The sequence below is a fragment of the Phaseolus vulgaris genome, chromosome 2 (genome assembly GCF_051622355.1).
Source record: "Phaseolus vulgaris cultivar YP4 chromosome 2, ASM5162235v1, whole genome shotgun sequence".
NCBI classification, from domain to species: domain Eukaryota; kingdom Viridiplantae; phylum Streptophyta; class Magnoliopsida; order Fabales; family Fabaceae; genus Phaseolus; species Phaseolus vulgaris.
The window spans coordinates 47,743,186-47,802,131 of NC_143499.1; the positions used below are offsets into that span (position 1 = coordinate 47,743,186).

The 58,946-nt window shown below is 29.7% G+C and overlaps 5 protein-coding genes across 9 annotated transcripts; 2 read left to right on the plus strand and 3 right to left on the minus strand.

Annotated features, from left to right (window-relative positions):
* The first annotated feature begins 6,164 nt into the window (after positions 1-6,164).
* Positions 6,165-15,059, plus strand: KEA4 (K+ efflux antiporter 4). 4 transcript variants are annotated; one of them, XR_016518891.1, is made up of 20 exons: positions 6,165-6,752; positions 7,196-7,239; positions 7,993-8,051; positions 8,168-8,246; positions 8,405-8,466; positions 8,583-8,658; positions 8,749-8,823; positions 9,034-9,105; positions 9,193-9,276; positions 9,373-9,441; positions 10,686-10,763; positions 10,951-11,039; positions 11,918-12,014; positions 12,098-12,151; positions 12,527-12,617; positions 12,950-13,138; positions 13,236-13,313; positions 13,540-13,584; positions 14,269-14,358; positions 14,459-15,059. XR_016518891.1 is itself a non-coding variant. In XM_068614987.2 (20 exons), exons 1-20 carry the CDS (start codon positions 6,509-6,511, stop codon positions 14,537-14,539), a joined length of 1,761 nt encoding a protein of 586 aa, XP_068471088.2. In that variant the 5' UTR covers positions 6,165-6,508; the 3' UTR covers positions 14,540-15,059. The 4 variants fall into 4 exon arrangements, 3 of the variants coding, with proteins under 3 accessions (XP_068471088.2, XP_090155291.1, XP_090155292.1); XM_068614987.2 differs by having other exon boundaries at positions 12,522-12,617; XM_090299166.1 differs by having other exon boundaries at positions 6,355-6,752; positions 8,405-8,477; positions 12,522-12,617.
* A 9,928-nt stretch (positions 15,060-24,987) lies between these two features.
* On the minus strand, positions 24,988-26,567 carry LOC137812790 (transcription factor MYBS3). Its single transcript, XM_068614988.1, has 3 exons — positions 26,109-26,567; positions 25,458-25,654; positions 24,988-25,336 (listed from the first exon to the last, which is right to left on the minus strand). Exons 1-3 carry the CDS (start codon positions 26,380-26,382, stop codon positions 25,145-25,147), a joined length of 663 nt encoding a protein of 220 aa, XP_068471089.1. The 5' UTR covers positions 26,383-26,567; the 3' UTR covers positions 24,988-25,144.
* Positions 26,568-36,341: 9,774 nt separating this feature from the next.
* Positions 36,342-41,294, minus strand: LOC137812791 (inactive protein kinase SELMODRAFT_444075). Of its 2 annotated transcripts, XM_068614990.2 has the most exons (10): positions 40,824-41,249; positions 40,332-40,739; positions 39,868-40,022; positions 39,680-39,774; positions 38,558-39,579; positions 38,105-38,265; positions 37,812-37,888; positions 37,581-37,728; positions 36,656-36,805; positions 36,342-36,564 (listed from the first exon to the last, which is right to left on the minus strand). In XM_068614990.2, exons 2-10 carry the CDS (start codon positions 40,516-40,518, stop codon positions 36,529-36,531), a joined length of 2,031 nt encoding a protein of 676 aa, XP_068471091.1. In that variant the 5' UTR covers positions 40,519-40,739; positions 40,824-41,249; the 3' UTR covers positions 36,342-36,528. The 2 variants fall into 2 exon arrangements, with proteins under 2 accessions (XP_068471091.1, XP_068471090.1); XM_068614989.2 differs by having other exon boundaries at positions 40,332-41,294.
* A 5,063-nt stretch (positions 41,295-46,357) lies between these two features.
* Positions 46,358-48,013, minus strand: LOC137812792 (Pyridoxal phosphate phosphatase-related protein). The gene is made up of 5 exons (XM_068614992.2): positions 47,938-48,013; positions 47,663-47,831; positions 47,444-47,565; positions 47,159-47,360; positions 46,358-46,885 (listed from the first exon to the last, which is right to left on the minus strand). The coding sequence occupies exons 2-5, from the start codon at positions 47,807-47,809 to the stop codon at positions 46,592-46,594; spliced, it is 765 nt and encodes a 254-aa protein (XP_068471093.1). The 5' UTR covers positions 47,810-47,831; positions 47,938-48,013; the 3' UTR covers positions 46,358-46,591.
* Positions 48,014-51,014: 3,001 nt separating this feature from the next.
* Positions 51,015-54,758, plus strand: LOC137812794 (uncharacterized). The gene is made up of 3 exons (XM_068614994.1): positions 51,015-51,166; positions 52,244-52,454; positions 54,352-54,758. The coding sequence occupies exons 2-3, from the start codon at positions 52,273-52,275 to the stop codon at positions 54,536-54,538; spliced, it is 369 nt and encodes a 122-aa protein (XP_068471095.1). The 5' UTR covers positions 51,015-51,166; positions 52,244-52,272; the 3' UTR covers positions 54,539-54,758.
* The last annotated feature ends 4,188 nt before the right edge of the window (positions 54,759-58,946 follow it).

Here is a 58,946-nt window from a genome sequence, read left to right on the forward strand (position 1 = left end):
CAAGACAATTTTGGTTTTTTCTAACTTAAAGACAAAACATGTTCATTTAAAAGAGTTTTAGGTGCAACTCATGGAGGGCGCACATAGAAAATGAAGTTATAATACAGGAATTAAGAACCAGGTTTCAAAAGTTTGATGCTCAATCTCCACAGGAACTGCGAGTATAATTAGTCTGACAACTGACATATATTAAGAATCTTGGCTGCTTGTTTGGGTAAATTTTGCCGCCTTTGGATCCTATTTGTACATTTTTATATATATAAACTATATAAATTGTTTGGGTAAATTTTGCCGCCTTTGGATCCTATTTGTACATTTTTATATATATAAACTATATAAATTATCGAGGATCCAACAAAAATTAGCTAGATAATTATTAATAATATAAAAAAAGTTTTAAAACTTTTGAGAGCAAATAAACAATTTGTTTTTTCACGATATGATATAAATGGGTAGGTAAATAGTAAATTTAATTTTATTAACATATATCACTATAACAAAATCATTAAATACAAATTAATTTTAAAAATTAAAATAATTATTTATTATTTAATTAAATTAGAAATTATTTTATAAAATAAAAAAATATTGGTATTTAAAATAATTTTTATTATTAATAAAAATTTATAAAATAAATTATAAATTAGTATCTAGTTGTCGGTTATAAGGTGTTTTGTAAGTACTTACTAATTTATATTTTATAATTTTTTTATTAATAATAGAAATAATTTTAAATATCAATAATTTTTTAGTTATTAAATTAATATTTAATTTAGTTAATACAATAATTAATTATTTTTTATTTTTAAACTTATTTACTATTTAATAATTTTTTTTAATGTATAAAAAATATATATTATAAAAATTAATTTAAAAATTAAAAATTAAGTTAGAATTTAAAATAGTTAATAGTTAAAAGTTTGATATTTAAGGTTAGATATCAATTTAGAAACTAATTTATAAATTTTTAATAATAATTAAATTATTTTAAATACTATTTAATAATTATTTAGTTTACAAAATAATATTTAACTTAATTAATATGACAATAAATTATTTTATATTTTTATAATTAATTTTTATTTAATAATTTTCTTAAAAATTTCATAATTTTATTTTATAGATAATTATTCTCAAATAATAAATAAAAAACGTTAAAAAATAAATAATAAAACTTTGGAATATATTTTTGCCGAAGCATAAAGATCATAATTACGAATATTTATATTCTTTTTTCAAATATCATTTTTGTAAATACAGAAAATATTTTCTGTATTAAATGTCTTCCTAAATCATACAATTAAAATGTCCTTTCATTTGGATACACATGTATCTGCAACCATGGTATTAGTTTTTTGAATAAAACCTTGAAATACGGCATCATAATTTAAAAGTCAATAGCAAGTTAACGACACTGAGGATAAAAATAATGAATCTATTTTCAGTAGCTTCAAACTGTATACGTTGAACATCCATGTCTATGAACTTGTTCATTGTTTAGTGTATTCGTAAGTAATGTCTTCCTTTATTAATAGTCAAACTATGAATAGAAGAACTTGTCATATAAGAAGAAAAAAAACACTTATCTTACAAAATCAATCTTATTTCTAATTTTTGTTACTTTGTCCGTTATTAAAAATGTATATAGGAAATTAATTCACAATTTCTTAAAAAATTGAAATAATGATTTTTTAACTATTTTTTTCCTACAGGATAAATAGAATATATAGTTAATTGTTTAAGGTTTAAATGAGATTAAATGTGAATATTTTTTGGAATGATTTTGTGATAAATCAATAAGAGATTAACTAAGTATTGTTCTATTGGAAATACATTATTTTTTTTGTGATTTTTCAACTTAAAATACATTCTTAGTGGCCATTCTTCTTGCAAAATGCATAACATACATTTACTTGACATAATTTAAACTTGTAATAAATAAAATTTAAAAATATATAGATTATATTATACTTAAATTTCATAAAAAATATAACTCATATAAAGTTATATTTTATATTTATAATAAATCACATCTATTCTTTTATTATTATAATTTTAAAAATAATGAAGGCTAAATTTCTAATTTATATTTAATTATGTGTAATATAATTTTAACTATTTAATTATTTATAAAATTTACTATATCTTTAAACATTCTTTTTCTTTATACTATTTTGTCTTCTTTTGAAACTATTATTTTTTGTTTTAAACAAATATCTGATGTTAGTAAAGTGGTTTCAAATAAATCAATCATATATAGTCAGATTTTGTTTTAGTTTTCCCCTTCACTTTAATTTATTTTTAGCTTTTCTTTTTTGCTTTCATTTGTGAGGACTACATGGTTTGACATGCTTGGCTATTTGAAAATGTTTTTTGTCATTTAGTTTTATTTTAATCAGTTACTTAATTGGTTGATGAAGTGGTGTAGTTTAGATTTTTGATGATGTTAAGGGTTTTTAAACTATTTTCTCGAATTTTGGATTGTTGTTAATTGAGAAGTAAAAAACTTTTAAGGTAAGAGGAGTTAAACCATATTTAACCCTTCATTATAATAAAATCATGAAATAGAAACCAATTTTAGATAAAAAATAATTAATTGTTATAGTGACTAAATTAGAGATTAAAAAAAAGTTTGTTTATAAATTAATTTCTATTATTGTTAAATAGTTTTAAAATTGGTATCTAATTTTTAGCTACCAAGGTTTTAACTATCAATTATTTAAATTTTAAATTTGGTAGCAAAAAACTTGGTAGCTAATTAGATACCAATTTAGAAATCATTTAACAATAATATAACCTAATTTAAAAATCAATTTTTTTTAGTTTGTAAAATGGTCTCTAATTTAGTCACTATAGCAATTAATTATTTTTTATTTATAAAATTAATTTTTATTTTATGATTTTATTGTAGTAATGATTTAATTTTGAATTAAATTAAACTAGTTGAAAATTATTACTTCATTTGGAACTGAATTATAGTTTTGTATTGTATTAATTTTTGGGTTAAACTGAGACTTGATAGACTATATTTTGAATTAGTAATGAAATTGTTGGTTTGGTTAATTATATAGAAAAGTTACATTGCATGTTAGAATTGATATTAAATATTTGTTTAAATTTTAGGAAAAAGCTAAGTAATTTGGTAGATTTTTATTTTCTGTGTTTTTTTTCAAGGTAATATAATTATATGTTAATTGAGTTGATTTTTCTCATATAATAACAATTTGTTCGAGTGAATTTCAATTGGTAACTAATCATTCTTACACTAAGTCATTTTGTTCAAACATTTTTTTCTTGAGAAAAAAACTATAATAATACAATTAAATTGATTTTTGTTTAAATAAAATAAGGTTGATCGAGTAAAAATATTTTTCCTATATTGAAAATATTTGTCACTTAAGTGTCTCACTTTAGGGATATATTTGTAATTATTATAGGTGACAAATTGATGATGCATATATGCATATATGTAATTAATAAACAAAAAGTAAATATGAATGTCATGCATTTGATGATATGAATAAGGATATGAATAATAACTGGAATGGTATTATTATGATAAAAATGTATGTATGAATCACAAAATAAAATGAATATTATGCTTTGTGAGTAATAATTAAAATGATATTATTATGATGAGTAGTAATTGTGAATATAGTACTGAGTTGTTTATGTGGTGTAATTATGAAGTTAAGGGTTTGAATGTTGTGAGTAATAACCATTACTATGATGATGAATTATAAGTAGTAACTATGATGTAATATTAATTAAGTTGTTGGTATGTGGTATAAGTATTAAGTTAAATGTTTGGATAAATATATCTCATAAATTTGATAAATAAATGGATTATGTGGTAAGAAAAATATTTTTGTTGACATTAAATTAGAGGTAAATAATCCACTATACTAAAAAATAAAAATAATTACTTTATCATATTTATCATATGAGATTATTACATGAAATCTATATTAGAGGACGATAGATTTAAAATAAATAATATATTATAACAAATATTAGTATTTAAGTTCAAAATTATTACTAATCTTCGATAATTAGACCATAATTATGTTCTTATGTATGAATGATGTATATTTTTTTTTATTAAACTTAATAGTTAACCCACTCTTAACATATTTGTAACATTACGACGTTGTAATGATGCGAGTAGCTAATTTTATAGGTTTTAAAATTGGAATAAGTCTATAGATAAGTAAAAATGTTTTATAATTATGTGATATATATATATATATATATTATTCAAGATTAAAATATATATTACATGTTAAATTTATATGGATTTTGCATATTTTAATAACTTTTAAAATTACAATTATGGTAGGTCATATATACAAATTATTTTTAAGTATTGATAATTTACTTTAATAAATTAAAATTTATTTAGTTTATGTATTAAAAATGAAAGTGTTTTCGAACGGGTTTGGGGCCTAGAGAACGATTTTTCCTGTCTCTACCTTCGGTTGGTCACTTGCTCTCCAAGCTTCCTACTTCGCCTTCATCTTCTTGGACTCCACAGACGGGGTGGTACCTGTAGAAGACACTCAAACGCTCAAGTCAGTCGGGGTGTTAGCACTCGGATATAAGAGTACTGTAAATAATGATGTACCTTTCTCATTGGAATGTGTGCTATTTATATTATCTTAATGGGCTTTCATTGGTGGGCCGGATTAGGAGGTTGATTCATGTCTAGAGTTGCACCAAACAACCCTTAATTAAGGATTAACCCTGTTGACTTAGTCAACCCTAGACTCGTTGTCAAGAATCGTTCGATTACGTGTCGTCATGTGTGACATTCTTACCATGGTTAGGTGATTAACTAATTATGTGATATATATATATATATATATATATATATATTCAAGATTAAAATATATATTACATGTTAAATTTATATGGATTTTGCATATTTTAATAATTTTTAAAATTGCAATTATGGTAGGTCATATATACAAATTATTTTTAAGTATTGATAATTTATTTAGTTTATATATTAAAAATAAAAGAGTTTTTTAGCCTATAGACAAAGAAAAACTTAAAAAAAACTGTGGAGGAAGAGTAACTTTTAACAATATTTTTATTGAATATAATAATTATATTTTATATAAAAAATACTTTGAGAATTATTATTTATTGCTATCTTAAGGGTACATTTTCATTTAAATAGTTAAGACTAAGCTTATCAAATATTTGTATTCTTTCGATTTCTTAACGACACTTTCGTACTTTTTAACTTATCAAAAACAATATTTTCAAATAAAAAATGTAAAATTTGACCCATTAAAATTAAAAGCCAGGCCAGAATAATTTTCACATTAAAAAGAAGGATACACATATAGTTTAAAAAGTTATAATATTAACACATGAAATATATGTTAATTTATTGTCTATTTTTAAATTACTAATTAAATATTTATTTAAGATAAGAATGCAAAACGATGAAATATATGATAAATGGGAAAACAAGTTAGCCACTAAGACTAATCTGGAAAGGTGTGTGATCAGAGTTGCAAGTTTCTCCTATAGTTTTTGTGGGGTCGAAGAGGAGATTAACACCATTTGTTATTTGATTTTGGTTATTGTAAAACCATTGTTGTGCATGATTGGACGTTCAGAACATGTGTCATATTAAATTTTTTTTAGTTTAGGATGAACAATGTGCCTGCATTGGTGAATGAGGTTTGTGAAGTTATTTGGATCGCAGTAGTCAACGAGATTTGGAAACATAGAAACAGGATAATTTTTAAAGGAGAGTAATGGATGTAGTGAAAACTTTTGCTTTGGTTCAATTAAAGACTTGGTCATGTGTTACATCCAAGTTACAATTTGTGCATTTTTCCTTTTCTGATTGGTGCCTAGATCTGCTGATTTGTATGAGGATGATTTTATGACATATTCGTTTAAGTTGTATGATTGTTTGTTCCAGATGTTCTCTGAGAGTTCTGTATAAGCAAACTTGGAAATAAGTCTAGTGAAAAAGGTGGTTGAGTTCATGTATAAGGGTTGGATCATCCTTAAAATAATTCATATTTATTTATTTTTTATTACCGATAAAAAAATAATAAATGAATTTTTTTTAATATGAAATAAATAAAGTGAGGTGAGCAAAAGTTCAATCCCATGCTTTTTGGCCGTGTCCGTAGATTGTTGGCAACGTTCCTTGCTGCGATGCATGAGTCAGTCAGAAGTAAAGTAAGCATATCGGCTTTGCAGTGACAGACACGCGCCTCGTTGTGCATTGCAAGTGGCGTTCGATTTCGAAATTCCTTTTTTTCAATTTTCACAACATTGTTCGAGGACCATTCGGTACTTTCCCACTCGCACTCTACCCGTCTCTCTAACCCACTCAACTTCTCTGTCGCATCTTTCTGCGCGTAAGAGAAACAATTCGCGCGCCAAACACGACGGTGCTGCTAAACTGCCAGCGGTGTCGTTTCGTTTCTGCGCTCTTCCATTTCTCTCTCTCGAACTCTCTTCTCTCCGAGTCTGGGAGATGAGGTTAACATCACCTGCGACTCTCAACCTTCTCCTTCTATGTGATCTCCTTCTTTGTCTTCCCACATTCTCGTTCTCTCTCCTCGCCGCTGACGCCAAGTCAGAGACGGAGCCTCTCCTCGACGGAAAAAACGCAAGCTCCGTCGTCAATGCCTCGCTTGCGAGATCCGGCGATGATAGCTTCGCGGACATGATTGATCGGGCTCTCGAAAGAGAGTTCCCCGATAATGAGCAGAATGAAGGTTCGCAGATCTAGCTTGTCGCACTTTAACTTCTCAATGCTCAATCGTTTCTAAATATTTTCGAATAATTCGATTCCGAAAACTCGTTGGATCGTAGTTGCTGTGTGAATTATCGAAAATGCCGCTCAATTCGAATTTCGTTTCACTTCTTCATATGCGTTTTTCTGCAATTTCCTGATTCTCATTGTGCTTCTGGATTTAACTTGCCTTTTCTGTAAAACCTTCTCGTAGTAACGTGTGTACTGTGATCAGAATCCTGCAATTTGCTCTATAATTTTTTCGGCTTTTATGATGAAAAATCAATGAGACGCTGTTAACTTCCAAATGTTTTCACATGGATACGTTGTAACGAACTTGTTGAATCATTGACGACGTGTGAGTAGCGTAGTGGAAAGTTTATTTCAAATGAATGCTCTCAGTGTACTTTGCCGACTCTTTTGCAGGTACCGATCCTGGTGGTTTCAACAATAGTGTTACTGAACAGCAGGTGTGCAGTGAATTGCTTTCACATGATATATTTAATTGTCTCCAATTTTTTGCAACCCTGGGGGCCAATTGACTGTAGCATTCTAGCGACCTAATTCAGGTAGTATAGGTGTCTTGTTTTAGGCTAGATTTCAATCTTGTCAGGACTTAACAGTGTTGTTGGAAAACAGTTCATTCAATGCAAACTGAAGTTGTGCGTGTTTGGATTTTGGTTAGAAATCTTCAAACTATCACATGCTTTTACGTTGAACTGCAATTGACTCATGTGCAAAAAAAATCAAACACCCACCCAATACTCTTGCTTCTCCGTTTTCTCCCCTGAAAAATCTGAAAGTCTGTTTGGAGGTTCCAGACGAGAATCCAAAACACTTAACAGTATGCTCGTATACACGATACATCCATGTTACACTCATTCCAAAGCACTGTTTAAGGAGTAAATGGTTCGTTTAAGGAGTTCCAAACTGAAAAACTAACACTATAAGCCTGTGGACGATAATTCATTAGAAAAACATTAAGCTGATTCGAGGACACACCTTACAATTGATAATAACTCTTCAGATTTTACTTATGACGTGTCAAATTTTGTTTTAGATTCTCCAGGATAATGAATTTTAGGGTGGGAACCTGTGTGTGTCACTTCTGTTTTGATAAATATCACATGTGTTTTTTACGGGATTTTACATATGTGGCTTATTATTTTCACTTGAAAAGATCGTGATCTATGGTCCTTATCATAATTTTTTTAATGTATCAGGCTGTTTTGGAAACTGTTGCCAGAGTTATGCCCAAGAAAAATGAAAGCAAAGAAGAAAAGTATGGACCACTTTCTTGTAGAGTCAAATGATTTTTCTGAAATAGGGAACGGCTTTTAAAAATTTAATGCAAATGCCTTTACTGTGAATCATGACATTTGTTAAGTTTCTTCTCAGGTCATTTCAGTTCCAAGATGTTTTCAACTTGGATAATGAGAATAGGGCAGACGATATGCCAACTTTAATTGATCGAAAGGTATGTTTAATTCGAGTGGTTGATGTTTAGGCCTTTCAAACATTGAAATAATTTCTGTTACAACCACATCATCACAATATGCATGAAGAACTCAATCCTACCAATACTGTCAGAAGTGGATTTAATCTTTTGTAATTTTCCAATTGTTTGAACTACAGGACAATGTCTTTATCATATCCAATCCCAAGTCAAAGTATCCAATTCTTCAATTAGACTTGAGGTTTACTTACTGTTCGTATTTTTTCTCTCTTTTCTTTTTCTAATAACATTACTTGTATGAGTGCCAGCAACTACTGACTAGTCAGGCTGCTTATCCTTTTTATGCCATATTTTCAGATTGATATCAGATCTTGTGGTTGTCATTGTGTCTGCAACCTGTGGTGGCATTGCCTTTGCTTGTGCTGGACAACCGGTTTGATTACAAACCTTGCTTTATGGTTTGCAGTAGATATCTCTACCATAGACCTCTAAAAGTGGGTAGTCCATACATACAAATTTGCAGGTGATAACTGGATATCTGCTAGCAGGATCAATCATAGGACCAGGAGGTTTGAGCTTTGTTAGCGAAATGGTCCAAGTATGTTTCCTTTATAGTTCTTTTATGTACTCTAATACCCCCTCCCTTCTTTTAGTTAGCCACATTATTTACAAAAATAAGATCATTGATTGAATGGAATCACGATGTGTCATGGATACTCTCTTTCTATATGACATATTGAAATGAAGTAATCAAATGTCATTTATTTTAACTGCTAGTAATCTCACATATTGCTTCCACTCCTTGTAGGTTGAGACAGTTGCTCAATTTGGTGTCATCTTTTTGCTCTTTGCATTGGGCTTAGAGTTTTCAACAACGAAGGTTGGCTTCTACACTCATTATTCCTTTTAGCTTGATCTTGTATATTTTTAGCTCAGCCATACTTAATATATATATTCATGTTTGCAGCTTCGAGTTGTTCGAGCAGTGGCTATCTTTGGAGGCCTACTCCAAATTTTCTTATTTATGTGCTTGTGTGGAATGACAGCTTCAGTATGCCTTTTAGTTCTAGAAGTATTTATTGCAAAAAAAAAATTCCACTTTGGTGTCAATGAATTTCTTATAAATGCACCTAAATCCTACCTGCAGTTATGTGGTGGTAAATCATCTGAAGGAATATTTGTAGGTGCATTTTTATCCATGTCTTCAACAGCTGTGGTAATTTCCTGACCAAACTGTAACATGATTTTGGTATCCCTTTTCTATATTATACCATCTCAAGTATGATTGCAGCTTTGTTGGACAATAAACTTCTTATGTTGTTTAATATTTAACCACGGGCATATAGTATTTTAAGTAGCCTAATAATTGCAATAAACTATTGCAATCATTGCCTGGTTGCAATTGATTAGATTTGATGGTGTTCATATTTCTATTTTCTACACAGCTGTCACAGTTTTCAGCTAAGTGTTAATTATTGCTCGACAATGGAAAATATGAGAAATAAAGGTATTTTTGTTCGAAGATGGTGGTCCTAAGGGTAAAAAGTGTTACAATAGGCTTCAGTATCAGATCAAATCTAGCAAAACTTTAAGGACAAAATAGATGCCTTTAGTGGAGGAGAATAGATTATTTGATCATATGATAGTCATAGCTCATAGACAGTGGCATAAGACCTTGAGAAAAATTAACTAATGAAATGATAACAGCTTCTTTATTTTTTGGTGAATTTGAGATGTATATGTTCATTGGGATTGTTAAGTTGGAGAGGACTGCTTGCATTTCCAAGGGTCCTTTTACCCTTATGTGTGGTACGGGATCATGTTTATGGTTTCTGTATCATGCTTTGTTTGTCTTTTGCTTAAAGGAATATTGATTACTGATATGAATAGATTAATTGGTGCACCCTTTTTTGACTCTTTGGCTCTTTTTTCCTTTTGTATAGGAGAATCTGTCTGTTGTATTGCCTTTCTTTCTCCTTTAGTAAGATTTATTGCATCAAGAAAAGAACGAAGATCATTGCTAGAATGTTATGAAGGAAACAGTAGGGAAATTATTGTGCATTAGTTGAGCGGATTTTTCTTGTTGATGAAAATGCTATAATGCTAAGCTCTTTCTATGATCACTTATTTTCTAGATGTTATCAAACTTCTTTGGTGTCACGTCTAGATAAAGCATTATCTCAAGTATATAATTTCCTCAGTTGAGAGCATGAAAGATTCAAATGAATTGCTTGAGTGTCTCAAAAACACCGAGAAGAATATCATATATCCACAATCTGTATTGGCTTACACCGAGATAAAAAAAAAATGTACAACCTAAATTTAGGCTTATAGGTACTAATGCTAGTAGAAGCCATAGGTAACAAAGAAAAAGCTTTTCTGACAGATATTAAAAGCAGATTTTCTAACATTTTTGTTATTTACTTTAAATTTGTTTTCTTTTTCTACTTTGATCCATAGGTCTTGAAATTCTTAATGGAAAAGAATAGCGTCAATGCCCTTCATGGTCAGGTTACAATTGGAACTCTGATACTGCAGGTATGTCCTGTTATTTTTGTGTTAATGAATGCACATGAATGACTGAAGCATTGCTACTGCTACTTGTGCAAAAAGAGTGCAAAGGCAAAGGAATGCTATCAATGAACATGACACTGATATTCCTTGTTAAGATTTTTCTTCTCACATGTCTTCTGATGAAATGTTTGAATTTATTGGTTCTTTTCAGGATTGTGCCGTTGGTTTGCTCTTTGCACTGCTTCCTGTTTTGGGTGGAACATCAGGTGTTCTTCAAGGAGTAGTATCCATGACTAAGTCGTAAGTTAATTGTAGGATGAATTGTTTCTCATTTTTCTTCTCTCCCCATAATTTATGAAGGTCTATGACAAATGATATTAAACCCCAAGGTTCCCCAAGGCAGCTACATAATATTCTCATTGTGTCTTTCCATCGTGCCGAATTCAACATATATTTTGTGATCTATAAAGGATATTCTGGTCATAGTTTTTATTCTTTTCTTGTTATAAGTTAAAGATGCAGATGCAAGTGAATTGAGAAATTTTAGTGTACTTGACCATCTGGCCCCTTTTTCACCGTTACTGAGCATGATATGTTAACATAAAGTTCTACTACACTTATTGAATGCCTCAATATGTGAATTTATAAAGAGAAACACCGTGGTTCATAAATTGCCTTCATCTTTTCTTATTTTAATCTCACTATTGTCAACTATGATAAAATTGTCCTGAAAGTCTTTTGTAAAAAGAAAATAATTATAATCATAAAAAGGAGCTAGTGGAAAGGAGTGCGTATAAATTAGTACACAAAATTCGTCCCTACCAAAGGCACACCAACAAAAGAGAAAGAAGAAAACAAACTTGTGAATAGAATAAATCTTTTTGTTCATCTTGCATTCTTGAGACAAAGACATTTTGACGAGACCATGAGACGAGGACCAGATGAATGTCATAAATTTTTTATTTCTATCCCAGAAACAATCTAAATTCAAATAAAAGACTTGTGAGTACTAGTGTTTTACTTGCATAATAACAAACATATACTCCATTTTCTAGTTGAATTTCGTAAGGCAGCAGCTTCACTTCATGTGCTGATGATATTAACTTTCTTCATCATACTTGGTTGTATGCTTGTTTAAGTCATTTATTCTTACTGGTTTACTAATTCTGTTGTCTCAGGTTGGTGACCTTAATTGCATTTTTGGCCATTTTGACAATATTATCTCGTACTTGTGTGCCATGGTTCCTTAAGCTAATGATAAGCTTATCCTCTCAGGTGAAGACAGACCTTTTGCTCTGTTCTTCAATGCTTGTTTGTGCATTAGTTTTTAACTTATTTTATTTTATTTTTCTGTGCAGACCAATGAACTTTATCAATTGGCATCGGTGGCATTCTGCCTACTTGTTGCTTGGGTGTGTCTTCTATCAAGTCGTAATCTTTCATTGCTTGCCAAACCTTGTCATCTTAGTTGTCTGTTTTATCATCTATAATGTATAATGCCCTTAATCTTGGATGACTCTGTGGTTGTTTTCTATTGATGTGTAATATGCATCAAATTTATTTCCCTCAATCCGAGGGGTTGCTTAAATGCATGCATGCCAACCAAGAGGGTCTAGCTCAGCTGGCAATGAGTTGTTGTAAACTCCCTACTACCTGTGTTTAATTCCTATGAATAAAAAAAATGTACGCATGCCTGACACTAATTCATACATAACATTTATAATGCCCAAACAACATGTGTGCCTTCAACAAAATGTTTTAATATTTGTTGTTTCATTTCAGTGTAGTGATAAGCTGGGTTTAAGTCTTGAACTAGGTTCCTTTGCTGCGGGAGTGATGATATCAACTACAGATCTTGGTCAACATACACTTGAACAAGTAAGAAATTATTCTAGTATCTGTTCTTTGTAGTGACTAGTTTTACTATGTTCTTGGGTGTAAACTTGTGGTTTAAGAGGAGTATTATTTTCTCAGTATTTATCATTTTTTTTTCTTGGGTATTCAGTTCTTTGTCATGCTAAGCATGTTTAGTGGAATGGGGATGTTTGTAAATTATGTTTGATACGACTTTGTATTTTCATCATATATTCCTGTAAGGTGGTGGCACCCAAATGAATTTCAGGAACCTTCTTGAAGCACTAGCACATAAATTTTGAGATGACTCATGTTTTGCTTTAGTTTTGAGCTCACTCAAGGTTGTTAATATTTAGGTTGAGCCAATTCGCAACTTTTTTGCTGCTCTGTTCTTGGCCAGCATTGGGATGCTTATACATGTCCATTTCCTTTGGAATCATGTTGACATTTTACTGGCAGCTGTTATATTGGTGTTCATTATAAAAACAATTGTAGCTGCATTTGTTGTTAAGGGGTTTGGATACAGCAACAAGACTGCACTTCTTGTAAGACATGTCATCAGTTAATACAATTACATCTGCCTGTTCATTACATCATACATTTCATCGACGGAAGAGCCTTAGGTTTATTCCACATGCGTAGGTTGGGATGTCCCTGGCACAAATTGGGGAATTTGCATTTGTTCTTCTCAGCCGTGCTTCAAATCTTCATTTAGTTGAGGTAATGTACTTCATTCCGAAACATTAATTTCAGTTAATTTGTGTTTATGAAGACTGCAATTTATCTTTCTGCATTGTAGGAAGAGATTACAAAGATTGGAAATATGTTTTATTAAAAAAATACAGTTATCTGGCAGTGCGTATTATCATTTGCAATGTGAATGTAATTGCGTTGTTTCTGCAGTTACTTCTAAATACATGGACTGAATGTCTAATTCCTACTGCAGGGAAAGTTGTATCTATTACTCCTGGGAACAACAGCTCTTAGTTTGGTACGCTTGCACTATTTTATAGAATAAAAATGTTGCTCCTACTGTTTTTTTTTTAATATCTAGTAAACTAGTAATTATCGATCATACAACAATGTTGAAATACTGGTCTTTTAACAATCTTGGTGCGGTTCATTTATGGATTCGAACAAGCAATTTCCTAATATCACTAGAGTTTTGTTTTATCATATAATAAATTCACGGTCTTTGTACGGGATAGGATTATTAGGTTGCTCCTACTTTGGCAAACTATTGTTTCAAGCCCACAAACCGTGGTCATTTTTTTCGTATGATTTCTCTACATTTGAGACTAAATGAAAAGTATTACAAACATTCCTTCACCTGAAAGCATGCTGATGGGCACAATGCTAGTCATTAGCTTCAACAGCATCCAGCTAGCCTGAATAAGTGAAACCGCATTATGTGTTTTTGGTAGATAAGTTTTGTTTGTTGATCATCTTTATTTTAACTGTTTGCATACACATGTACAAGCAGGGGATTGCTAGTAAATCTGATTGAAGTTTAAGAAGTTATCACTAGTAAAAACATTGGGCTTTCCTACGCAAAATTGTTGTGCCAGTTTTGAATGTTATAGCCAGTTTTATGGGTAATCTTGACATGTTTTGAGTATTAAGTTCTCAACTATTTGTAGAGATTTTGAAGCTTACACAAACAGAAATAGTGCAGGTGACTACACCTTTACTCTTCAAGCTAATTCCTGCAGTTGTGCATCTTGGTGCATTGTTGCGGTGGTTTCCTTCTGATAGCTCCCCTGAGGTAACTTAAAGCTTTAACAATTGACAAATGATATAAAAGTTTATGACTTTTTGTTTCAATTTCTAAAAGATCCTGATTTTTAATATGGTTTTACTCTCAGATTGCATTAAAAGGGGACAGCTTTCGTGTGGACAGTGCTAAGCGTATTACTTTGATGGTTCAAGGCGCTCATGATTCTTGATATTCAAACATATTATCAAGCAGAAATGAAATTTGCGGGCTTTAATTGACGGCTTCTCAATACTACGGAGGACAAGTGCTAAAAAGAATACAAATAAGGCTTACTAAATGAAGGAGTTTTTCATTGCAAAATATTTTATATACTGTCTGCTTTCGGAAACACGCACTGGAATATTAAAAGTAAATGGCAAACGTATGCCAAGGGAGCCAAGAGTTTAAACCGGGTGCATCAACTAACCTAGTAACTGGGGCCATGTTATTAACTTGAATGGCCTGTTGTGTATAAAGTAATATGTAGTTGCAGTTAGTGTATTTAATTTTAGATACAATCCTCTTGAATTTTTTCCCCTCACTTTCCCTTTTTATTTCATTCAAATTTTTTTGGGTTGATTAAGTTTTTTGGAATGTGTAGTTGCCCCTGTACAAGTTTAGACGTTAAGGCAGTCATCAAGTCAAATGTACCATGTTCATAACTTTTGAAATTTTTAATGGAAGCGGAAGATAAATTGATTTGCCATTCATTTCTTGTAATTGATTACTAAATACGTGAAATGCGTTGTTTCTGGCAAATAAGCTTCACCGGTTACAGAGAGTAACCTGAAATATCTGTCTGTCATCACCACCCGAGAAACCGCTGGTTTTCTTGAATCAACGTAAATAAACCAGCAACTGATTGAAGTTTCTAATTGCCAACGGTCGTTGGATAGTGTTTCTCTATACTATCTTCACACCGGTGTCTAGGTTAACAAAAGATAGAGAAAAGGCTAAAAAAATTTCGAAAGGAAATATCACAAAAGAGGGGATTAGTGATGGTATAAAAAATTAGGAGTGCAAAAGTATTTTACTGTTCGGCACTTAGATTTTAGTAGCAATTGGCTTTTGGTTCTTTGACTGAAGCTAGCATATGTTATGCTACCATTTTTTTATTTTGGAAAATTATTCATGTCTCTGTTCTTTGATTGTTTTAGAAGCTATTTCTATTGAGTAAAGATTTTCTTATCTATGATTAATTTTTATAAGAAAATTGGTTTAGAATTTCTCTTTAAAATTTTATGCAATGTTAATATAAAAAGCTTTACATTATCAATCATAATATACAGTATTACTTTGAAAATAGTAACTGAAAAAATATGAAATACATAATGGTTTCATATAGTGTATTTTGAGCATTTTCTGTTATTTTAAATATGATTCAAGAATTAGGTAAATATAATAAAATAAGTGGATACGTGGTGTATGTAGGACTAGATCTTTCGGTTCTCTGCTGATCTCTTAATTTTTTGAACAGGCTATAAACATGCATTTATCTGCAGTACTTGCTGATAAACCAACACAGGGACAATCATAGCATATGGGTGATGAGCCATTCATTGATTATGTGTAGCAGATTCAAATTTGACAGACATGACAAAACGCATTGCAGGAACTTTAACATAGCCAGAAGGGGTTTGGTTTGATGTTTTTGGCATCTGATGCATTTGATAAGAATGAATGGTCGCAAGCCCAGTGACGTTGGTCTCTTCCAAATCCAATCCCATGACATGTCGCACATTTTTGTTTACTCAGAATTCAACATCAACCAAAAGGGAATCGTCAGTGGTCCCCTTCATTTATTTCTATATTTTAACTCAAGCAGGAAATGGGAAGCCGTGGATGCCTCACATTGGTCCAAAATATTGTACCTTCTTTCTAAATAACTGATATCTTCATACTTCAACTACATACCCACGTTTAATTCTTACACACCTTATCAATTCAAATACTTGCTTTCAATTATTATCATTTTTTAAATTGTATGAGCTGTGATTAACCCAGTTTTTATATGCATTACTTTTTAACGTATAAGTGATATTTTGTGATGGATAATCTTCACAATCTTAACATTTTCTATATATATTATATGAATTTGTTGTATGAAGTTAATGGTATGTGGTAACTAGGTAGGTGATGAGTGACATAATAGCATATTCAAAATGATACTGACAGAAGGAAGAAGGAGGTAGGCGTATTTGGAGAAGATGGGAGCATTTATTTCCCCCCAAGGAAAATGGTGGTCCTTGAATGATATTCCTTTATCCATGTCATGCTTATGAATGTTGAACACAATTCCACACCTGCTATGCTAGCTCCCCATGTTTTTATAAGGGGATGTTGGGGATTTATTGTTGGAATCCTTTTGTAGTGGAAGACCTAATCAATAAATATTGGTAATTTGACATTTTAAAGTTTTTGAATCGTTTTTTTTTTTAATTTTGAAGTTCAACCTAGAAAATTAAAGATCGTGTTTTTAAGGTATCTTGAAAATGTAACAAACATTAATTATCTATTATTTATTTAAGAAGAAAAGTTTTTCTCTCCTTCTCTATATAAAAAAAAATTTGTGAGGAAGAGAAAGACAAGCAAAGGGAGAGAGTAACATAGGGAGAAATGAGAGAATAGATATTCACCATAGTGTGAGATTAAAAATCTTAGTGAGATGCTAGAGAGACATTGTATTTCATCCTTGTTGAGTGAGATTAAGTATTATCATCAGAAAATGAGATAAATCAATGTTGTAATCCTACTTTCTTAGTAGAAACATTTGCAAGTGGGTTTTACTTCTTAAATTGAGAAAGTTTTTCACATTAAAAATTCTTGATGACAATTTTTTTTTACTCTATTTTCTATTATTTACTTATTGTTTCCGGATATATCCATTTTGTATTAGACAAAAAAAAAAAAATTAGTTCTGAATTTTCGGAATACCATGCCAGCAAATGCCACTAATCAGTTTATCCTTTTTTTTTCTTTCTTTCTTTACTAAAAAAAAGTTATACCCTCTTGGAAAATTTATTAATTTAAATAATGATTGTTGCACTATGTTAAGTTTATTTTCTTCTTTTGTTATACTATCTATCTGCACAGCTCTGAATGCCATCCATCATGATTACTTCATACTTTCTTAGTAATAGATGCAATTAGTACACCAACTTGCATTGTGACACTCTTAGTCACTCTTATGTATGTTCCTCCATCATCATAAATAGTTTATAGTTTTTTCAATCAAGTCAAAGGTAAGAGCTATTTTTTTTCTGAGATATTTGTATAGCTGATAACCAAAAATTATTTTTCTTGAAATATGTATACATGTACTTAAAAATGATGTTATCTTATTTACCAAACAATTTATTGTATTTTCTTTGAAGTTATAATATTCAAAAGGTAGTTAACATTACCTTGTTAAGAAGTTGGTTAAACTACTTATAGCTTTTTGCGAAATCAGTTATGAGGAATCAATTAATCACATTTTTTTATATGTAGTGTTGCGGATTTGTTTGGTCCTATGAAGTGTACATCTTAATTCATTTATTTATTGTTAATAAAAAAAAAAGTCTGATTAGCTGTTTTATTGCCTTGTATTGTTGCCAGTTGTAAATTCATGATGTATTTCCACTTTTTTTCTATTAATGAAAATTCATTTCTTTCTAATAATTTTATTCTCTCTCTCAAATTTATTTTATTTTTGCATTTTTCTTGTTCATTATTTTATTCTTTATCGCGTGAGTACTACAATGGATCAATCCTTGGATGTTCATAATTTTCTTACTTACATCAAAGTAAGAATATCGTTATACTACATTAATTAGGTCCGGATTCAACAAGGTATAATTCTTAAAAGAAATAAGTGCTAATATTATTTAGTGCAAAGACTTTGCTGAAAATAAAAATAAAAATTAGTGCACAGAGTAAGATGAAATTTGTAGATGAAACTCCTCTGGAACCTCCAATCACAATAAGTTGAACTCAACATTTCGGAAGTGATCGACCTCTCGAAAGTGTTTACCTTGACACAATTAAGGGTTTGGTCTTGGATAACTTCAAAATCTGTTTCTGCTAGTTTTTGTTACTCTGGATGGTGCTTGGATCCTGCGGCTTGTATGTTTTCAATTAAGTGAGCTTTTGTAAGGTTTGCTCCTTTAGTTGGGTTGTTTGTAGTCCAAAGTTAGTGAGGATTAGGTTGTTTGAAAGAGGTGTGGGGTTTTATTGTATTTTGGTTTGTATATGGGTTGGATCACCCCTTAAGTGGTTCATATTATTTATTTTTTCTTGCTGATAAAAAAAATTGAATTCAACATGAAAATGTAATAATGTAGTTGTACTATAACTAATACTTTTATTTTTTTCCTTCAACTCAATAAAGCTTTTTTGGATGGATATAAAACAATTGATATATATATATATATATATATATATAAATAAAGATTTGAAGTTTCATTACTTGAAAGTGGAGTTGTTTTGAGTACCAAATCTAACTAGAGGTGTCAATAATTAAGCAAGGTGATATTTTAGTGATGGATTATCTTACCAAACTGTGTGTTACATGGAATGAACTAGAAAAAAATTGTACACATGTGTGTGCTATTCTTACTAGTGAAAAAGTGAGAAAAATCTCATTACTTGTAAGGTGATTTGTTTTAAATCTCATATATGTAATTGGTGGTGCCGATAATTAAACAAGATGATAATTTATTCATTAATTACTTTACCGAATTGCATATTATACGTGATGAACTAGAAAATTGTAAACTTGATCCATTTTGTTCGCATGTAACAATATTTTTCTGTGTTGCTCTTGCTACTGTAAAAAAGAGAGAGAAATTTTTTTTTAGGTAAATCATTTATTAAAAACATTTGCTGTATAAAAAATTATATAGGCACAGACCTAAAAGTTCAAGATTAAAGAAGCGCGTGAACAACCACCTATAAATATTATCATACGAACTTCATTCAACATGAAGCTTCCCTCACTTAACCTCTATAATCAAATTATTAATGACGCCAGTTTTTAAAAAAAAATGTACTGATATTATCGTTATTTATCAACAATGTAAATACTCGATTTAATACTAATGCGTTATTTTTTTTTCTTTCAGTTATAGTTATTAGTATTGGAAATGAAGTAGATGATTAATCTGTAAATTTTTTATTTTTTTTTCAGCAATGAATTAATAGAATAAAATGAAACACTTTAGGAGTGTCTGCGAATTTTAGATACGAAGGTGGAAATGAACTTTTATATTTTATTATCTGTATAAGTGAACCGATTTAATTTAATAATTTATTGTCGATAAAAAAAATCAACAATGTAAACCTGGTATATTATTGAATTGTATTATCACAAAATTTCATTTGTCAAAGTAATATAATTTTATAAATAAATTTAGAGTACACACAAATGAGTAGAAATTTCAGCATAGTCAATGTACCGATCGGTACACTCAATCTCTTTGTCTCGGTGACCAATCGACCGTGTTAAAATACATTTCATAACAATATCTTCTTATATAAGTGAGGGATCATGATATACATCAGTGTGCAATTGATATTCATTCCATCACAACAAAGACTCATGACCAACACTATAAATAAACTTTTTGCACAGGTGTACCTTTGCAGAGGTGTAAAATATGCTCTTATCAGTTTACAAGTATATACTCGTCACACCGATTTGATCGCCGGAGTACCTTTCTCAGGTCAACCACGACTGAACACCAACAATTGAGAAAGGAAACTTCAACGAAGGAGTGAGGGGATCACCAACACATTAACAATCGTATAACCATTTTCATATAGTATCTAAATCATCTTTCTCTATATAGAAATTGTCATAAACTTGACATTATAATATTAAATCGTAACTTGCGTATAAATGTGAAAATATCATAAACTTGGGTTGGATTCTCTTAATATTCTTCTTGAGAAGTAGTTTTTACTTTCAAAGTTGCTGATGAATGCAATCTGAGAAATTCAAGGGAAAAGTACGTCCTCGCCATTTAAGAAACGCATTTTCGCATCCAATGAATTCTTTCACTGATCAACACCTCGTGAATGGATCTTAGCAAAAAAACACAAATTGATATGAACTTTCCGGACACAAAGAAAATCCAAGAAGGGTTTGTTTGGCATATATTATCTGCAGAATCTTGTGGACGCCCTTTTATTTCCCTCCTTCTATCCTTATCCTCATATTTATAATCATCATGATTATATATCTGATCATATATATATATGCTTCACTTTCTAGTCACACAATAATATACAATTCTATCATCAACAATATTGTATTATAGTAATAATTCACAGATATAATTTTAGTGTTACTGAAAAGTAACAGTCCAACATCTAATCTTTTGATGCCTGAGGTTTCATTGTTTTCTTTCACCAAGTTGTTTACACTTTCCCATCAAACTATAACACCAAGAAAAACGTATCTGCATGACAATAACAGCAAATTGAATAATCAGCCTATGATTATGACAATAATCAGCATATTTCAAGGATGATTTATTCCTATTACAACCTATATAACTTCAAAAAACCAGTAAAAGTATCTTTCAAGCATTACTATCTAGATTTAGGAACAGATAGTTTGTACTGAGCTTTATAGCCAAAAAAAACTTGAGATATGGATGACATTGTTTATATAAGATGCATTAGAATCAAACTTTACAAAATTGCTGAACCTCCATATGCATAGTTAACCTTAGCCTTTCATATCTACGCAAGAAAAACCCTACATGTTGTGTTGTTGATAACCAAGAGGTCCCATGAAAAAGCATATACTTAGAATAAGACACAGATAAATTAAGAATCTGTGAGAAGTAATAATTTGATCAAATATTGACTTAAAGCTATGCCTTTGCAATTTTACCTTGCAGAGCAAAAGCTAGAACATATCTTATGGAAATAGGAGCATTATCAAATCCAACCAGTTGACTAACTTGCATATATACACCTTGAATACTGGTTGAATATCTAGGTTCTTTACGAATTAATTGATGGAAAGCATATAATTAATACACTAAGCCAAAGTGGAAGGATCCAACCAAGGTAACAGATCCAAAATTTGGCTCATTTAGGAGTGTGATTCCATGTTCTTCAATTCTTTTACTTTCCTTATGGGCCAGAAGGTTACTGTTAAAAGGCAGTGGTTGTATGGTTAAGACAAAAATGTCTGTGTTCATGTGGGGGGCCATATGCTTTGTTCTGAAAAGCATCACTCTCTTTCTGCACATCTACATCATTGTGAATGTTAATTGTGATGTGAGAGGAGAAGCATATGGTATATGGTGCCAATGCAGGTATATTGGGGTATATATAGATAAATTAAATGTCCTTGAAAGGGATTGCTCTTCTGCTCACTTCCAAACATGTTAATTGCTCATCACATCACAAAAAAAAGTTGTTACTTATTAATTGTACCTCACAAACCAGAATGACAGAAACGAAGTTGCTGGAAGAAAACAGCACAAAAAGGCTTCACCAACTTGTAAGTAAAACTTTATGAATACGTACGAATTCATATATTTCCAATCTTATAATTTATATCCTATCTATTTTTATTCTTAAATACTTCTGCACTTAATCATCATTAGGTCCAAAATACTAAGGTTTAAGGTTTGTACAACTTAATCCCAGTAGCATGTGTCGGAGATCTCACTTCGATCAGAGATAAAAATATTTTATAATATATAAGAGTGTTTTTTCTCTTTCTCAGATTGAATCCAATACCTAATTACTTGTATTAATATGACAACAAAATGTTGATCTTTGTGTGGTTTGAGACGTCGATCATCTGCCTTTTAGCATTTCTTACTTAGCATGAATTTTTTTTGTGTGAGGGTACGTTATAGAGTGCTTAGAGAAGTTCTCTAATTTCTTTAAATTGTAAAAGGGTTAGAATACCCCTCTATGTTCATTTTCTATTTAATTTATTATTTACTAATTAAAAAAAATATAAGTAACTTTAAACCTCTCACGATTTTATAAGATTGACTTAAGTTTAAAATTATTGTTTAATATAGTATTAAAATAATTTAGAATATATCATAATGAGTGTTTATTAGCATCGCCTATTCACTTCTTAAGAGCATGTATCTCATGTTTTTGGAATTTTTAATATTCTATAAAATGAATTCTACATTCCAGAAACTCTGAGAGGAGGAAGTTGAGGCGAGGAAGATTTAAGAATGTACAATTTTTTTTTTAGGATTAAGACGTTTCTTTTCGCTCACATCATAGTTTGGAAGTGATTGAAAACAAGGTTGCTTCTAAGATAAATATGAAGAGACGAGGAATAGGGGTTGAGAATCTTTGTTGTTTGTGTATGGTGTCAGAGATGTCAACAAATCATTTGTTCTTCGGATACTAATTTGGAATCTTTGCTACAACTGGTTAGGAGTGAGTTCAGTTGATCTTATTGTTCTTGGATCACATCTCAAAATTCTGGATGCGTCTACTTCAGTTAATTTTATTATGGGTAATGTTTTGATGACGTTGGTTAGCAAGATTTGGAGACACAAGAATAATTATTTATTTAAAGGTGGAGTGGTTGATCATACTGAAATTTTTTCCGTGACACAGATTAAGGTTTGGTCTTGGATCTCTTCAAAGATACCGTCAGGGAGTTTCTTAGTGCCTATAACCTTTGGTATGTATGCATTCGATTTAATGTTACTATAAGGGTTGATCCTTGATCTTTCTATTTTTTCTTTAGTTAGTAATGTTAGGGTAGGAAGTAGGAGGTTTCATTTTGGTTTTTGATGTGTATGTGAAAATGTACTCTTTGATTTCTCTTGCTATTATGTAGGAGAGTTGAACCTTTAAGTGAATCTATTTAATTTTATTACTTTCTCTGATAAAATTTTTTTTGTCAAACACTGAACTCATTTCCATTTGTTAAATAATATCACAATAGTTGCTATAAGAAAAAAAAATAACTTAAATATAAACAAATTTTAATTACTTTAATCACGTCTGATGATTTCATCCTAAAAGTACATTTCAATTCATTAGAATTATATTTTAACGTTTTTATTTCATATTAAAGTTCAATGAATAACACTTTAAAAAAGTTAAATATTGTTTGTAGAATTAAACTATAATAAATCAACTTTTTTAATTAATACAAAATTAATTAATTTTACTTATATTCCAATTTAATATTCACGTGACGAATAACTGCACCGAAGAAATCAAATCCTCCTCCAAAGTTGTAAAGAAACAACTTAGAACAAAAACAAAAATTAGATTTTCTTATCTCAAATAATTTCATTCAAATAAAACTCCGCAAGAATTGCTTAACTTCACAGCTTTGTTAAGTTCTGATTGGAATAAAAGTATAAAAAAGTGAATCAAATTCACGGGGATTAATTTGGTTTCATCAAAAAAATTAATTAATCCAACTAAAATTAGTCAATTTGACTAAAAAGTTGCTTCAATGATATCAGTTAATTGTAAAATCACTAAATTAATGCTATATTTTTAAAAAAAATACAAATCCATAGTTTTTTTATCTAAATTTTGAATTTTCTATATTTTTAACATAAATACTAAAAAAATTATTAAATAAAACTAATTTTATAAACCAAAATAGTTAGTTATTATTTAATTAAACTAGAGATAATTTTATAAACTTAAAAAAAATTAGTATTTAAAGTATTTTTTATTATTAATAAAAAATTATAAAATAGTTTCTAAACTTTATATCTAATGATTACTTACCAGAATTTTAACTGCTTACTACTTTATATTTTAAGTAATCTTTTAGAGACTAATTTAAAATTAAAAATATTAATTTAGATTTAAATTTAGAAATTATTTTATAAATTTTTATTAATAATAAAAATCACGTTTTTGTCTTTAAATTAGTATCTAATTTATTTAATATAGTGATTAATTATTTTTTTTATTTTTAAGTTTAGTTACTATTTAATTTAATGATTTTAATGTGAATTATATGTTAACAGTGGTTAATGAGTAAACGAGAAATTTTAGTTAAGCATACGAGTATCTTGTTTGCAGTGCATTAACTGATGTTAACATGAGTAAAGACGAGTTTTAAAAGAATTGCAAAATCTCTATCTGCTCTTGGGTCAACCTTTTTCTATATCTTAACAAATCTGATTTAGAATACAATTATGCATTCTTTTCAGGAATTTTTACCAATCACTTTATTTCTCTATTTACAAGAAAAAAAGGTGTGTCATGTGTCACCTCTTTGTCTGATCTATCTGGATATATCTGTAACTTTTAATTCCATTGCTGTTTTGAATTTCTAGCTTCTCTTTATTTCTCTTTCTAATTTTCTTATACAACACTTACACTCAAAATAAGCTTCATGAGTACTCCTTGTAAGTAATAAACAATTTGCTCATAAAACATTGATCCAAATGTTTGATTCTATGCTTAATTCTTCTTTCTTTCACTCAGCCCTTAAATTTACTCAAAATAACAAACATTATACTCTTCATAATGATTCATTTCAGAAATGTTTTAACCCTTAATTTTACTCAAAATAACAAACATTATATTCTTCATAATGATTCATTTCAGTCAGGAATGTTTTAACCTTATACACAGAGTAGTTAATGCCGACCTGTTCAACGGATATGATTATTTCATAGATAATAGAGACTAATAAGACTATCAGTAGAATTACTGCAAAGAACAATGTGTTTTGAGAATATGATCTTCTACATGAGTTTGACAGTTGAGAAGAGATAAAAGGGTACATTAATGATGAGACAATTTTTATATGTATTTATATAAGACATGAGTAATTAAGTCACACTAATAAGCAGGAACGAAGAGTAAGGTCCAGATTAGGAGGTTGATGAGGGCAATTATCAAGATTTTCTTGCTTATTATAATCTGATTTGGTTTCTTGTTGAAAGTAGGTTAGCAAGGACAAAGTGGCATCATTATTCTTAACTTCACATTTAGACGAAACTCCTATGCTGGGGCTGTTGCTACCAACCTGCCATTTCAACCACAAAGCAAAAGGAAAAAAGAAAAAGTAAATTACTTTTCAGTGTAAAGAGAAACATAAACCATGATTAGTGTAAGCAGCATATTAATGATTCAGGGTTTATGCATACCACGTCAAAGAGACTTGAACGTCGCTTCTTCTTATCTATAGTTGCCAATCTGAGAAAGTACTTCTGAGCATGGCTTGCCACTTGTGTTGGAGTTCTTGTGGTCACAAAGTTTCTAGAGATTCCCCTCCAATCACCCTTTCCCAGCTTCTCCAGTCCTACAAGGAATATTCTGTGTTCCTCTTCTGTCCATGGCACTCCTGATATAAGTATGCACAACAACAATGTTGTTACATGTTATTTAAGGTTACCAACAAATTCACTTTGACTTTAATTCTAACTCAATCTTACAAAATCAGGTTTATAATCATAAAAGCAATGTTAGATGTCGGATTTTAAGCCTAACTCGACTTTACAAAATCAGGTTTATAAGATGAGATTTACACTCTATGAAATGTTTTTATCTTTTTACTCTGTGGATAAATCATGTATATAAAGAAGGAAATGGTATATACTAGACAAGAATCAAGGAAAAGTAGTTTGATAATTATGATCAAAGATTTTCCTGGGAGGCTGATGAGTAAAAGACACTAGCTAGATTAGTGTGCATAGAATTTGTTTACCTATAACTTCAAATGAACAATTATTCATGAGATATATGAAAATAGTGAGAAAAAATATATACTTAGGAGATTGAAACAAGAATATGTATACCTTTCTTCCTCTCTTGAAGTGGAGGTATGAGACCGTCTGATAGATACCCAAAAGAGGTTCGGTCAGAGTTTTCATCAATGGTTAATCTTGATGAAGAAAAAGAGGAAGATGATGAAGAGGGTAAGGAGTCCATGCTGAAGCTTTTCTTGATGGTAACACAGGTGTCTAATTGCACGCCAAAGAGGCGAAGTCCAACGAAAGAAGAGCCTCTCAAAGAAGTGCAGGTCCTTGAATTGTGCCCTATCACTCCACAATGTGAGCACTTTCTCCCCATTCTCTCTTCAACAAAATTCAGATTTTCAGAACCCTCAAATCAAAACCAAACTATATGATGTTTATGCATGTAAGAGTGTGTGTGTGTGAGAAAGAGGGAAGAGAAGAGCAGAAAAATGGATTGATTTGAAGGTATATATGATGATGGAGTGAGGTGTGGGGTTCATGAAAATGTAGTCACACCCACGAAATTTGATTGGATGGATATAGTTTATTGCTGGATATTTTTACAACTATTTTTTTCCTTATTATAAAATAAAAAAATCATAAAGATAGGGATACCTTATCTTATTTGGAGCATTTATGTCCTCTGGGACTACACAGGATCCATCTATCTAACCTTCAATTTATTTTATCATTCATCAATATAATATTCTACCACACTAATTTACACGTTCTATGTTCTATGGTCTAAATTTTGCATAAATATTTGACAATCAACATATATATCTTCTTCTCTTGGTAGACTTAAGATGGGTGCATAAATATACATGTAATTATTAATTTGTATGAGGTTAGTTAATTGATGTTTTGTTGGCAGAGTTAGTTTATTACTTTTTTTTATCAACAGATAATTAATTGAATTAAAGGGGACTACTTCAGACGTGTTTCAACCCGTATACAAAACCAGAAACAAAATCAACATCAATTTGTTATCAAAATACACCTACTCTACTAGCAAACCACAACCCCCCAACCCACTAGGTACACAACAAACCCTAAATCTTAAACCTTAAACAAAACAACTTCATTATTACTTCGATGTTTACATGAACTGTCTTTGGTTGAATGAGGTTTGTTGATTGTGTTAGAAGAGATTTATTATTATGTTTTAGATCTGTATAAGAGTTGAACCAGTTTGAAGTAATCGAATTTTTTCTTGTAGATGTTGCATGCATATTCTTTTTCAACACATGAATATATTGAATTAAGTGTAAAAGCAAGAAAGAAAGGAGGAATTTCTCTCCATTCAATCAAGGTTGGTCTTTGTATGACTCAAGAAAGAAAGAAAATAATTTATATATATGGAGAGGATGACTTTGAAAGTTGTGTTCGTCAACTAAAATTTCATTATTTGAAGGAAGTTGCTAAACTTATATCAAATTGATCACATATTGTTATTTAAAAACGTGAAGTGAACGTGATGAATTCTCAAAACTTCTGACTTTCCAGATAAATCTATAGAAACCATATATATATTTGTGGCAAGATACATAGTCTAAATGGTACATTTTTTCCCAATTAATTTGATTTTGTATTGAAAGTGTACATTTAAACTGAAATAGTGAGTTATAAATTATTTATTTCTTCTGAAAAACTGATTATTTATTTATATAATTATATAATATTTTTTTGAATAATTTAATTAATTAATAATAACCTAAGTTATTGACTCGCATGGTGTAATTTGGATCAATATTAGTTTCTCTTTAACTTTTTTTTTATCCTAACTCATACATTACGACAAAGTTTAAGGTTTTTAGTGAATATATTCATGGTAGTAGTGTTCAAAGTCAAAAACATTAAACCATTTTGTGGGTTGGTCCCTTTATTCAAACATTTGATAGTGAGTAGTGGACTAACTTCATTGCTTATATTTTCTTACTTCTAATTAGTACTTGTTTCACACCAAGTCATAGTTCCAATTTTTATTGCAGTGCTTTTGTCATGTATTTTCCTACAATAAAACAATTAAAAAACAAATGCATCACAATTTACAAACTATTACTCAATGAACATATCGCATCAAATCAGGTTTTCTGCCGTTTGAAAAAATATATAATTGTACAGAATTCTCACATTTAATTGTTTAATTCAACATAAAATAATAAAATATAATCTATTAACGAGATTTTTCGAGAGTTGTTAATTCCTTTTCTTATATTAAGTCACTTATGTGTTGTCTCGTTTATTATTTTCTTTACACTTCTAGTTATGTTCACATATTACTTAAATTCAGCTAATATAAACTTAAACTTGAACCGGACTTTTAATTTTTTGTGTATGCATTATTATCAGAATGAATAAATTGGTGTTGTTTTTATTTTTTTGATGTTTAGTTCACAAATATAAAATAAGTAAACTTTGAGTTTGGTTCTTATTTATTTTTTGTGTTTCTAAAATTCAAAATATTTTTCATTCTTATCAAATAATTAAATTTAGGTTGTGCAGCCTGTAAATAGTAACACAGGCTGGCGGACTGATCAACTACTTTTCACCTTTTTTAATTTTCTTTTTAGATTTATTTACTTGTTTATAATAATTTATATTACTTTTTTTTACAATAAAATTAGATCAAATTTAATATCTTAATGAATTAAAGTTTTATTAGGGAGTGGATTAAGGTTTTATTAGAAAATGGATTTTAAGTTTAACTCAATCCCATAAAACCGGCTCATGAAGTGAAGTTTGCACCCACTTATATACAAATGAATATCTCAACTTTCTTTGTTATTCCAGTCAAAATCAAAACAAATGGTCTGAATATATACAAATGGTATACTCATTTTAGGTTTAACTAAAGGGGGAAAGAATCAATAATTAAATATTAGAATCATAACAAGACAAAATAAAGGTATGTTATTCACCACGATAATGAGGAACAACTGATAATTAGAAAAGATACTCAATTAATATTAGGATCATTCTATAACTCTGATATATGTATCATTTAATAGGTTTAATACCTAACAAAATAAAATAAATAACAAGAATACCTCAATTAATCAAATTAAATAATGTATAAAAAATTAATGTAAATAAAGTTCTATTAAAAAACATTGACCACCACCAATTTTTATTCAAAAACATAGCGAATTTAAGTTTTAAGTGTGTTAGAAAATAAATTAAGTATATACATTTTATTATTAAAATTATATGTGTATATTAAGTGTAGATAATCTGTACCCAAAAAAAGTGTAGAAAATTCCCCATCCTAGAAATAGATTAATTACTCCTCTCATCATTTATAATTTTCACACGTACTCGTTACCAGTTCGGGTGAATTATACACCATATTTGAAGGAAAATGTTTAATGAATATTTTATTTTAGAAATGTGTGGCAGAAAAAAAAAAGTGATAAGAGCTTAGGGAGATAGAAAAAGAAGGTGAAAATGTGTTATAAAAGCATACAAAATCTCTTTTTCCATGGATATAGAGGACCTTCTCCATTATTTAGAATCACTTAATAAAGAAGTGATTCTTGATTATTTAAAATCTCTTTTTCCATGTTGAATATATAAGTATGGTAATATATATAATTAAAGTTTGCAAATGAAAACAGAAAAATTGGATAATTATTATATATCTTCATCAACCTAGCTCTTTCCTACTAACCTAGCTAGTGATTTTAATATCATTATTGTATCTCGAGGCTTAAGAATTTGAGTCCAGAAGCGTGACTATTAGCACAATTAATTTGAGTTGAAAGCAAGTTGAAGCTTTCTCTAAGCTTTCAATAATTTCTGAGAAAGACGACACATCCATATATCATTTGGCATTATCATACAAAGGAATCTTCTTCAATATTATTAGATGCTTAATTATTTTACACAATTTTACAAACTATATTTTTTTATCACAAAAAAAATTAATAAATAGGAATCATTTTAAAGGTAATCCGATATTATTTTTAAGAGAAAAAACCTATAAGCTTACAAAAAACTGTCAACTCAAACCAATAGAACCAACTGAAAGAACCAACTGAAAGAAGAATACCACAAAATTAACCTACTCAAACTAACAAAAACTCTTGATAAAAAACAAACAAGTCACCAAATCAAGACACCAATAAAAAAAGAAAAACAAGCATAAGCAAATTTATATATAATCCAAGATCAAACCTTTAATTAAATAAAAAAAAAACTTTCAGAATGATAATCACTCCTCCTTTAAAAATGTGTTTGTTCTTATGTTTCTAAATCTCACTAATAATGGTAACATTTTACAAACTATATACATTTCAAGTTCTTTATAATCATCATGATTTTTGTCATAGAATTAATTGTATAAATATTAGGATGTAAATTTTTAAGTTTAACTCAATCCTATTAAATTGATTAAAAAGTGATATTTGTATTTATTTATATACTATAAAATATCCAACACAAAATATTATAATTTATCTTGAATCATCCTCCAAATATAATATTGTTTAAATAGTGTATTTACTTACCAAATTAACAAAGTATATATTTTGCCCCACACAAAACATACTTTCTATAGTACCTTTTCGTGTGTACTAAATACTACTTTACGTATATTTTTATAATGCAAAGGATCCAATATTGTTAGATGAATTTGTAAAAGACGAGTTCCTTAATTGAGTGGGTAATTAATTATAGATATTAGTTTTAAAACACGTAGATGTATCCATTAACTATTTCCACTCACAACTCAAACGCCAAAAGTCATAACCAGTGCGGCACTACAAAGAGTTGCAACCAATAACAAAGTGTTTAATCAGAATTTAGTTAATGATTTCTTCAAGTAGAAAGATCAGTTTTTTGCATTATGGTTTTGGATATAGTTTATAATTTTAGTGAAAGTACGATACTAAAATCCTTTTGCACTGTGTTCAAATATTATAAAACTATCCAATTCTGACCAAACATCTTCATTTATTCATCATATATTCATCATATAAAAGACAAAGGGCAAAGAACGGGGTAGGTTCCTTCACAGGTCAAAATCAATCAAGGATATGCAAAAAATATACGTCCAAATATTTATCAAGAATAATAAATATATATATATAGAAATATTCTTAATTATTTAAAAAATATACATTAAATAGATTCATAAATAAATGTATTATTTTATTCAAGACATATTTGGATAAATATTTTAATTGTTGATAAGCTCTTATCAAATAAAATCTTGTGACAAAACTTTGATTTGATATTTATTGAAGTTACAAAAAAAAGGTATATTTTGATTAATGCACCACAAAAACTTCTTTAATTAATTCATAAATAATTTCTGAGAATCACAAGTTATTTTCACAAAATATTTTATTGATGTGTGTAATTTGTTTCTATTTGTATATATTTATCTTCAAAAATATACTTTTTATTGGATCTGATACTATATTAAAAATAAATTTTAAATCTAACTTAATCTCATAAAATTCGTTCATGAATATAAGAAAATCAAAATCATGAGATAGAAACCAATTTTAGAGATAAAAAATAATTAGTTGCTAGTGACTAAATTAGAGACCATTTTAGAGATTAAAAAAAATTGGTTTCTAAATTAGTTTCTATTATTGTTAAATGGGTTCTAAATTGGTATCTACTTAGCAACTTACTACTACCAAATTTAGAATCTAAATAACTGGTAGTTAAAACCTTGGTGGTAGCTAATTAGATATCAATTTAAAAATCATTTAACAATAATATAAACTAATTTAGAAACTAATTTTTTTTTAGTTTTTAAAATGATATCTAATTTAGTTATTATAATAACTAATTATTTTTATCTCTAAAATTGATTTGTTGTAGTGTTATATCTAATTCGATGTGTCATCTTCAATTTTTTTTTTCCCCTAATCAAACAAATATTTTAAGTGTTGTTCACTTTCCCTCTTTCTTTCTCCCATCATTACATTATCTTAAAGAAGTCGTTAGCTTTCTCATGTAAACTATGATAACTAAATCGCCATTAATTAGTTACTTTTTTGGATCATGACCAATCTTATTATATCTGAGAAAAATATTATAGCAGAACTGTGCCACTTAAGCTGAAAAGATAGATTGCATCCCTAAAATAATGCAGTATACTAGAATGAAGTTTTAAACTTAATAATGTCCAATGCAGAAGCACTTTAAATTATTCTCCAAACCCAATTCCACATCACCTTCAATTTCCTACAGCTAGTTGCATAAGATACATTAATACTGATATATAGGAGTAGCCCTACCTACAACTTTTAACCAAATGGTGGCACCACTTGGTGGAGGCCAAGGATCACTATATCTGCATTCTTTATGTTTCTTATATTCACAATCATTCAATTTTCTAATACATCATTCCTCAAACTGGCTTTCTAATTTTTCAAAGAGCTACTCTTCCTAGTAAAGTCAAAAGCAACATGGAAAATTTGGCCACAATCATTGTGCAAATAAGGAAACTTGGTCTTCTCTTCTTCGGCACTCCGTTTCTGCATTTTCATATAATATAATTTTTAAAGATGATGTGGTTGATGTGGCAGAATTGTTCGTTCGGTTTCAGTTAAAAGTTTAATCTTGAGTTACTTCTAAAACTTCTAACTCGTGTTTTAATTTTTTGGTTTGTATGAAAACGGTTAAATGATGTGTATAAATGTTAGTAAGAGTTTAGCGCACGTTGATATAAGAAGTCTAAGTGATTTTTTTCTTTTTGTTTTGTATAAGATTTTTATCATTCCTAAAGTGATATACATTTATTTAATTTTTTCTGATAAAAAAACAATATTATCAATTTCAAATTTGCTTGTGATTGCAATCATTTCAATAGTTTATAGGTGATGATTTCATCATATCGATCTCCTAATATCACTGAGCAATTATATATTAATCACCTTCAGTATCATCCAATCACATAGTTTAAGTGTGTAATTATCAGTGAGATACTACTAATGAATACTTGGAATGCACAGTGAGATTCGTCTCTCTCTCTCTCTCCTTGCATGGTGTAACACAACTCACTCATCTTTGAATAAAAAAATTGGTGAATTCTATATCACAACTCACACATCATTGAAAAACATAAAAAAAAAGGTTACAAACAGTTACTGTATCTATTTTTATCTAGGATAAACAATAAAAAAAAGTAAGAACTAAAAGAAGACAAGTTAAAGGTGGTGAGATAAAATAGACTACTGCAATGAAGAGTATAGAAAATTAACAGGTCCCCGCGTTTCCTTATCATGTATATCTAACTTTCTACTAATTACAGCTCATGATAAATTGACATTTTATCTGTGATGGATATTCATTAGTCCAAAAACAAAGATGGAAACAGCTCTGCATTATTCACTGCTGAAGTTAACACAGAAATATAGAATGCATATACGTTTCCATCTGTTATTGTTTCCCAAAGATTCCACACATGTTTCAAGGATTTAATATCAGAAAAAAAAAAACTTCTTTTCTTAATCTATTAATTAATTTGTCACTCTCTTCTAAATAACCAATTATTTGTGCCTCAATCAATGGACATGAGAGAATTACTGATGGAAATGATAAACAAGTAATTTTTGCTTAAAATATATTCTTCCAACATCGGGTTTCTCCTAAAGTGACATCTTTTATCTTCGTCTTTTAGTCTTTATGGCCTACATACACGGTGGTTTCTGGTTGGTTTTTTCTTTCATTGAGATGAGTGAGGAACTTGTAAAGGCACTCATCAAGCTAGTTCGAGTACAAATGGTAGGTGAGTTGATAGTGAAAAATTATCTTTGACGCTGAGCCTTCTCTGATATTTATACATTTTGAATGGATCTCGGTTGTCATGAACTCTGTTTGTGGGTCCAACAGAGGACCCAACCATGTCTTAATCATGTTGGTTTAATTACAGATAATTGTGAATATACGAATTGTGTTTGGATTAAGAGAGTTATTCAATATTCTCGGTCATTCGACCATGATGACCTTTTCCGACTATTGAATAGTATATTTGTTCCCAAACTCGAATAGAGCGATTTGAGTATCAATAAAGTCTATGGAAAAAGAAAAATTATTTTGCCTTTAAGTATATCCCAAGTCAAAAAGATGTTACTACTTACCACACTAGTTATAGAAAAATTGAAAACATATATGAGACGTATAAAATGTTCTATACTTGGTATGTAAGAACAATTAATGAGAGAAGTGAAATGGTATATAGATATAAGGCCAGCTGTTATGAAGTGGTTGTAGAGGTTCATTTGACACGTTGTGATTGTGACATGGTTAAAATTAATGAGTGGATGGACCCAGTGATGCACTGTACGGACATTTTTAAGAAAACATAATTTTCTGGCACCAACTTTGCTGTTTGAGCGTGGAAGAGCTACTCAATTATCTCCTTTTAATTCCTTCTTCTCTCATTATCAACTAAATGCTATTTGTTCTCATTTCACAGTGGAATATGGTTTAAGCACTATCAAAAACTTTCTTCCCTTTCCTCTTTTGATACTAATTAGTAATAAGGGTATTAGTAATTAGGATGCTGATATATTAAGATCCTCAACACTAAAATGATAAACTTTACACTTTAATAGATTAATATTTTATTTTATTTTTTAATTTAAAAATATTATTATATTATTATAAACAGTGTTAAATGTATGTTTTTTTACTGTCAAAAAAACTTTTCTTTAGTAATTATTATATAGAATAATCATGTATTGACAATTCAGGACTGAATTATTTCATCGTACAACTGCTAAAAGTAGAAAAAAAATAATACATTAAAAAAAATTATTAAACAGAAACTAATTTTAAAAACAAAAAATAATTAATTTTTATTTTAAAAAATTAGAAATTATTTTAGATAAAAAAAAAGTTAATATAAATTATGGTTTGTATTCCACATTATAAAATTTGATATAAATTATGGTTTGTATTTCACATTATAGAATTTGATATAGATTTTATTACTTCATGGAAGAAGAAGGCATGGAGGTGCAAAGAAGAATTTTCCTACGTTTTTTAAAGTAATAATCCAATAGACAATAGAGAATCTTTATGACTCAACTCAAACTGAAACTCAAGAAAGTAATATTATGGCAAATTCTTCCTACACCCAATATTTTTAACATGTATCCAACACAATTTTAAAATTCCAAAAATATTTTTTATTCTGAAAAGGAAAATTTAAAATTTAAAATAATACATTCTGTAAAAGTAGATTCGGGAAGAGCTTTTTGTGTTCTGAAAATAAAAATTCAGAAATAAAAATCAAAAATCCATTCCGGATAAGAAAATCCGCAATACAAAAATTTTGTTCTGTCAAAAAAAATTTACACACCTTTCTTATTAATATTTATTATATTTTGAAAATAAAATTTTATAACACTGTTTAAAAATACTCATGAGGTTTAGTGCCCAAATAAACAACAGCATACTCATCTTGTCTAAATAAGGGTTATTTTCAAATACTAATTAAAAATTAAAGATAACTATCAGAAAATAGTGGTGTAAAAAGTAACCATGGTCTTACTCATATCCATGAGCCCAACTATTTAACACCAAATTGAGCCCAACTATTTAAGACCAAATTGAGCCCACTTCTATTGAACCAGCAGCATTAGACTGTTTCTTCCTGCACCTCCATATCTTCTTCTGATACCTCCATACACAACATGAAAATACAATTGTATCCTTCTTGTGCCACCCCCATAGAATAGCTTCTGGATTATGTAATCCGGAAACGCATTTGAAAAAAGACTTCCAGATTACATAATCCGGAAGTTAAAAAAGACTTCCAGATTATGTAATCCAGAAAGTAATCATGCATATGAAAAAATACTTTCGGATTATATAATCCGGAAACTAATTACAAATTTGAAAAATGACTTCCGGATTATATAATTCAGAATATTAAAAAGGGGCATTTTTGAAAATACAAAAATCTATGGAGGTGAGAGAAGAAAGTATGGAGGTGCAGGAAGAAGCAGCCGCAGCATTAAAATGAAGGAGCTCTGCATTGTGAAAAGACCAAAATACCTCTCCTTTATATTTATATTAATCCTACCTCTTCTTCACGTCCACATGTTAAACGGGACCAGCGACAAAGATATAGTTTTACTTTACTTTTTAGACAGTTTTCCAATATTCTCAGATTTTATGTTTTAAATTTAGTTATGATATTGTAAAAAATAATATTACTAATATATCAGATATTATCATAATTTATTGTGTTTATTTTAGATTAATATCGCTATTATTCAAAATCACATCCACAACCACTTCCCTTTTACAAAATTGGAATTGAAATTGTTTAACGAAATTAGCATTACACTGCGAACAAAGATTTAACCAAAACTGAAATGTTGTTCTGTACAATCAACTAAATAATTATACACCACTTCCAATTACTCTCCTCCCACAAAATCGAAGACAATATTTACAGCACTGCTTCAAAAATCTACGAGGAAAAACTAAGCTTTTTACAAGATAAAATTCACATTAGAATGTCACCTTCCAGCATCTTCAGCACCTATTTATAACAAAAGATAAAACAGTGTATAAAGTAAAATTAGAATGGGAAAATGATTCAACTAGGAAGATTTGTTAATTTATTTTCGAACCTGTGACATTCGAGGCCTTAAATGAGGATCCCGTCCAATGCACAAAGAGGAACATTGCAGCATGCGATACACCTCTTCATCAACATAGCACTTTCTTAAACTCGGATCTACTAGTTTATAAATCGCTTTTTTTTCAAGCAATGGCCTTGCCTATGCACCAACATTTCAACCAATCGTCACAACACACAAATTTCAAAAACAATTTCTTCAAAACTCACTTTTAAGATTAAACCTATCTTAACCTAATAGAGTCATGGTATGTTAACAATTCAACACTTGTTTCAGCTTCAATGGTTCAGCTTCAATGGCTGTTAAAACAGCTGTTAAAAGTAGAAAGAGGAATAATCTTTTACCCAAAAGATACATGAGAAAAGTAGAGAAATTTTAAAAAGTTATAAACTTATGAGAATTCGTACACAATTGTCTACGTAGACTCTTGTTTCATTCTATTCCAAAAATATCCTTTTTTAATATTTTGGATTACATAATCCAAAAGTATTTTTTAATTCATAATTAGCTTATGAATTATGTAATTGAGAAGCCTTATGTGATTAGCTTCCCGATTACATAATCTGGAAGTCTTTTCTAGACATCAGATTAGCTTTCGGATTATGTAATCCGAAAGTCTTTTTTTTTCAAATGTGTGATTCGTTTCTGGATTACATAATTCAGAAGTTCTTTTGGATATGAGATTAATTTCTAGATTATATAATCCGAAAGTTTTTTTTCAAATACGTGATTAGTTTTCAGATTATATAATCCAGAAGTCTTTTCTGAATATGAGATTAGCTTCCAAATTACATAATTCATAGGTTTCTCAAATCCAGATAGTATGGGAGTGACACAAAAGTTATGGAGATATAGGAAGAAGTAGTCTTGTCAAAGTAATTTTTTTGTTTTTTAAAGTTATTTAAAAAAGTGTTACCCATTCACTGAGACATTGCTGTCCTTTGGGGCGGTTTATGTCCACTGCTTTTCTTCCTGTGATGAGCTCCAGCAGTACTATCCCAAACGAGTAGACATCAGCTTTTTCAGTAATTTGACCACTCTGAGCGTATTCTGGCGCCAAATACCTGTAAATAACAAAGGTTTTCAGCATCACCTTATTTACTGCTCTTCAAAGGGGAAAAACAATTTGGCTTTCATCTCCCACTACCCAAATGTTCCTATCACTCTCGTTTCCACACCCATGTCTCCATCTGGCTGCCACCTAGCAAGTCCAAAATCTCCTACCTAACACCATAATCATCAACATTAAACCAATAACCTCAACAAACACTCGTTAGCACATTTCAAAATTCAACAACAATAATGATACTTTGACAACATGGTTATATACAACATGTGATTGACACATAAAATAAGGTTATTTTAATCATTTCATGCAAAGACAGATAAATGTGATTGTAAACTGATACAAGTTGTCACTGGTTTAAGAAAAAGACTTACTAAAGCTTCAAAATCATGAGTGAGGAGGATATTGTTTGGTCGCATGTCACGGTGCACAATACAACCTACTCTACATTCTTCATGAAGGTATCTCAAACCACGAGCTGCTCCAACTGCAATCTTTTGTCTTGCTGACCATTCCAGTACATTCTGCTTTCGTCCTGCATATCCAAATCATCCCTTCAAATTCCATTTTCTCTTATTGCTTCCTAAGATTTTCATGCAAAAGTATTTACACTTTTCTTAGATATCATTGCTAATGTAGTTGTTATAACAGTCAACAAATTTACCATCGTACAAGACAATCTGGGATTGGATAATACTATAAAATATAATGGTAATTGGCTTTTCAAGTTATTCACCTGCCAAGATATTTAGTAATAGGAAGAACAGCAGTTTCCAACAGTGGTTATGAATGTAGCAAAAGAAAAGTAAGGATTCAAAGGAATTTACTGTAGAGATGAGAATCCAGAGAGCCATTGCAGATGTATTCGTAAACTAGCAATCTTCTTCCATTTTCCACACAGAACCCAATTAGCATCACAACATTGCGATGCTGTGCACAGCTTAAGACCTCTACTTCTGAGCAAAACTCTTTATCTCCTTGAGTGCTGGCTAATTTATACTGTTTCACAGCAATGACTTGTCCATCAAGTAGAACTCCACGGTGTACAGAACCAAAACCACCTTCAGCCAAGAAGTTTGCCTGTGAAAAACCACCTGTGGCAAGCTGCAATTCAGCAAATGTAAACCACCTTGGTGGATTGCCAAACACAGGTGCCTTGTGCTGACAGATAGAGCACAATGGGGGAGGGCCAGGAGGTGAACTTTTAGCTAGTGCGATTGCTTCTCTAACACTTTTGCTCAAGTTCACATCAATTTTACAATTAAGCATTCCTAGTATAGGATCTTCATCCAACTTTGAGAATTTCTCAAGTAAAGTTTCATAAGCAGTGGCCAGAGTCTTGTCACTGGATCTTTGCATGTTGTTGTCTTCATGCTTTGAGAAATCACCATCCATGCAAATCACATTTGCAATCCATGGCTGAAAATATGAGCTCTTGGACGACATACTTAGCTTTTCACTCTCGGAGTCAGACTCAATATCCTCTAGGTTGGTCAGTCCCTCGTGAATGAAGGTAAAACCTCTTCTTTGTCTCTCTGAGTGGAAAAATGGGGAAGTAGCAGGATCTGAGCTTGATATTGATGATGTTCCAATATCAGTTGCAGTCAGTGGTGGTGACCCTTGTTCAGGACTGCTAGCAGGAGTAACAGCTGGACCTCTAATTATATCTGCATGTTCATTGTTGCCATCTTTCAAGTTTCTTGCAAGTGTAGATGGACAACCCATGTTTAGTTCCATCTTAGGTGAACTGTTCAAGTTCAAACGCAGAATCTTTGGCCTAGACCGTTTCATCATTACAATATTGCAATGCAGCTGCTCCATGCAGTATTTCTTTTCATGTTTCAACTTTCTGCAAATAGAGAATCATCTTCGGTCCATAAGTAATTGGGAAATTTTCACAGATGTATTAAGCAACAACACACCCTTTAACATATAAAGTTGAAAATTACTTGTCCAATATAACCCAGCTTGACTGCACTCTCTTGGCCTCAGCAGCCACAGCTCCACATAAGGAACCTGAAAGAATCTTCACTCTGATTTTTATCTGTGTAAATTGTTTGACAGTTTAGAAAAGATGAACACGAGACACAACAAAGAAATAAAAAACTAATATGTTATTACAATGTTATGTCCCAACCTTCTCTGGATCGTAAAAATCATGGAGTTGAAGCACTAACTGAGAACAGGATTTTGTAATAACTTCTTTCTGATCTGAAGCAGTGCCTAAACTGGATCTCCAATTACTAGAGGCACAGTCAGTAGTAAATCTGGAAAGTCCCCATACCCTTTTGCCTACAAATGCACAAATTATAGTCAGTGATGAACCTCGATACAAGAATGAGTAGAAACAGGTTTCTGGATTATTCAGATCTCTAGCAAAGGCAAGGTCATAAAGCCTCACATATTTGAAGGTTCAAAACACAATTGTGTAAAATGTGCCGCTCAACTTTGTATGCATCTTCTAGTTTAATGTTTTCTTTAACTCAGTTTCATAAAGCCATTAAGCGTGAGACTAAATTGAGTAATGTAACTAAGAAAGAGCCTAAGCAATTGGATATAAATTGAAAAAAAAAAGAGAGAATAAACGAAAGAAACCAATACTTGAAGAAAGAACCGGAATAACCACCAACAGCTTAATGCAATCCCCTGGTTGAACAACATGAGTCAAAGCCCACACCAGAGCAGTCCTTGAAATATCTCTAGAAGCTTTAACCGCAACCACAACCACTTTACCGGTGGTTTCTGAGGTGCCCATCTCTTCTTCATGACGACCCTTTTGGCTCCTCATCTCAAATTCTCAACTTGCTAGGAGAATCAGCAACCAAAAGCCATCTGAAACGCTGAATCAGCCAAAATATTGCAACTTTGCAGCAATGAACAGTGACAACAAACACCCTCGGAAACCAAGGTCTTCTTTTGTGTTACCCAGAAATGAAAAAGTAGCAGGCCACACACTTCAAGGCACTTTAGTTAAACAACCTTCCAGTTAAAGCACACACAAGTGAAAATCTGAAAATCCACGCTTAACAGTGACTCCACTGCTACAGAAGAAAGGACAGTTTTTGTTACATTACATGACATAAAATTACAAACCAGGGATGCCAAATTCACGTTGAGTGCGTGAGGCCATGGGAACAGAATCCGGTTATCCCATTACCATTTTCTTCTGACATCTTATGCATTATGATTGAGACAGCAAAAGCGCCTCTGAAAATTGAAATTAAAAAAAGGGATCATTTTCAATCAAGTAAGGACAGGAAGAAATGGACAGTTTTTAGGTGAGAGTGTAGAGACAAATTCTGTTCACTAATCCCAAAATTGAATGAAAAAGGATCATGTCATGTTAATCATGTAAACCACTGAAGTTAGTTCCCTTCTTAGAAACCCAATAAAGTTGAAGCCATGAAAATTATGAGAATGAAAAAGGTAATGCATGAATGAGCAGTGTAAAATATGTGGCTTGAACCGAGGGAAATGGATATTAAAAGTACTAGAATTATACTATGCGCAAATGATCACAAAGGTTTTACTTAGAAAACACTCTCTATAGTTGTCAAATAGAGTGAGTGACATTGATGACAAGACATGTGGATTTATTTTTTTAACCAAGTGGGAAGGTACCATCTTGTTCAAGTTACAAGGCATTGAACTGAATCCCTTTGAAAGTTCCAACTACTGAGATTATTTAATTTAGCAATGTGAAAAACCACATTGGGCACGAAATTACACCTCAGTTCTAGTCATTCTCCACTCAACATTTGGCACAAGAAGGTGCAATAAATACAAATATAGGAAGAGATGAAATGAGAAACACTAGTAGATGTTGCTTTCATGGTGCCAATTGGTATCATTAAGGGAAGAAAATTTTTCCTTTCTGAAAGAATGGCCTAAGGCCACCATTGACTCTGTTATGCCCATTTTGCTTGCTGTGTAATTGGTGGGGGCAAGAAGCAATGATGGTTGAAGTGAAAGAGTGATGTCATTACAGTGGATATGCATATGCACCTTCAATGGTTTACACTGAAGATTTGTTCTAACTTCAACTTTAAATTCTAAACTTTAAATTGAATTAAAATTAAAGTTATTTTTTAATATGATATTAGATTCACTTAAAATAGATAAGAATCTGTTGAACAGATCTAATGAAAATTTGTTAAACTAATTATGTGTTAATCTCTTTAGCAACAAGAAGGAACTTATGTCTTAATCTAGGATTAAAGTCGTATAGGATATCTAATATGTTTCTATAAAAGTATAAGAAATAAGTAATTAAAATAATATAAATGAGTGAAGATTTGAAAAGATGTATTTTTTTTATTATTTTATTTTTAACTTATCTAAACTTTGGTTGTTGAGATATATTTTCGTCAGTTTAATATTGGAATATTTAATAAGAAATGAATTACAAAAAGAATAATTTTTCAACCCTAAAGAGAGAGGACACCTTGAGCATGTGGGTTACTATTCTGTCATAACAAGATTAGATAAAGTATACCTTTAATAATTTTTATATAATGCAAGTTTAATTAATCTAATTGTTGAATTTATATTTTTATTAACTATATCATAATGCAAAAATATTTAAAAGTTCGTCACGTTATTTAATTTTAATATATTTCAAAATATATAAATTTTTAATATTGAATAACATATTTATACAAATTTATATTATGTAAAATTTGACTGAGATTATCATTAAGATTTAATCATGAGTTCACTAATGTGAGGGTGTTTTCTGACTGGAAAAGACCTCCAAAAGATACCAAAAGTTAAATAAAGATATGTAATTTAATTGTTATAGAAATCGTAATAAGTAATAATATTATATTATGGTTATGCTTATACTTGTGAAAGATAGATTCGAACCCATGTGCAGTTAAATAACAACTTTTATTGTCCATATTCATAGTTGTACGTATGTAGCTTTAAAACTTATTTATTACACATATTTTAATGTACTATCTTAGAAAATTAATAAAACAGAATCATCGTTTTGTTCATAAATTAATTATGAAAAATAATCAAAATGAATTAAGTGTGCAATATCTCAATAAAAAACAGTTAAAGATTTTTCAAAATTAAATTTTAAACGACAACACGTATTAATTATATAATTTTAGAATTGATTTATATTTATATTTATATTTATTGATGGTATAACACTTCATTACATTAATATTCAAAAGATTTTTATCACTTTACTCCATCATCCTTTGCAATAATATGAAGTCATACTTTTTTTATTTGATGTTTGTATAAATTTTACTGTAATAGTGTACTTATCCGCCTTAAGATCGGAAATGTCAAAGAGTTAGGGCGACTACATGTCTTCTCTAACCGAATCTTTATTGTCATCATTGACCATTATGAGTAAAACAGTCTAATCAATGAGTCTTAAATTATGAGTGATTATTTATAAAACAATGAATAACAATTATATTGTTAATCTAACTAACTCACAACGACCAGCTTAAAGAATACCACATGATGAATCTATAAATACACACTATCCATGAAGTACAATGTCATTTTATCTTGTACTCTTAACTCTCATATTGTTAAGAACTTACTATCGTTGTGCTCTTATTAACTTAAGTATTGAATAGTACTTTTTAGGAAGACATCATCTCTCATCGGAGACCAACTAAAAGTTTATTTTCTAAGAAACATTTTGTCCTCATCGAGCTACACTCCCTAAGTTCATTTTCGGTGAGAACAAATAGCATATATATAAATTTGATTTATGTGTATGCATCTACCATCTCAATTATAAAGTCATATTCATAAAGTAGATTAAAAGAGAGAAAATATATATTTCTTATAAACTCGATTGAAATGTTTGAGCTCATCTGAAAGAAAGTTAGAATAATGATAAATAATTATTTTTTCACATGTTGAATTCTTGTATATGTATTAAGAAGTAACTGACTTTAAATAATTATAATATCATATTAAGCATTGAACTAGAAGTCTAATTCAATTTTACAAAATTCACTATAAGATGATATTTACATTTACTTATATATTATAAAATGTCTTTGTCTTTAGTTAATTTGTAGTCTTCAACTATACTTAAAACATTTCAGAACATATCATTTCAATAATCATACATTTTTCTCAATTTTCACTAAAAAAAAATGTGAGTCATCTTTCTTGAAATAATATATTTTTCCATAATTTACTCTTATTTTTTTGTGGGTTTAGGTGTACTTAATTTGTCACATCTTGTATTTTGCATGAGATGTTCAAAATCCATGTGGTTTTATTTTTTTATTTTTATGGTTGGAAAACATTGTATTGTACTGTTACACATGGGTAACGTGGCACAGCTGTTTGAGGCTGTCAGTTTTCCTTACACCGTATGACAATTCACAATAGGAGCAAGTTGGAATTCAGAACTTTTAAGGGAAATTTAGGATTTCTACAAAATGTTAAGCATTTCTTAAGGGTAATATTTTTAAAATTCATTTCTTATTTATAATTATACACATTTTTTATTTTAACTTTTTTATTATAAGTAATATGTTTCAGTCTTTATTCAAACAATCTTGGTTTTGCCTTATTTGTGTAATTAAAAATAAGTTGGTGACATTTTTTAATGTTGACGTGGCATTGAAGTATGATACGCTTTACTTTTTAGATTCTATGTTTCTACTTTTTTTATTTTAATTTTTATATCTGTACAACTTTTACTTTTTAGTTTATACACTTAAAATATTTTGTTTTAATTCCAATATTAGTACTTTTAATTTTGTTCTGATTTATACACTTAAAAAAATACTAATGTTGTTAAAAGCAGATGTAGTATATAACTCATGAGATGGTTGAGACCGGACTGGTATTTTTTATTAATTTTTTTTTATCTATAATAACTAAATATGTTTTTATATGTTATTTTAATCTCTGAGATTTTTTTTCATTTGATTGGTCAAATTTGTGCTAGAAATATGTAACAAAGTTAGTTTTGAATTTAATGACCCATATAACACGGAATTGTTAAGTTAAGATTGTTCTACCTTTCTATTTTTAAGCTTTTATCAACACTTGTATTTAGATTATATCTCTTTCTAACCTAACATTTTCGATTTTTTCATGAATTTAAAATACACATTAATATCGTATTAATAAGTTTTTAAACCTACAAAATAAATTTATAATTGCAATTTATATCTATTTATATATGCTATTTTAATTACATTTCTAGATTATATAGGATCTTTAACCACTTGAAGATAAAGTATGGAATTATAGCAACATTTATGCATATAGGTCAAGCATAATAGAAATAGTCAAACATGACAAAAACTACGCATTGTGTTGCTAAAACTCTCATGTATGAGCAGTGAGGATAGTAACTTTGAACACAAATTTGTAGGGTTCATACTATGTATAAGTATGAATTTTATGGCAAAAAACTATTTTAGTGAACCATTATTGGTGATCTAGATTATGAGTTTGAGGTGTCATTTTATTAAGAGTATTAATACTTTAATATCTTTTATAAAAATTAAAATTATTTATATATTATCTTATTGATTTTAAATAATATAAGTAATACAGAAGATATTTGATAACTAATATTTTATTAAATCATATTTAAAATTTAGTGTAGGTCAATTATCGATTTTAATTTCGAATAATATCTCTTAATTGATTTAAGATTGATAAAGATTCACCGATATTTGAATTTGAATTCAAAATACATACTTGACCGATGGATAAGTATTATTAATCTAATAATCGATTAGTCTTGATGAACTATTTGACCGTTTATTCTGAAATAAAAAATATTTCAATAATGACATTACTTAAAATCATATTTTTTACAAAATTACCTATTACAAGTTAGACATAATTTTTAATAAGAAATTAGTTATTATTCATGTGAATGCATGATAAAAGTCATAGATGTCTTTAGTGTACTATTGCAATTTCATATATACCTTCAATCTTCCATTTCATTTTCTGATGGTAATGTATCTATTAAGCTAATATTTAGATGTCTCATTAAAGTATCATAAAAAATTGCACAATTATTTATGAAGTTTTACTTACCAATTAGAATATGTAGATAAAACATTCCTTGCACAACTATTTATGGAATTTTACGTACAAATGTAGATAAAATATTTTTCACTTACATATATTTAAGTATGAATTTATATTTGTATGTAGAGAGACTCACAGATGAACTATTTATATACTTATTTATACAAATTTTTCCATCTTAACATTTTCCTATACATTTATCAGTGTAGTGTACATATAGATGATGTTTTCTTAAGTAAACATATTCATATACACCACTTGATCGTGAGTTCACGATCAATTACTGATGAATTATTTTGTATATAATATTACAGATGTAAACATTTTTGTAAATAAATATACCTACTCTTAATAGTCCTGCTGCTTTACCTATGAATTTAATCTGTCCCATGAGCTGTTTTTTTTTAATTAATGATCAAGGACCTGGTTCCAATCAAACTAGTCAAACCAACCGTTTTGGTTTTCAAAAGATTATCTTTTTGTCAAAAGTTACGAAAATTACTTTCAACCAATTAGAGAAATGCTGCAATGGTAGAAGAGAGAGAGAGAGGAAACAGTGTTCTATAACTGAAACGTACTTGGGAGAAAACAAAAATCTTAAAAGCTTCTGAACTTATTGCCCTAAATTGTTCAATGATCATATCAATATAATCAGTTATAAATGGGAACAATGCACTAACAATGATTATTCCTATAATTCCTAACTAGCATGAGTACAAAACCCCCTCAAAGCAATCAAATCACTTAACTAGAGTTTCATGGAATTTCCCTTATTGAATCTCTGAGGTGCCAAAGGCTAGATCATTGGTAACCTACAGGGGAAGGGTGTGAGAATCTACATAGCCACTAGTGGGAGCTATTTTGTTGATAAGCTTGAGTAGAATGCTCTCCAATTCTTCCCCATTGCTCCAATCATGAACTTCTGCAGCAACTAATTTTGGGTCACTGTGAATCCGGTTCCAGAGTGGATAATTCTTCCTGGGCATCACAAAATCACCTTCCTTCAGCTTCAAAGTTGGACAATAATCACCTGATCCATCTCCAAGGTATATGAATTTTCTTTCATTTCCAGGTAAAGAACCTCGAATTTGGTCTATCACTAAACCCTAAGAAGGAAAAAGAAAACAACCAACGTTATGTGTAACAAAATAATGCAGTAGTAGACAAAAACGAAAAACAGAGCTTCATAGTCATGTAAAGTACATACTTAAAAACAAAGTTTATTTCTTAAACATGTTTAAAATAAATTAAATTAAATCTTGAAACATATACCTAATCTGAAATCATTTCTATCAAATGATCCATTCTCAATGATAAGTGCTATTTGTACAATTTAATTAAAATTAATACAAGTTTTCATGCAACAAGTTAATGCTGACCTTGCACATATTGGGAGGGCAGAGGGAACAAGCATGAGGAGACAAGGTTGAATCATGAAATGGAGTGACATGAAGACGTCCTTCATCATCTACAAAACCACGGTTGGTATAAATCTGTGAAAAGCAACCTAATAAACCATGGTGTTCCAGAATGGTCCGAATGAAAAACTCATTTGCGTCACTAATTATCCTCAAGTCGCAACTGCAAATTCAAAATGTCACACGTTATACTAAAGCAGAGCCAAAATTTAACAATGAAAAAAACAGAGAAGAGGATTAAATCACCCAAGAGCGTGTGCAGATTTGATGGCTGAAACGATGTTGGGATGCAAGGGGGTTCTTATAAGGCACTCTGCAATGTGATCGATGGTGATTCCGTGCGAGTGGAGCTCCTCCATGATCCTATCCTGAATCAAATTTCAAACGCAAAAACATGGAGGGTTTCAAATTTCAGTTGCAGGATTCATGCAGGTGTATGAGAGGAAAAGGGTAGTGTTACTATACCATGAGAGAGGTCCAAGGCATGGTGTGGCGAAGCTGGTTGAATAGGTGGGTGAGACCCAACTCAGTGACGATCCATCTGTCACTGTCATCGTCGATAATGGTTCGATCGAAATCGAAAACCACCGTCGCCGCCACGCTTCCGCCCATTTCAGCCACGCCCAATCTACCACTGATTGAAAAAAGTTGAAGATAATAAATGTTAATAAATACCCTAAGAAAAGGGTGAGAATTTTTTAAAAAATTAAAATTAAAATTAAAAAACAAAACTAACAGACCCAACGCAACGTCATTTTATTCAACTTTTCGGTGCAACTCCACGGAAAAATCGATTGGAACTTGATTTTTTGAGGACTGAATTTTGACCTAATTTATACCTTTTAAAAATACTTCGTGTCACTAATAATTTAAAATTATAAATAAATGTAAAATTAAATTAATTGATACTAATAATTTAAAATTATAAATAATATAAAATAATAGTAACAGTTTTAATGTTATATTAATAATCTAAAAATTAGTAAATATTATTATTATTAAAACTTTAAAATATTAAGTTGGTAAACTTATTATTATTAATGTGAGTTATATTTTTGGATTATGTTTATTAATAAGTGAAATTTCTTATTATAATAATAAATTCATGAATTTATTACCAGGTTAAAATTTAATCTTTATCCTTAATTTACTAGGTTTACAGTCTCTATATTTGTTTTTTTAATATTATACATAATTTAATCTAACCGTTTCACAATAAAATATTTACGTGTATGCATGCATCTTAATGGTATATAGTATCTTGCTCCATGTTAATATCTTAATTATAATATAAGAAGTAGATATTTAATACAATTTAAATATAAGTAAATCTACTCAACTCTTTTTTTTCCTAATATTATTCCTAAAACACCATATATGGTATAGTTTATTTTAATAAATTTTATTCGTGATATGAAATTAAATGAAAGGTATTTTAGAAAAAATATATCATTTTATTAAGTTGAAAATTTAATGTTTATATTTTGAATTCATATTGTTGAAAGGCACGCAAGAGTGAGTGATTTGTGATTTATTTTGATTTTGATTTATTTGTGGGTAGCAGTCGAAATTAATATATTTTTATTTATTTGTGAGTAAATTCAAATATTGAAAATTTGCTTTTAAATAAAAGTTTAAGGGTTTCACATTCTTATCATGAAAAAGGTCACAATAACACTTTTTCTTTCACGATTATACATAAGGATGTAAAAAAAGTTAGTGAATGAAAAGACTAGTATTTTATATTTCTTAAACTATTGATATGTATTTTAGTATAATTATTTTTTTATTTTTGATATTATATTCAAATAAGTTATTATTGGATTAATATTATTTAATTAGTAGATTAATTTTATATTATTATATAATGTCATAATATATATTTTCAGTTATGTTGACTTCTAACATGATTAAATATGAATGAAACTCTGATTTAATATCTAAAACAACATATATTTATTCTTATTTAAAAGCTATAAAATTCTTATACAATTATTTGGTTACCTAAAACTATGTAAAAAAATGCCTTAAAACACATATAATTATACCTTTATGTTATAAGTATATTTTTAAAAATTATTTCCTTTATCCGTTGAGTGATATCAACCAAAAATTCCTTTTTTTATTTTTTTTATTTTTTGCATTTATGAATCACAACTAAAAGGATAGATTCCACAACTATGTTCATATAGTTAAACTTTTAAGTAACATTGTTTCCTCTTTTAAAGGAGTTACTAAGCGTTTGATTTTTCTTCTACTTTGACCAAATATAATTTTAAAAGATATCAGAAAAATAGTTTAATTTTTTTAATAAATAATTAAAATCACCATTAATGTATTCCTAAGTTAAGAATACCAGGAATCCTCTTAACGTAGGATAAAAGTCTTCTAAAAACGATTATTTCGACAGAACGTGCTCAAAAACTCATCAGCCATCAATACGTGGATTTTCTATTATAAAAGTGCAATTATTTCTCAAAGGAAAAAAGAAAAAGAAAAAATATGAAGTACTAAACTAATAGGAATAGAGATACAGTAAGAAGAGAAAATCTGGTATCTCTAATCTATTATTAAAGATCAAACTAAAAATATAATTAAATTATATTATACAAGTGATTTAATAAGCATAATTTATAATTTAATAAATTAGTTTTATAGATTAAATTAAACTTCAAATTTATTACATTAATATTAATATTAGAGTAAACATATGTATGTTCACCCTTTTTCAATATAAAAAAAGTTTATTCATTCATGACTAAACATTAAAATTAGGTATAATTATCTTTTTGTCCTTACAGTTAGATCAATATTTAATTTAATATAGTGATTTAAAAAAAACAATTTGGTTCAAAAGTTTTTTAAAAAGTTAATCTGATCCATTTCATTAAGTTTTCACTAACAACGTTAATTGCTGATGACATGGCACACACAGTGACATTGATTTGCACACGTGGACTAAATGAAATTTTAAGGTTTGAAAATTGGGAAAAGAAGATTAAGGGAGAGGGAGACTGAGGTGATGCATGGTGGAGTCAAGGGAGGGGCGACGCCATCCATGAAAGGGAACATGCTAGTTTTTGAGATATCAAGTTTGGTGGAAGAGGATGGGATTGTGACACTCAGCATGATGTTGATTAGAGTTAACGAGTTGAGTGAGCCTTTTGGGTTTTTTGAGTTTTGGAGAAATGGTAGAATTGGTTTACATGTTCAAAAGATTATAGAAGTGCAAAAGGATGATGGTAGCGACAGAAAAACAAAGATTATATGTGGGATTTAGTAACTGAAGTGAAGGAGGTAAAACAATGAGTTCCCATGAAGTAACAAAGTCACATAGGTTTGAATTCCCAAAGCTTTCTATCAATTAGATATCACCACCACACATCATCGTCATTGCCTCCATCTTTCTCATTTTTTTTTTCAATTTCCAAATCTTAATTTTTCTTTCAATCCACATATGCACACTAATGTCACTGTGTGACACGTCATCAACAGTTAACACGACTAGTGAAAACTTAACGGAAGATGACAGATTGAACTTTTTAAAAAATATTGAATCCAAATTGATTTTTTAAAAATATTGAGAACCAAAAGTAATTATACCTTAAAAATATTATAAGAAAGTATGACTAAACATTAAAAATATTATAAAAATCATGTCACTTAATGCTTAACACCTTCCTTGTTTCTCAGTGTTTTGAGGACCTTAAATAGAAGTACAGGGGTGCCAATAGTCGAATCCATATGGACTGTACTCGTAACTCAAAAGGCCCAAAACTAATCCCATGGAACTGAAAATTGGTAAAGACGAAAAAAAAGAAGTAAAGAGAGCACAACACAAGAAAAGGTTAAGAGTGAAAGCATAGAGTCAAACAGAGCGTCCTTAGTGCTTGCTGCGTCGCAACTTACCGGCGGCGACGGAGAGCTATCTCAGCGATTTCCGATCACTGCACCGTTCCTCTTCACAAGGCAACGCTCTTCTCCCCTCATCTTCCTCTTCCCATTACTTCCATCTCTGATATCTGCACTTCACATATTTTTCCACGTTACTTTGCTTTTGCATTTCCTCTTCAGATCTCCTTTTCTCCTCTACCCGATCTTCTTCCCTCATACTATAATGTCTTTCATTTCCCCTCCTAAACTCAATTACGTTTCATCTATATATGTATCGCCCAATTTTGTTTTGTTTTATTTATTATTTTGGTCGTACTGTGAAATGATTGATAATTTAGGGTTTTAACTTGGCGGCTAGAGTTTTTTTAGTATCCATGGATTAGTAACTAATCCTTTGAGAGACTGGAACGGAAGTGTCATTGCTTGAGTTGTTTTTACTTGGTATAATAATAGTTTGATTTGTAGAACGCTTTTTTTTTTGTGGGTCGGTATGTTACTTTGTTGGAATGAGGGATGTTGAACTACTAAACCTTTATGTTTTATGGGATTGGGCTCTTTCTTCCTCTTGTATGTTTATTTAATTTAATTTAATATAATTGATGTTCTACTCATTTGATATCGATTATTAGCTCCATCCTAAACCCCCTTTTTAGTTATTGATAAAACATCATCTGCGGAGCCAATTGCCCCTAATTTAGAATAGAGAGGGATGAGGCAGCAACAATTAGTGTCAATGGCCATTTCGTGTTTTAGATATTACGTGAAGATTATGCCTTTAGCGTTTAAGTTTCCTTTTGTTCTTACTATTATCAGTGTTAGTAGAAGAATTTTTGGTATGCAGGGTCTGTTTAAATAAGCATCTTTGTAACACATGTCTAGAGAAGAAAATAAGAGGCCAAAAAAGAAATAAACTTTTTTCTATAAGCTAAAATTGGTTCATTCATGAGATAAAAATTGTTGTAGAGAAGTGAGTGTGAGAATTTCTATCTATAGATTAGTTTATGCTTAAGCTAGTTTTAGCCTGTGAAGAAATTCATCATTTTTCTTTCTTATTTCTAGAAATGCTTTTGAAGAAGTTTGTTCAAATGAGTCCTTGAAGTATATCGCTGCCCTTATGCCTTATTCTGATATGACTTTTTCCCTTTGATCTAGGGTTTTGTTATACTTAACTTGAAGACTTGATGGCGTCAAAGTTGCAGCAGCTGCAGTCCAAAGCATGTCAAGCATCTCAATTTGTCGCCAAACACGGAAGTAGCTACTACAGACAACTGTTGGAACAGAACAAGCAACACATTCAGGAGCCTCCTACAGTAGAGAGATGCAACCTGCTTGCAAAGCAATTGCTTTACACCCGCCTTGCTAGGTTATATTTTCTCCAACTCCCTCTTTCCCCCCAAATAGTGTGTATGTCTGGATTCACTGTATGAAATTCTTTAATTGTATATGATTGTTGGCCATCCTTTATTGATTCAAATAATTTGTTGACACACTTTAATACGCCAGGATGTTTCTAGTCATGTCTAATGGCTTATTCTTTATCCTTTATAGACTAGGGAAAACGTCCCGAGTGATGTGGTTGCTAGGCTGAGCAAACATGCACCAAATCAGTCAATCCATTACTTTGGACTTAGGTTGGTTAAGTTCACACCTAGGCTGTGGCATGGAAGGTTTATTGTTACCAGTGGTTTGAGTCAATTAGGGTCGGAGAAGCTGACACTTGAAAAAGGAAATGAACAGTGTATGAAGCATTTTACTTTTTGTAAGGTTAGGGGTTGGTAGATACTAAAAATGTGCTGGTGATCATGTACTTAAAATCAGTCCTTTCTTAACACTGAAGTGTTAATTTGATTCAGCCCACAGACCTGTTTATTGGATTGTAATAGAAATACGGGGACAGGCTGGGTAGGTATTGGAGAGATAAGGGTTTGTGTGGAAGAGTCCACCTCAGCTCAGATAATTCTGATCTTGTGCTGGGAAGAAACACCAGAAATATATTATGTGTATAATTTAGTGAATATTGTTCTAAATGCTTTAGAAGTACAAACTACACATCACTACATACAAAGTTTTAACTTTCGACTCTTTTAACTTTTAAGGTATCAAATTATTAACTTTCGACTGAGTTTTGGAGTGACCACAATTAATCGAATCTCTACATACAAAGTTAGTGTTTCACAGGCTTCACTAGCTTGTCAGATATACCAAACTACACATCTCTTTAGCAGCTCTATACATGTGCAATAAACAATGAACATTTAGTAAATTAAATATCTATTATACTTTAATAATTATTTATCTACATCACAGTACAAAGACATGCATATCTTGGAAACGAAATCCCATTGCTTCAAATTTGTGCCATATGGTGGTCGTGCTGATAGACCCCTGGTGCCTGTTATTGATGCAATTTTTACTTGTTTATGCTTAACATAGTAACCTGATTTGGATTGACACCAAAAGTGCCCGCAATTCAATGTACAGCAATATGTTATGTGCATTTTTATGACTGACATTTACTGCTTCAAGTGGTTTCCAAATCCTTCACTGGGACTTGAATGTAACATACTTAAGTAAAATACTACCAAATACAGATCATTTTTCTGTACATTCTTGTGTATCTGTACTGAGTTTGTATTGTTGACATTTTGTCGACTAAGTGCTTCTGGAAGTGTGTAAATTTAGTCGTGATCTTAAATAACTCCTTATGCAACTTTGATTCTAAATAAAATTGAAATATTGTTAATGGGAAAATGAAATTATCTGATTACCAGTATATGATTTTAATGTAAGTTTTTTCATAATCCGTCATGGCTTGGTTTAACCATATGTCTTGAATTTAGCAGCTCATAATGTGCTTGTCGTTATAAGAACCATAGTTTTAAGTCTATAGCTTCTTGTTAGTTGGTGTAATCACGTTAACAATTCTGAGCTCTTCAATTTCTGCCCACATCAATGTCCCAACTCAACAACTTGTTGCTTGTAGTTTTTATGTTGAAGCCCACTTGTATTAGGTACTACTTAGCCAATGCTGTCTCTAGCAATGCCGTCTATTTGTGAATGTCAATGCTTATGTGGCTCATTTCAATATGGTTTTCAAATCTGGCATGTTTCGAACTATGTTAGTTTTCACCTCGATCTTCAGTGAATTAGCAAAACAATGACACAATGAACTCTGGAAACCTGTTATGCATACTGTATTGTCTCTATGTAGCAAAGTCTGTTGTATGTCAATTACATATAACTCTTCAAATCTTTTGCAGTATTCCGGGTCGTACAGAGTCCTTCTGGAAGGAACTTGATTATGCCAAGAATTTATGGAAGAACAGAAAAGAACTAAAGGTGGAAGATGCAGGTATTGCTGCTTTGTTTGGCCTGGAATGCTTTGCATGGTTTTGTGCTGGTGAGATTGTTGGAAGGGGATTTACTTTCACCGGTTACTATGTCTGACAATATCCACTTATATCCTCCTAAAGCCAGCTGCTCTGGACATAAACTGGATTATAGATTTCTACAAGGCAATTTTTGTTATTGAGTTTTTTCGTTTGGGAGAAAGGTTTAAACCCTAGTGGTTAGCTTTCATAAGTCATAATAACCCCTTGTAGTTGAAAGCGGGATGAACCTTACGTTGCTCTCTTGTCATGATGATATACTCCCGCAATTCTTTTCATATTTTTCTCATGCTTGTTGTTTTCAAAAAATTTATTGCTGTTTATTCCAATCAAGTATTAAAACCAAAATAAAAATGTCCCAGAGAATTTATATAATTTTTTCTCTACATTTTTATAAACTACGATTTTTTTATTGTAAATTAGTGTTATTTGTTTCTCCTAAGAAATGTTAGGATCACTCTTTGATACACTTATTTTTATTTGTTAGAGTTTATTAAAATCACAATTTTTTTTGGATTTCACGTACTATTTATTGAACTTGCTCATACTGTTATGGGTTTTTTAGTAAGTTTTGGTTATAGGAATTTAGTGTATTTAGCAATTTTCTTGTTGATTGGACTTGGTGAATAGATGCAAAGGATTATAGTCAAACTACTTCATTATTAGAGCGCATATGCATTGTTACTAAGCAAGTACACGTGCAAGATTATGGTACGAGACAAATAGTTAAGGGGTTGTGGATTTTATTATTTTTATTAAGAGAATAAAAATATATAATTTCAAGCAATGATAATTGAGTGAGTTGAGTGAAAAAAACTCCCAGTAAGCTAAAATAAAGTTTTTCATTGTGATTACTCTTTATTCTGTTAATTAAGTTACATATATTTTTAAGAGTTTATTTTAGAAATTGTTTGGTCTAACTTTTCCTTTCAAGGAAAAAAAAGATGGGTCAAATTAGACTTAAAACCTGAGAGTTAGAGTCCTAGTAGGATTTGTTTTCACTTGAACATAAATATAACATTTTTTTGTCTTTATTATAAATAAATTAAGCATCATCCCTAATAAAGGCAATATAATCTAAATGAACGTAGAAATTCATAAAAATTTAAATAGATAATAACTCCATTATAATTTAATCACTTTTTTTCTTCATCGTTTCCATTATTCTAATACTAACATTTCAAAAATGCAATTATATTATATAAAAAGTTCTCTCGGACATAATAATTCAACTTGAATAATAGATGTTTATTTTGATAATTAATTTTCAAAGCTAAATGAAGTTATTGATTTTCTGAAATATTATAAAATTAAAAGCATACTGTGTACCGATTATATATATTTCCTATAAATAATTTTTATTTGGTATGTCACCATTACAATAGTTAAAAAATTTGTAATTGTAATAAGTTTTTGTGAATAATGAATGTGTAGTTGTATTAGAAATTAATGACTAAACAATGGTGAGGTTTGAGAGTATTCTTAATGAGAGTGATCATTCAATAGCTTTTGTGTTAGGTTGAGGTATTCATTATATTAAGGGTACACAGCACATTAACCTAAAGTGGGATAATCATACTTAGTATCATCACTGTATTCAAATTATTGCACATTTTCAACATATATAATTTTACTCTAAAGGAACATGGATTAGGAGGAAATAGAACTTATATATTATATATAAAATATTAAATATATAAAGAATCGTTTTAATTTATACAAACTTAAGCATTTTTAGGATTAAAATACTTTTAAAAAAATTTGAGGAACTAAAATTAAAATTATTCTAAATTTCAGAAACTAAAATATAATGAAATATTTTTTTTTCATATTTTTTTTAAGAAACAGAATAATATATTATTAAGAATAGAACTTTAGGTCTAACTCAATTTTATAAAACTGGTTTATAAAATAAGATTTGTACTCACTTATATACTATGAAATATCTTTATAGATCTAATTGATATACGATATCTAATATATTCGAAGACTGATAACTCATGTATGAAACTATATATTTTGGGTGGTTCTGATAGCAACATAATAACGGATAACCTGATAAGTTCAACAAACTATGGTTATAATAGTTTCTAAATTGCTCCCGCTTAATTTAAAATTAAACTTTAAATCTAACTCAATTTTATAAAATCAATTTATAAATGAGATTTACACTCAGTTATATACTATAAATATTTCATAAGTCAAGTATATACTATAAAAATTTCATAAGTTATAAACTATAGAAAAAATTCATAAGTCGATCATTGATCTTCGATATATTTTAATATTAATGTGTGTTAAAATTGGAGAAGGTGCATGAAATGTGTGGATTTGAGGAAAACGAGAGCATCACGCATGTCTTATGCAATGTTATATGTTGAATTGGAGGTCGTTCTCAATAACTTTAGTTTAAAAGGTGGAAAAGTTTTGTCGCTTAAAGCAGTGATAATAATTTTACCAAAGAAAGTGATGAGAATATTATAAAGTAAGTGATTACAATGAAAGTGTGTATGGTCAGAGTGGAAAATAGTGTCACTCTTATTCAACCAATTCACCATTGGGGTGATTAGTCACATTGATTGACAAAAACCATGCAACTCAAAATTATTAGCATTAAATTCTCAATTTAAATCTGTTTATCTATGCTTAAAAACTTACAATTTGTACCTTCAAATCTAAATTATTATCCACCAATCTCCATACTTTATTAAGTATAAAACATATTAGAGAGTCTATATATATTATATTAGTTATTTTGTGATGTTTTAATTTAATTTTTGTGGATATACTATGTCACATCATTTTTAATATATTTTTGTAGTTTTATTTTAATATAAGAGTCACATTTTTATTAATGTTTTATTTCATTGCTAGGATACATATATATTTGTTAACAAAAACTATTCTTATGATCTAGGATTTTATTTAAGATTTCAATTTTTTTTATCTAATGTAAGCCTACTTTATTTAAGAAGTTTTTTTTTACAAAATTCAAATCTTAGTTTTGTAAATAAATTGTGGAATGGAAATACTCTTAGAGTATTTTAAAAAAATGTATCATTAAACTAAACAAAATTAAGCAAAAGGAATAATAAAAATTTAGTTAGTATTAAAAAGTAGACTTTAAATTTAACCTAACCTCATAAAACTAACTTATAAAGTGAGGTTTGCACCCACTTATATATTATGAAATGTCCTAATCTTTAGTCGATGTGGGGTCACCAACATCCCCTCACGCTGATGCTACCAACTTGAGCGTGAAACTATATATTATGGTGATCCGATAACGGTTCGATAGCGGGTGACTTGATAAGTCTAACAAATCATTGCTAGAATAAGTTCGAAATGACTCTGATGTCATATTAAGAAATGATCTTTAAATATAACTCAATCTCATAAAACTGGTTATAAGTCGAGATTTGCATCCACTTATATATTATAAAATGTCATAATCTCTAGTCGATGTGAGATTTCAATTGTTAGAGTATTTAAAAAAGTAATGTATCATTAAACTATAAAAAAAATTGTTATGAAATGAGAGCTACATATGATGGAAATTTGAGTTGGAACATAGTATGTAAGAGTTAGGTGGAAACATGATTCGAAAGAGGTTATTGAGAATTGTTTAGTATGAGGGGTTTGGTGAAGATGAGAAAGAATATTGGTAAATGAATAAGAGATGAGATGGAAAAGGGGAAAGCAATGTGTGAGAAGATGATTAATGATTGGAGTCAAATTAAAGGCAAGCAACCTTCCATTTTTTAACTTCTAAGCTCCCTCTTCATAAACCACACTAATTAATTACACAAAATAAAAAAGAGACAATACAAATAAATTTAAATAAAAAAAATGTGTGAAAAAGTTGAGACTTTGAATGAAACATGGCATTGTTAGGGTTTGGAGTGAAAGACAAAGACATGTTGTGCTCACAGAGAGACGCATCCCGAAAATTACGACCCTTTTTAGATTTTGTTAGGTCTTCACCCTACTCAAATCATACAGTAAGAAAAACCCTAATTTTCTATGAAATTTATTTTTAAAAAATAATAATTTAGCAAAAAAAAAAAATCAATTTACAATTGTAATATAATATAATACAATTTTAAAATTATTACATTTCAACTCTTCAAGTGTATTATAATGCAGATTATCAATATATATTATTTTTTTATCCCATTAATTTCTCACAGGTGATGCAAAATGAATGTAAAATAGTTTTTTTTTCTTCTTATAAACTAATGAAAAATTCATGTAAAACTTATGTAAAATAGTTATGTAGATTTGCATTAGTTATAGACTGACTTAAGTAGGTTTAATTTTTTGTTTTTTCTGTGTACAAGTTTAAAGTTGTTTATTTGTTCTATTTAATACCCAATGTTGTATTTTTTAAATATACTTTTACAGAATTTGTTTTTTCTTTATTAAACAAAAAAAAAATCATAACCAAAGCATCTCTTAAATCTATT

What these genes read in the sequence shown, in the direction of transcription:
- KEA4 (XM_068614987.2), top strand. Translation starts at nt 6,509, where the DNA reads ATGAGGTTAACATCACCTGCGACTCTCAACCTTCTCCTTCTATGTGAT. An exon ending in CAACTTTAATTGATCGAAAG is followed by an intron (nt 8,247 to 8,404) that starts GTATGTTTAATT and finishes TTTGAACTACAG; the next exon opens with GACAATGTCTTTATCATATC. An exon ending in TTGCTTGTGCTGGACAACCG is followed by an intron (nt 8,659 to 8,748) that starts GTTTGATTACAA and finishes ACAAATTTGCAG; the next exon opens with GTGATAACTGGATATCTGCT.
- LOC137812790 (XM_068614988.1), bottom strand. Translation starts at nt 26,382, where the DNA reads ATGGGGAGAAAGTGCTCACATTGTGGAGTGATAGGGCACAATTCAAGG. An exon ending in ACTTCAAGAGAGGAAGAAAG is followed by an intron (nt 25,655 to 26,108) that starts GTATACATATTC and finishes TACTTATATCAG; the next exon opens with GAGTGCCATGGACAGAAGAG. An exon ending in GTTCAAGTCTCTTTGACGTG is followed by an intron (nt 25,337 to 25,457) that starts GTATGCATAAAC and finishes TTGAAATGGCAG; the next exon opens with GTTGGTAGCAACAGCCCCAG.
- LOC137812791 (XM_068614989.2), bottom strand. Translation starts at nt 40,518, where the DNA reads ATGAGGAGCCAAAAGGGTCGTCATGAAGAAGAGATGGGCACCTCAGAA. An exon ending in TATTCCGGTTCTTTCTTCAA is followed by an intron (nt 40,023 to 40,331) that starts GTATTGGTTTCT and finishes GTGCATTTGTAG; the next exon opens with GCAAAAGGGTATGGGGACTT. An exon ending in AGAGTGATAGGAACATTTGG is followed by an intron (nt 37,729 to 37,811) that starts GTAGTGGGAGAT and finishes TGTTATTTACAG; the next exon opens with GTATTTGGCGCCAGAATACG.
- LOC137812792 (XM_068614992.2), bottom strand. Translation starts at nt 47,809, where the DNA reads ATGGGCGGAAGCGTGGCGGCGACGGTGGTTTTCGATTTCGATCGAACC. An exon ending in TGCCTTGGACCTCTCTCATG is followed by an intron (nt 47,566 to 47,662) that starts GTATAGTAACAC and finishes AATTTGATTCAG; the next exon opens with GATAGGATCATGGAGGAGCT. An exon ending in AAATCTGCACACGCTCTTGG is followed by an intron (nt 47,361 to 47,443) that starts GTGATTTAATCC and finishes TTGAATTTGCAG; the next exon opens with TTGCGACTTGAGGATAATTA.
- LOC137812794 (XM_068614994.1), top strand. Translation starts at nt 52,273, where the DNA reads ATGGCGTCAAAGTTGCAGCAGCTGCAGTCCAAAGCATGTCAAGCATCT. An exon ending in CTTTACACCCGCCTTGCTAG is followed by an intron (nt 52,455 to 54,351) that starts GTTATATTTTCT and finishes AATCTTTTGCAG; the next exon opens with TATTCCGGGTCGTACAGAGT.